This window comes from Heteronotia binoei, chromosome 11, assembly GCF_032191835.1.
Source record: "Heteronotia binoei isolate CCM8104 ecotype False Entrance Well chromosome 11, APGP_CSIRO_Hbin_v1, whole genome shotgun sequence".
Lineage (NCBI taxonomy): Eukaryota > Metazoa > Chordata > Lepidosauria > Squamata > Gekkonidae > Heteronotia > Heteronotia binoei.
The window spans coordinates 62,556,022-62,627,324 of record NC_083233.1 but is presented as its reverse complement, the minus strand read 5'-3'; the positions used below and the strand labels follow the sequence as shown (position 1 = coordinate 62,627,324).

At 44.7% G+C, this 71,303-nt stretch overlaps 2 protein-coding genes across 2 annotated transcripts; both read right to left on the bottom strand.

The window, feature by feature from the left end:
* Positions 1-39,824: 39,824 nt before the first annotated feature.
* On the bottom strand, positions 39,825-45,900 carry SDF2L1 (stromal cell derived factor 2 like 1). The gene is made up of 3 exons (XM_060249239.1): positions 45,510-45,900; positions 41,500-41,696; positions 39,825-40,424 (listed from the first exon to the last, which is right to left on the bottom strand). Exons 1-3 carry the CDS (start codon positions 45,673-45,675, stop codon positions 40,146-40,148), a joined length of 642 nt encoding a protein of 213 aa, XP_060105222.1. The 5' UTR covers positions 45,676-45,900; the 3' UTR covers positions 39,825-40,145.
* A 7,111-nt stretch (positions 45,901-53,011) lies between these two features.
* On the bottom strand, positions 53,012-61,502 carry CCDC116 (coiled-coil domain containing 116). Its single transcript, XM_060249157.1, has 3 exons — positions 60,890-61,502; positions 57,992-58,798; positions 53,012-54,016 (listed from the first exon to the last, which is right to left on the bottom strand). The coding sequence occupies exons 1-3, from the start codon at positions 61,496-61,498 to the stop codon at positions 53,012-53,014; spliced, it is 2,421 nt and encodes an 806-aa protein (XP_060105140.1). The 5' UTR covers positions 61,499-61,502.
* Between the last annotated feature and the right edge of the window lie 9,801 nt (positions 61,503-71,303).

The following is a 71,303-nucleotide window of genomic DNA, read 5'->3' as shown; positions in this document are numbered from 1 at the left end:
CCCCCCCCCATTCCCCCCTATTTGCAGCCCTCCCAGCCTGCACACGTAGTCAGTGACTGAGCCACTCTTTGCCTGACTTGCACAGTGTGGCTGATGCTGGTGCCATTGCCTCTCTCTGCTTTCCCCCCCGCAGCTTTGTCAAAGGGGCTTTTGAGAAGGAGGCTGCAGCAGGGAGAGGGGCACAGGTGGCAGGGCAGCCACTCCAACTCTGGGATAATTTGAGTCCCCCCTCCCCCCGAGATTTTGACTGCCTAGGGGCCTCCACAGGGTTTAATCTGACTGCATCACCTATACGGGTGAGCATACAGCTGACGCTCCGCGACCTGCACTGGCTGCCTATAGAGTACCAGATCCGTTTCAAGGCTATTAGTTTTGACTTTTAAAGCCTTACGCAGCCTGGGACCAACATACCTACAGGACTGTCTCCTTCCATATATGCCCCAGAGGTCGCTTTATTCGGCCTCCCAAGATCTTCTGATAGTTTCCGGCCCAAGGGTTGCCCATCTTGCCTCTACCAGGGCCAGGGCTTTTTCGGTCCTGGCCCCAACCTGGTGGAATCAGCTCCCTGTGGAGATCCGGGCCCTACCTGGCTTGTTGGCCTTTCATAGGGCCTGTAAAATGGAGCTGTTCCGCCAGGTCTTTGGATGAGGTAGCGGGCATCTATCCACCTATTAGATCGGTTGGCCTCCCCCTAAGCCCTTCTGGCCTGCTGCATCACTGTATTATGGTGCTATACTATCTTGCTTCATATCATCATGCTGAACTAACCCATTGCACTTTACTGATTGCTGAAGTTGATTTTATTATGATTTTATTGTGATCTTAATTTAAATTGTTGTACTCCGTCCTGAGCCCCCCAAAAGGGGGAAGGGGCGGAATAGAAATAAACTAATAATAATAATAATCTTCCCAAACAATTATTATAAGACAGTCCTAGTTCTTTTATAACAATGCCCTCCTGAACAGTTCTGTTTCACACAGTTTGTGGAAAGCCAAAAGTGTGGGAGCCTTACCGATGGCCAGAAGCAGGCCATTCAACAGGATGGGAGCTACTACAGAGAATGCAAATATACGGGCAATTCTTTATCTTGTCCATTTACAGGGTGGCTCCCGTAATAGCACTCTTCAAACGAGTGAAGTTGTGGTGACAAAGCATAGGAACAGGGGCAGTCCTGCAGATATGACTGACTAAGGCCATGCACTGCATTCCTGATAAGAACTGAGCTGTGACATTCTGTAGTAACTGGAGTTTCCAAGCTGATTTTGAGAGAATACCTATGAGGAGGAGGAGAGCTGGTTTTGTACCCCACCCTTCACTATCCAAAGGTGTCTCTGAGTGGCTTACAATCACCTTCCCTTCCTCTCCCCACAAAAGACACCCTGTGAGGTAGGTGGGGCTGAGAGAACTGCTCTTGAGAGAACAGCTCTGAGAGAACGGTGACTGACCCAAGGTAACCCAGTTGGCTTCATGTGAAGAAGAGGGGAATCAAACCCGGTTCTTCAGATTAGAGTCTACCACTCTTAACCACTACACCAAACTATCTCATCTTGATATTATTGTGATGTGGATCCATGTGACCACATCAGCTGTGTCAAAGGGTGTCAAGAAATACATCAACAGACTCCATGCTGGTATAGTGGTCAGGATGTCTGAGGTCTCAGCCAGAGAGCTCACTAGATGACTTTAAATTTTTTTAAAAAATTTATTTCATTAGATTTATTTGCATCCCACCCTCCCCTTACGGACTCAGGGCAGCTAACAACATTTTAAAATCAACAATTCAGCTTAAAAACAAGACAATGTAATAAAATATCTCTGTGTATATATTTTGAACGGGTCACATTTTTTTTGCCTAGTATACCTCACAGGGGCAATGAGCTATGATGCTCAGAAGAAGAAGAAGAAGAAGAAGAAGATATTGGATTTCTATCCCGCCCTCCACTCCGAAGAGTCTCAGAGCGGCTCACAATCTCCTTTCCCTTCCTCCCCCACAACAGACACCCTGTGAGGTGGGTGGGGCTGGAGAGGGCTCTCACAGCAGCTGCCCTTTCAAGGACAACCTCTGCCAGAGCTATGGCTGACCCAAGGCCATTCCAGCAGGTGCAAGTGGAGGAGTGGGGAATCAAACCCGGTTCTCCCAGATAAGAGTCCGCACACTTAACCACTACACCAAACTGGCAGGGGCAGAACTATGTACATTGGTCTGACTTCAGCGGAAGAAGGATAGGATAATAATCTAATAAATAGTTTTGCAAACTATTGTCCTACTCTGGTTGAAGCAGTCTATTATCGTGCCCCTTGGAAGCAGCATTTTCTCTCTCTCAGTTCTCTCCCCCCCCCCTTTCTTGTTTAACATCAAATGTGAGGAAGAGTTCTGTGAAACTCGAAAGCTTGCTCATTGCTTTGTGGTTTTTTAAATTCATCTGACTCAAAGCATTATGATATTGTTTCCACCGTCACCCCATTCATCAGCACAACTGCCTGTGATATCTTTGCTGTTCTGCAGCCATCAGTGTTTGGCAGCCCCAGCAATTTGGTTGGATGCTTGTGGCCTTAAAGGACATCTGTGTGTTGCCAAAGCATATGTGAAGAACAGATCTGTGGAGGAGTGGGGAAGGAGGGTGTTAATTTATCCAGGATCACAGGGCTGGAGGCTGAATGTTTTATTATCCTTAGCCAATCCTTGTGTATTCCTGGCTCTACCCCACAGGGCTATTATCAAGATGACTAAGATAACATGCAAGAAGTGCTTTGGAAAATGCCTGGAATCCTTGTAGATAGGTGCATAACAAAGTGCTGTCTCTGAGAAAACCAAACATATTTTCTCCTTTCAGACTAGAAACTCCAGCCATTTTGGGGGGGAGAGGAGGGGGTGAAACAAGGTCTCTCACTGGGCTATGTGAAAACACACATCCATGCAGTGCAGCTGATGGCACTGTACTGTTTAATTTTAATTTAATTTTAATTTTTCAATTTATACCCTGCCCTATCCCACAAGCGGGCTCAGGGTGGCTTACAACTTTAAAAACAACATAAAAATGAATCACTATAAAACATCATAACACAGATATGTCGATCAGATTCAAGAGCAGTAATCAGTACAACTGTTCTGTGTCTTACACTTCCAGCTGATCCCAGGAAAGTTGGGGAAGCCCTGAACCAGGTGATGTCATTTCTGGTGATGTCAGGGGGCATGGCCTTATATGCAAATATGTTCCTGCTGGACTTTTTTCGTAGAAAAAACCTATTTCTGCCCAGGAAAGGCTGCAGTTGGTTAACCAGCTGGAGCTAGTAAAAGACACTCCAGGCCATCGCTGCCATCTGCTTATCCAGCTGTAGGTCTGATTCCAAGATCACCCCCAGACTATTCCAGTAAGGGAAGTACGGCCCCATCCAGAACAGGTGACACCTTAAATCCTGGGTCAGGCCTTTCACCTACAAGTAGAACTTATGTCTTGCCAGGCTTAAACTTTAGAATATTAGCCTGCATCCACTTCAAAACTGACTGCAGGCACCAGTTCAGAACTTCCACAGCTTCCCTGGGATCAGCTGGAAGTGTAAGATAAAGCTGAGTGTCACCCACATGTTAGTGACATCCCAGCCCAAATCCCCAGACCTCACTCAGCAGTTTCACGTCACCTACAGATGAGATTTCCTGGGTCAAGGGTAGGCTTCTTTAGTAGTGGATGCACCACAGCCTGTTCCAATACCCCAACAGGGCTGTTTCCGTTTAAGACTATGCTTCTTTTTAAAAGTCCTTATTATTTGCCTCTTGTGACCCAAATGTTGAGTGTGCACTCATTCCCCTTTCAGTTTAGACTTTGAGACAAGTTTGGTGCATCGTCTCACTTTCCCCTTGTTGCAGCTGTTACCAACATGGGAGTCAATAATCACTTCCTAAGCCCACTTAGCAAGGAGAGAGGCAATTTCAAAGGACTGTATAATTACAGGTGAACAGCTGTAATTATTGCCAACATAAGAGAAGGAAGTGCAGCTGTTGTGCATTGTGTTCTCCCTGCGGTTTGCTCCCTGGCATGTACTTTCTTGGTAATGTTGATACTCTTAAGTATCAGCATTTGAGTGCCATTTCCCACAATAGTTGAAAAACCTGCATAAACACTCTTTTAAATATCGGATGGATGGGAAGACAGAAAAATTATTGGGCTGAACCCCATGGATTCATTATGCTAACAATGGGGCTTCTCTCTTCCGATCACAAGGAGCATTCCGATTGCTTTGTGTCACAGATTCACAGGATCTAACCCAGTGTTTGCAAATATTTTGTCTGCTCTCTTCTCGCCAAAGAAGCCCTTACACTTCTTCATTCAGGTTTAGCATGCACATTTAAATTTAAATCCACATCTCAAATGTGAAATCTTGACAGCTTTAATAGCAATGGACATCTAATTCAGGGTTTGTAGAATCTTTCGGGCTCAAGTGCCGTGTTCTACTGGAGAAAGTTTTCCTTCCAGACGTTTCGTTCTCAGCTATGGAGAACATCCTCAGTGGTGTTGCAGCCGGAGCAGGCGCTCTGACCTTCTTGGCTGCTGTGCATTCTACTTTCTCCAGTAGAACACGGCACTTGAGCCCGAAAGATTCTACAAACCCTAATGACGTTACCAGCCGTGAAAACCTGAAATCTTTGACATCTAATTTGTTTGTGATTTTGTTAGGAGCAGTATTCCCTCTAAGCTGAGTTAGTGTGAGCTAGCTCACAGATTTTTAGCCTGTAGCTTTCACATTTTTGTCTTAGCTCAGGAAGAATGACCCCAGAGCATACTAATTTATGCAGTAGCTCACAACTTTAATGCCAGTAGCTCACAAAGTAGAATTTTTGCTCACAAGACTCTGCAGCTTAGAGGAAACATTTGTTAGGAGTCACCTATAATAAACCAGCAACCGTCGAAGTCTCAATGCCATAGCTTGTCAGATATCCTGCTATGGAAATAAAATATCCAAATATCATTCGCTAATACACATATCAAATATTAAGTGAACTTCCTGTTTTGCTTGAACATCAACTGCTCAAAATTTGGTGTGGGAAAACAAATGAATGCTAGCTTTTACCAGGACCCAGAGAGAATTACCAGAAGTCCCATCTATGATGTTTTTATTGCCTTACATTTTTCTACGTACATTTGACCCTCACAAAAAGCCTGTGGCAGTAAAAAAGAGCAAGAGTCCAATAACACTACAAAACTTGTGGCAGGGTAAGAACTTTCGCGAGCACGGCCGGCCCTGCCATTACGCAAACGGTGCAGGCCTCCAGGGGTGCCAAATTGGATGCTCTCCCGCGTGATTACTGTATCGGGCACAGGCAGCGTGGCTCGCCTCAGCCTGCCCCAGCCCAACCTGCCCTGCCCTATAGCTGAGGAGATGAAAAGCCCAGCCAGCTCGGTAAGCAGGGAGAGGAGAGCAACTGAGGGGGTGCAGAATTGCTCCTCACTTCAGATATCTAAGATTGTCTGTGAGCCAGAAGTTCTAACTCTTTAGCGTTCTCCAGGATGCACCATGAGGAGGTGAGCTAGAATTGCACCATCCAATAAATAAATATTCAGATATCTGAAGAAATTAGCAGAAACTCACCAAAGCTCATACTCTGACACAAATTTTGTTAGTCTTTAAGATCCTGCTGGACTCTTGCTCTTTTCTAATACTACAGACTAACATGGCTACCTGTCTTGAACAAACCTGTGGGGTAGGGAGTGTAGGGACTAACCCAAGGTCACTCAATGATCTTAGCTCAGTGGAGATTTGAACTCAGTTCTCCAACACTGAGTTTGAAGTGTTTGCCCCGTTGTCAAACGGGGTTTGAAGTGTTTGCCCGCCCCAGAACCACTAATATTGGAAGGGGTGTTGAAAGACCTGAGTCAGATTGAGGTGACAAAAGAGGAGGTCCTACAACTGATAGACAAATTAAAAACTAATAAGTCACCGGGTCCGGATGGCATACATCCGAGAGTTCTGAAAGAACTCAAAGTTGAACTTGTGGATCTTCTAACAAAAATCTGTAATCTTTCATTGAAATCTGCCTCCGTTCCTGAGGACTGGAAGGTAGCAAATGTCACCCCCATCTTTAAAAAGGGTTCCAGAGGAGATCCGGGAAATTACAGGCCAGTCAGTCTGACTTCAATACCGGGAAAGTTGGTAGAAACCATTATCAAGGACAGAATGAGTAGGCACATTGATGAACACGGGTTATTGAGGAAGACTCAGCATGGGTTCTGCAAGGGAAGATCTTGCCTCACTAACCTGTTACATTTCTTTGAGGGGGTGAACAAACATGTGGACAAAGGAGACCCGATAGATGTTGTTTACCTTGACTTCCAGAAAGCTTTTGATAAAGTTCCTCATCAAAGGCTCCTTAGAAAGCTTGAGAGTCATGGAGTAAAAGGACAGGTCCTCTTGTGGATCAAAAACTGGCTGAGTAATAGGAAGCAGAGAGTGAGTATAAATGGGCAGTCTTCGCAGTGGAGGACGGTAAGCAGTGGGGTGCCGCAGGGCTCGGTACTGGGTCCCATCCTCTTTAACTTGTTCATAAATGATTTAGAGTTGGGAGTGAGCAGTGAAGTGGCCAAATTTGCGGATGACACTAAATTGTTCAGGGTGGTGAGAACCAGAGAGGATTGTGAGGAACTCCAAAGGGATCTGTTGAGGCTGGGTGAGTGGGCGTCAACGTGGCAGATGCGGTTCAATGTGGCCAAGTGCAAAGTAATGCACATTGGGGCCAAGAATCCCAGCTACAAATACAAGTTGATGGGGTGTGAACTGGCAGAGACAGACCAAGAGAGAGATCTTGGGGTCATGGTAGATAATTCACTGAAAATGTCAAGACAGTGTGCGTTTGCAATAAAAAAGGCCAACGCCATGCTGGGAATTATTAGGAAGGGAATTGAAAACAAATCAGCCAGTATCATAATGCCTCTGTATAAATCGATGGTGCGGTCTCATTTGGAGTACTGTGTGCAGTTCTGGTCGCCGCACCTCAAAAAGGATATTATAGCATTGGAGAAAGTTCAGAAAAGGGCAACTAAAATGATTAAAGGGCTGGAACACCTTCCCTATGAAGAAAGGTTGAAACGCTTAGGGCTCTTTAGCTTGGAGAAACGTCGACTGAGGGGTGACATGATAGAAGTTTACAAGATAATGCATGGGATGGAGAAAGTAGAGAAAGAAGTACTTTTCTCCCTTTCTCACAATACAAGAACTCGTGGGCATTCGATGAAATTGCTGAGCAGACAGGTTAAAACGGATAAAAGGAAGTACTTCTTCACCCAAAGGGTGATTAACATGTGGAATTCACTGCCACAGGAGGTGGTGGCGTCCACAAGCATGGCCACCTTCAAGAAGGGGTTAGATAAAAATATGGAGCAGAGGTCCATCAGTGGCTATTAGCCACAGTGTGTGTGTGTGTGTGTGTGTGTATATATATATATATATATTTGGCCGCTGTGTGACACAGAATGTTGGACTGGATGGGCCATTGGCCTGATCTAACATGGCTTCTCTTATGTTCTTATGTTCTTAACACACTAACCACTACACCACACTGGCTCTCTTTTGATGTAGTTCTACCCAGGACCAGCCCTAGACTGTCTGGCACTCTAGGCAAGGCTAACTTCTGGCAACCCCCCCCCCCCTCACACTGATAATGTCACTGAGTCACATGGGGACATCCATTTGTGACCCCTAGAAGGCAGCGCCCTAGGCAATCACCTATTTTGCCTAGTAGCAGGGCCGGCCTTGGCTCTACCTCTGAAGCTTTTCTGATCTAATTCCAACCTGGAAGCAGATCACTTACCATTCTAGGCTCCTTGTAGAAAGGCTGAGATTAAAATGTAACATGAACAGAACAGGTACTTTGCTAGCAGAAGATGAACGTTCAGTGAGGAAACAGACTGATAACCTTATATATGCATCCCTCAAGCTGAGGCCCTTAATATTATTTTGTTCCAAGTTGTCTGTTGAAAGCATCAAATAAGGTTACATCTTGACCTCACTGCCTGTATCTTTGTGTATTTGGGGGTATGTCTTCTCCTCTGCATTTTCCCACAGTTGCAGGCTTGGATATTTTGTGAAACCTCTATTCAGACTTGGGCATCAAAACTGTGGGAGTATTTCCTTTTAGGCAAAGTAGCAGGCTCTCATAGTTCTTCCTTACAACTTGGGAGAAGAAAATCGATACTAAGAAAATAGGAGCCCTTCCTATATTGGAAATTTAGTTCCTCCTGTGCCTCATCCTCTTTAACCCTCATTGCAGAAAAGGGTAACTAGAATGATTAAAGGGTTGGAACACTTTCCCTATGAAGAAAGGTTAAAACACTTGGGGCTCTTTAGCTTGGAGAAACGTCGACTGAGGGGTAACATAATAGATGTTTACAAGATTAAGGGATATAGAAGGTAGAGAAATACTTTTCTCCCTTTCTTACAATACAAGAACTCGTGGGCACTCAGTGAAATTGCTGAGCAGTCAGGTTACAACAGATAAAAGGAAGTCCTTCTTAACTCAAACCCTTAACACGTGGAATTCACTGCCGCAGGAGGTGGTGGCGGCTACAAGCATAGACAGCTTCAAGAGGGGATTGGATAAGCATATGGAGCAGAGGTCCATCAGCGGCTATTAACCACAGTGTATTGTTGGAACTCTCTGTCTGGGGCAGTGATGCTCTGTATTCTTGGTGCTTGGCGGGGGCACAGTGGGAGGGCTTCTAGTGTCCTGGCCCCACTGGTGGGCCTCCTGGTGGCACTTGGGTTTTTTGGCCACTGTGTGACACAGAGTGTTGGACTGGATGGGCCATTGGCCTGATCCAACATGGCTTTTCTTATGTTCTTAATCCATGAAGAATACCTCTCCTTTTTAGTCTTATGCTAAATTGTCTAGGGCTAAAATGTATCTAATTAAACCTGGTAAATTTTTCTCTTTTTATTGCTTAGATGGTCTACTGCACTCAATTAGTTTGATTTATTATTTATTTGGTAACGCACCCTATTTATGTATAGAGTAGGCATTTGTTTTGGCTGTATTTTGGGTTTATTATGCTTTTGATGTAACCCAATTATTAATCAATAAACTGATTTATACTGCTAAAAAAGCTCCCTCAATAAATGCTGAATGTATTTGAATTTCTCTGTACATTCTTACATGCACCTGAGTCAAGGGAATGAAACAGTCGACTAATGAAGAAGGAAGTGATTTTAAGAAGAAGCAGTAAGATGTCTGTGGCCAATGGTGATGAGGTACAACAACTGCACTACAACAACATCAACTCCCTCAAGAATCACTGATCACAAAGGAAGACAAGCCAGAAAACACGAAAAAGGTGGGACATACCAAACAATTGCACAAAAGCCTGCGTCTTTCCCCCTCAATGTGTAAAGTGTTGTGTAGAAAGCAAAATGAAAGAAGGGTGTGTAAAAAAAGATGGATCACAGAGTATAGCATCCCTTGCACAGTTTCTTGTATTATTCTATGCAGCAGATGGACTTTTAATAAGAATGGTTGTGGTTGGGGGGTGGGGGTGGGAATGGGAATGGGAAGTGCTGCCTCCCCATGAAGAGTTTTCCCAAAAACAAAACACCTCCATCATTTCAGTCTGACATTTTCCACTTAAAGAATGACAAGTTCCTTTTAACATAGGAAAAACTCTTGTTAAAGAAAAACAAAAACAAGGACAAGTGACCCCCACCCCAGGAATGCTCCAAACGTCACCCATCTTTTCCATCCTCCCACTGCATTTCCCCCCACTGGATTTTTGACGTTTTCTATCCCTCAGTCTATCACACATTTATACCCCATCCTTACTCTAACCAGCTCAAGGTGACATATATGGGATTCCCCCACCTCTATCTCATCCTCCCAACAACTCTTTGAGATAGGTTAGGTTGAGAAAATGCAACTGTCTCACAGTCATCCCATGAGCTTCACGGCAGAAGGAAGGATTTGAATCCATGCTCTCCAGAACTAATCTGGCAGATCATTTCACTGAGAGAAGTATCACACATTTTTTTTTTTAAACGGGGGAGACCAGAATTTAAAACCACTTTAAAAATTACTTTAACAAGTAGGATTGTCAATCTCCACGTTGGGTCTGAAGATCAGAATTACAACTGATCTCCACACAACAGAGATCAGTTCCCCGGGGGAAAATGGCTACTTTGAAGAGTGGATATTATGCTGGGGTAGTATTCTAGCAGGAGTTTCTTTGCATATTAGGCCACACATCCCTGATGTAGCCAATCCTCAAAGAGCTTGGCCTTGTAAGCTCTTGGAGGATTGACTACATCAGGGGTGTGTGGCCTAATATGCAAAGGAGCTCCTGCTAGAATTCCACCCCTGATACTGTGGCATTACAAGCTGCTGGGATCCCTCTCTTCCCCAAACACCACCCCTTCCCAGCCCCCCCCCCGCAAAAATCTGGAATTTCCCAACCCAGAGCTCGCAACCCTAAGGCCTTCCAAAATCAGAAAGAATAAAACCCTTTAGCTGAAGCCAGAAGGCTTACAGCAAGTGGAGCAAAATGTGATCCTTGGAGGTGGGAGTTCCAAAGATTGGAGGTAGTCCCCAAGAAAGCCCTTCTATGGATTCCCACCAAATGAGGAGAGATAGTGGCTTACTGGTAGAGCATCTGCGTGGCATGCAGAAGGTCCCAGGTTCAATTCCTGCCATCTCCAGTTGAAAGGACCAGGCAACAGGTGATGTGAAAGACCTCAGTCTGAGAACCCTGGAGAACTGTTGCCAGTCTGAGTAGACAACAGGGTTGTCAGGTCTGTGCTAGGAAATACCTGGTGACTTTGGGAGAGGATCCGGGAGAGGTCAGGGTTTGGGGAGAAGAAGAAGAAGATATTGGATTTATATCCTGCTCTCCACTCCAAATCTCAGAGCGGCTCACAATCTCCTTTATCTTCCTCCCCCACAACAGACACCCTGTGAGGTGGGTGGGGCTAAGAGGGCTCTCATAGCAACTGCCCTTTCAAAGACAACCTCTGCCAGAGCTACGGCTAACCCAAGGCCATTCCAGCAGGTGCAAGTGGAGGAGTGGGGAATCAAACCTGGTTCTCCCAGATAAGAGTCCGCACACTTAACCACTACACCAAACTGGGAGGGGTCATAGAGTCCACCCTTCAAAAAGCAGCCATTTTCTCTGTAAAAGAAGGAGCTCTCCAGGTCCCACCTGGAGAGCTGGCAACCCTAGTAGACAGCACTGATTTTGATGGACCAGTAATCTGATTCAGTATAAGGCAGTTTCATGTGTATTCATGTATGCTTCTGAAACTTGGTTCTCACAGCACAGTCTCCTCCAACTATCTCAGAGTATGGGCAGGTATCTATTTATAAAACATTTTGGTTTGTATATTCAGGAAGTGGCTCATAGCCTTCTTAAGGACTATGATCCACATCCAGGAAAACACCATGACTAACAGAAATCAGGCCCGGCCCAGCAAGAAGCCCTGGGCTCTCTCTCTCTCTCTGTTTGTCATGCTGCAGCTGGCAGACAGCAAATCCTGTTCCTTTTTTTCCTATATGGACGGCACAACACAACTCTCACTCAGGAGGGAGTTCCGCAGTCTTCGTTGGTTAAGGAGGCCCTGTCCTGCGTTCTTCTCTTCTTTGTGAAAGCAATCCTGGCAGTGGAATTTGCAAAGGCATTCTTTAACATTAATGAGAAAAATGGTAGTATATGGTGGGGATTTAGATTAGGAGCATAGAACTTATTTGTTATGAGGGCCAGATCTGACATAAATGAGACCTTGTTGGGCCAAGCCATGTGTCATAAAATGTAATGCCAGGTAGCAGAGATATAAATTTTATAAAGCACACAAACACAATGAAAGCTTTTAAAAAACCTAAAACTTTCTTAAAGCATTAGCACTCATTAGTCTTAAAGGTGCTTTCTTTGTATCTCTCCTGAGCAATTCCGGGAGCTTGGCAAAGTAAACTTTGGCTCTTTCTTCCCCAGGGGATCAGGAGGGGGAGGAGCCTCAGCCAAGAGAAGGAAAAGAGGCTTGGCTCGGTAGCTCTGCTGTGCGATTGAGTCTGGCAAAGCAAGTTATCTCTCCCCTTCTTCTCCCCAATGGAGGAGCCTCAGTCAAAAGAGGAAATAGGGGCTTTGCTCTGTAGCTCCTGTGCAATTGAGCAAGCCTGGCAAAGCAAGCTGAAATGCAGAAGGAAGCAAGAGAGAAGGAGAAGGGCCACATGTTTGACATCCCTGATTTAGATGGATCGTTGGCATTACTTCTCTTAGAAGAAAAAACTGACCTCATCATCTTTTTGAGAATTTTGTACTTTATGAAAGTCCCTGTGTGACTTCTGCCTGTTTCAACTGGAATGTAAGCTTGACAATAGAGATTTTTGTACGAAGAACCATTTTAAGAACATTCTGAAGTCCCTTTAAATGAATTTTATTAGTCAGTGGGATTCACAGTCTTTACAGTTGATTGAATGAACTATATATGTTAGAGAAAAATTAATGATTACATTGGCACTGGAAATGTTTTTTGTAAAGATTTATTGAATAGATTCAACATCTTCCATTTGTTGCTTGTGATTTGGTTGCACTACATTGTGTTTTCTGTTCTGCAATCTCCAGGAGGTGGCTGGAAGTCTCCTGCTGTCACAACTGATCTCTAGGTGACAGAGATCAGCTCACCTGGAGAAAATGGACGCTCTTGAAGTTGGACTTTATGGCATTATGCCCCAAACTCCACCCTCCTGAGGCTCCACCCCCCAAATCTCCAGCTAGTTCCCAACCCAGAGCTGGCAACCCTATGCATAAAGAAAATTGGACTGGTACATAAGTTTTTTTAAGTCTCACCCTTCCATACAAACCCAGTAGTTGACAACATAGTTCACTTTTGTTCATGTGAATGCAGCCACATACAACATTGGCTGCCATCTCTTGAATTTTCGTGAAGCACACTGTGATCTGAAAACTTGTGGCCAGTTCCCCTGACTTGTAACCTGAAACAGCAGCCATGAGGGTTCTGGATTGGGACTCAGGATGGGGATTTTTAAAATTTCTCCCCACTCTTTCCCTGATAGCCTGGGCCAGAGGTGGCCAAACTTGCTTAAAATAAGAGCCACATAAAACAGAAGTAAGCTATTTAAGAGCTGCAAGACATGAACATCAGATGAGTGAGGGAGGGAGGAAGGAAGGAAGGCAAATAGATGATAGAGAGGTGGAAAGAAAGTAACTTTAACTTTAAATGCATTCTCCAAGCTGCCATCCAACAGGGCAGTGGGGGCTTTGAGAGCCACACAATATGTGTGAAAGAGCCATATGTGGCTCCCGAGCCACAGTTTGGCCACCTGGGCTATCCAGGTCAGGGCGCAACTGGACTAGGAGTATTTATTTATTTTATTGGATTTGTATCCCGCCCTCCCTGCAAGCGGGCTCAGAGCAGTTAACAAGCCATTATAGCCATAAATACCAATTGACATCATAAAATACAACATATATAAATTATTTAAAATACAGTAGTCAAAATGTCATCGCCAGTGCCATTCAACAATCCCATACACTGTGGCAATGGTATTGGAGCAGCGAAGATGATGACAATCAATTCTGTGATGACTTGGCAGCTGACTCCCAATTATTCACTGAATGCAAGGTGAAATAGTTCAGTCTTGCAGGCCTTGTGGAACTGAGAAAGGTCCCGCAGGGCCCTGATGTTATCTGGGAGTGCATTCCACCAAGTAGGGGCCACCACAGAGAAGGTCCTAACCCTGGTGGTACTCAGCTGGGCTTCCTTCGGCCCAGAAATTACCAGGAGATTCTGAGTGCAGTACCCTTTGGGGAACGTATGGGGAAAGGTGGTCCTGGAGGTAGACAGGTACCAGGCCATATAGGGCTTTAAAGGTCAATACCAGCGCCTTGAAACGAATCTGGTAAGCTACCAGCAGCCAAAATTCGGAACAGTGCAAAAAAAAAAAAGGATCATCCCAGAGTGTGTATGCATGCATGGTTTCTGTTGGGAAACTTGCACTGGGGGTGGATGGGTGAAGGAGTTAAAGCGCTCTGTCCCAGCGTCAGGGGTCTAATCCAAACTGGGCTCCCTTTCGGCTGCATTGCAAGGCTCAAGTACATGTCAGGAGATCTGATTGCAGATCTGCAATTACGGCCCCTCACTTGCTTTGCTGCGGTGGTGCCTCATTCCTAGAAGCCAAGAGCCGTGCCAAACTCCTTCCTTTCCACACTGATCAGACTGGCGGTGTGCCCGGGTGGGGAGAAACTCTGCCAGCAGACTCCATTTTTTGGCTGTTCTGCAAAGGATGCTTCGAGCACCATTTAGCCTTCCAATGGGTCCCTCCTGAATGCCGTTCAGGCATCTACTTCCCCTTGGTTACACAAGGAAATGGTAATACCTCTGTAGATCAAATTTGGAGGTGTGCAAGAGTCTGTGAAACCAGAGACAGACGCGAGACTGACCCACCAAAGAATCAAGAAAATCCTTTAGCAAGTATTTCTCTTGACTTCAGCCAAGATGTGCTTAATTTCATGTTTGTGTTGATGCTCTGGCCTGGATAGCCCAGACTAGCCTGATCTCATGAAATTTTGGAAGCTAAGCTGGGTTGGTCTTGGTCAGTATTTGGACTACCAAGAAAGTCCAAGTTCAATAATTAGTTTCAGATGGCATCTATTTAAAAAACCTGGTCCCTGGCTGAACAATAAATAGATAATGGTCAAAATCAGTCACTAACTCTGACTGGGCCATTATGTGGCAGGGAGGCCATATTGTTTGGTGATGCTCACTTCCTCAACTAAAGGCCTGGTGGAACAGCTCTGTTTTACAGGGCCTGTGGAATTGCAGCAAGCTGCGCAGGACCCGGATCTCCAGTGGGAGCTTGTTCCACCAGGCAGGGGCCAGGACGGAACAGGCCGTGGCTCTAGTTGAGACTTTACAAACATACAGCTCATAAAATACTTACTGAAAACCAGAAGTCCGTTTGGATTGCAGCATGTTCCTGCTTCAAAGGGCTTTGTGTTTCGTCTCGTTTTAATAACCATGGTTTATTCTAGGATGATACTTCTGAAGAAAGTAAGAGAGGTTTGCAGAGAGCATTTGGCCAGAGAAATTCAGAAGGCTTTTGCATCTTTTTAGAGAAGAGGTTAAGGACTGGCTTGCTCCCAACATAAATGCCAAATTGTAACAAGAGGCTGATAACTTTGGAGAAAATAGAAATACTCCTGAGGAAGACTCTGACAAAATGAGCCTATATCCAGGTGCTCATTGTAACATCAGAATGGGTAACATCATGAGGATGGATTTCTTTTTGTAATATTATAAGGATGTACTTCTCTATAATGTGACAAAAGGTTTATACGGTCATCGTAAAAAATTTACTAAACGTGTAATAGCCAGCATATCACAATGTTTGTATGTATTTCTTGAAAGAAATGGTTGGCATTTCATCTCATATCACTGACAGCTCTTCTGTCAACATGCTGCAGTGTCAAGAGTTATTTTCTGAGCCCTAATACATCAGAATACTGCAGTCCTAAGCAGAGTCCCAGCCTTCGAAGCCCACTGACTCAATGTACTTGGAAGGGTGGAACTCTGTTTAGGATTACACTGTGAACAGAGTTCCTGCACAGTCCTCTTACTGTTATTTTTTTTGTTGTCTCCTGTTTGTTTTTACAACTTAAAAAAAACCATTCTAACACTTGTACCTGAATGATGGCTTATGGTCCAGAATAAAATGCCCCCCCCCCCAATAAAATAGCATGGGGAAATTCAGGGCTTTTTTAAAAGCAGGAATGCACAGGTATGCAGTTCCGGTTGGCCTGCCATCAGGGGTGTGGCCTAATATGCAAATGAGTTCATGCTGGGCTTTTTCTACCAAAAAAGCCCTGGGGATACCTCCCCACACCTGCTGTGAAGCTCACTGGCTGCATTTACAGAGTTATGAAGATCTGTGGACTTCTCAGGAGAGGGTTTGTTTTTTAAACTATATATATATATATATTTAAAAATGTTTCTAAAACGCTTTATGCTTCCTTGGATCCCTCCTGAATGTTGTTGAGGCATCTGCTCCCCTGCCCCCGGCCATTACACATGGACATTGTGGTAATACCTCTGTAGACCAAATCTGGATGAAGAGGCCATTTATAAATCTTTAAACCAAACCAGAGAATGAGACCCTGCCTCTCCTCAGTTGCAGGGCTGTTTTTGTCCCCATGGCAACAGGATGGTCTCCACCCCCCCCCCCCGCATAAATACCAACCATGAATATATATGGGGGAAAGTAAAAGGCAATTGGGAATGTCATTAAAGCCACTGTCCTGTCCCTCGTGACTCATTGCAGACAGTCCAGCCTGCTTCCATCTGCTTACCCCTTTCCTTCAGCTGCACAGTCCCCATTTTAGGTTTTGTTTCTTGGACTGATCCGTTTTCACTTTTTAAAATAATCATTTCTCCCCATCTTCCTTTCCCCTACCTTATACTTCTTTGCTGCTTTTTAATATTACACAGAGGTTTTAATTGAGGTTCTTACTGCTGAGGTGTGTGAAGTGAGGGACCCACAAAGAATGGTGGAAGACTGGAAATCAATTTCCCTACTTTCAACTCCAGCTTCTCTCCTCCTCACATATCCTCCTGCTGTTCTGCCTCCTCGCCACTACAACTGTTATTGTGCATCATTTTGGGTTCCTATCATCCCCCTAAATGTCAAACAGCTTCCCCTCTCCAGCACCTGCACATGGGTGTCATTGCTATGAACTTTTGGAAGGTTTTTAAGTCCCAAATTGCCCTTCTGAAGTTACAATATTTCTGCAAATGTGGGGGTTATATCAGATATGCAGATTGGTAGTTGTGGCTGGTCCCATTGTGTTAATTTTGCAGTCCACATAGGGAGCTAGCCCCTTTGCATTTAGGTATAGTATCCATCCATGTTAAGAAAACTCAAGAGAACGGTATAAGTGAGAGCCAGTTTGGTGTAGTGGTTAAGTGCATGGACTCTTATCTGGGAAAACCGGGTTTGATTCCCCACTCCTCCAGTTACAGCTACTGGAATGGCCTTGGGTTAGCCATAGTTCTGTCCAAGAGTTGTTCTTGAAAGGGCAGCTGCTGTTAAAGCCCTCTCAGCCCCACCCACCTCACAGGGTGTCTGTTGTGGGGGGAGATACAGGAGATTGTAAACTGCTCTGAGTCTCTGATTCAGAGAGAAGGGTGGGGTATAAATCTGCAGCCTTCTTTAATCCTAAAAGCAGTTTCCTGGGAGTCTCTCTCGGCTTGACTTCGTGAACGAAGATTTAAGAAGGGTGCAGTAGTCCACGTCTGCTGCAGGCTCACTGGTGGCTGACAAGACCAATGCGGGACAGGCAGATACGGCCACAGTGGCTGCAGGGAAAAGTCTGATTTGGGGTTGGTGCTGTAGCAGTGCGATTCTTCCTCAATCTCCTTTTGTCCTCAAGACCAGCTATGTGTGCGTTCTCAAAGGAAGAGACAGCCTGGTGGATGGTGTGCCTCCATGCTTTGTGATCTGAGGCTAGGTCAGACCACTGGTGATGGTTGATGCGACAGGTACCAAGGGATTTCTTCAAGGAGTCCTTGTACCTCTTCTTTGGTGCCCCTCTATTTCGATGGCCGGTGGAAAGTTCGCCATACAGAGCAATCTTGGGAAGGCAGTGGTTTTCCATCCTAGAAATATGCCCTGCCCAGCGCAGCTGCGTCTTCAACAGCAGTGCCTCGATGCTTGTAACCTCCGCCCTCTTGAGGACTTCAATGTTGGTCACAAAGTCACTCCAGTGGATGTTAAGGATAGTGCGAAGGCAGCGCTGATGAAAGCGCTCAAGGAGTCGCAGGTGATGATGGTATAAAACCCATGATTCGGAGCCATAGATGAGGGTTGTCATCACAACCGCTTTGTAAACATTGATCTTTGTGCCTTTTTTCAGATGCTTGTTGCTCCACACCCTTTTGTGCAGTCGGCCAAATGCACGGTTTGCCTTTGCCAGCCTGTTGTCAATCTCCTTGTCGATCTTGGCATCTGAGGAGATGATGCACCCCAGGTAGTTGAACTGCTGGACTGTCTTCAGAACTGATTCACCCACAGTGATGCAGGGAGGGTGATAATCTTCCTGGGGTGCAGGCTGGTGGAGAACTTCTGTCTTGTTCAGACTAACTTCTAGGCCGAATAGCTTGGCAGCCTCTGCAAAGCAGGACGTCATATGCTGCAGAGCTGATACCGAGTGGGAGACGAGTGCAGCATCATCAGCAAACAGTAGCTCTCGGATAAGTTTTTCCATTGTCTTGGAGTGAGCCTTTAGTCGCCTCAGGTTGAACAGGCTGCCATTGGTGTGATAGCGGATGTAGACACCATCGTCATCATCTAGATCTACTGCGGCTCTTTGAAGCATCATGCTAAAGAAGATTGTAAAGAGAGTTGGCGCGAGAACGCAGCCTTGCTTTACACCTGTGCCTATTGGGAAGGGCTTCGAGAGGTCGTTGCAGTGTCTGACTTGGCCTCGCTGGTCTTCATGTAAATGGATGATCATGCTGAGGAACCTTGGGGGACATCCTAAACGTTCCAAGATTTGCCACAGGCCTTTCCTGCTAACGGTATCGAAAGCTTTGGTAAGGTCGACAAAAGTCACATATAGACCCTTGTTCTGTTCCCTGCATTTCTCTTGGAGCTGCCTGAGAACAAATACCATGTCGGTGGTGCTCCTGTTAGCTCTGAAGCCGCACTGGCTCTCTGGGAGGAGTTCTTCTGCAATGGTGGGCACCAGTCTGTTCAGGAGTATTCTGGCAAGGATTTTGCCTGCGATGGAGAGCAGGGTTAACCCCCAGTAGTTGCAGCAGTCTGACTTTTCCCCTTTGTTCTTGTGTAGAGTGATGATGATTGCATCGCGAAAGTCCTGTGGTAGTTTGCCTTGTTCCCAGCAGGTGACAAGTACTTTGTGAAGTGTGCTATGTAGTACTGTGCCCCCATGCTTCCAGATCTCTGGTGGGATTCCATCAACTCCCGCTGCCTTGCCACTTTTCAGTTGCTTGATGGCTTTAACAGTCTCTTCTAGGGTGGGGATCTCATCCAACTCTGTTTTCACTGGTTGACGTGGGGTGAGGTGGATTGCTGAATCTTGAACTACGCGGTTGGCACTGAAGAGAACCTGAAAATACTCCGACCACCAGTTCAGTATGGATGCCTTGTCTGTGAGGAGCACTTGGCCGTCTGCACTACGCAAGGGACTCTGAGCCTGATATGATGGGCCATATACTGCCTTCAGGGCTTCGTAGAACCCTCTTAAATCACCAGTGTCTGCACACAGCTGGGTTCTCTCTGCAAGCTTGGTCCACCACTCGTTCTGAATGTCTCGAAGCTTGCGCTGGAGGTTGCTACATGCAGCGCGAAAGATTGCTTTTTTCCCGGGACAGGAGGGCTGAGCAAGATGTGCTTGGTAGGCAGATCTCTTTTTCGCTAGTAATTCTTGGATCTCTTGATTGTTCTCGTCAAACCAGTCCTTGTTCTTCCTTGTGGAGAACCCAAGGACTTCTTCAGAGATCAACAGGATGGTAGTTTTTAGGTTTTCCCAGAGTGCTTCTGGAGAAGGGTCTGTGGGGCAACTGGGGTCCTCAATTCTTGACTGGAGTTTTGCCTGGAAGGCAGCTTTAACTTCGGCTGACTGAAGGCTGCCAACCTGAAGCTTCCTCCGGGGGATACCTCCTCTCCTGGGTGTGGGTTTAAAGTGAAGACGGAGATTGCAGCGTACAAGACGATGATCCGTATGACATTCCACACTGGGCATTACTTGGGTGTGTAAGACATCTCGAAGGTCTCTCTGGCGCACCAGAATATAGTCGATAAGGTGCCAGTGCTTGGACCGTGGGTGCATTCAGGTTGTCTTCAGGCTGTTCTTCTGCTGAAAGATAGTGTTGGTGATGGTGAGCTGGTGCTCCGTGCAGAATTCTAGCAGGAGGCACCCGTTATCGTTGCAGTTGCCAATGCCGTGTTTGCCAAGTACTCTTTTCCAGGCTTCCGAGTGTTTACCTACTCTGGCATTGAAGTCGCCAAGGATGATCACCTTGTCCTCTGTAGGGGTCTTCCGTACGAGGTTGCGTAGATCAGCATAGAACTTGTTCTTTTCTGCAGGATCTGCTTGAAGGGTTGAAGAGTGTTGCATGCTGCTTGTTTTGAAGTGGGAGGCGCATGGACATGATGCGATCTGAGTGACCTGTTGGCAGGTTTTCGAGTTTAGAGGCAATGGAGTTCCTGACCATGAAGCCAATGCCAGAAAGGCAGCTCTCAGCCTTTGACTTATCCGACCAGTAGAGGGTTTAGCCAGCACCCTGTTCTCGAAGACTACCTTCCTCAGGGAAACGGACCTCACTGAGAGCTGCTATGTCAATATTCAACCTGAGAAGTTCGTGGGCAACTAGAGCAGAGTGTCGTTCAGGGCGACCACTGTCTACTGTGTCAAGCATGGTTCTGATGTTCCAACACGCAAGCTTTAGTCTTTACACACTTTGTGAGGCAGGTGCATGCCTTTTCTTTGTTGTTATTTTTTGACTGCAAGTAAGGATGCCCGTTGACCGCGGCTAGCGGTGGGGTGGGGAGGGGAGCTTTGTTTAGGCCACCTTTTCTAGGCCCCTCTCCATGTGGAGCAAGCAGTGCTGTCCCTAGATAAGGCTGCTTGGTCGTTCAGGGTGCTGCCGAAAAATGCTTTCTTCTCCGGGTCAGCATCAGGCAACCAATACCCTGAACCGCCTACATGCAGGATCGGGACTGCGGCTTCCAGTGGCATCTTCCACCTGCCGTTTCGCCCCTTGCCCATCGCTGCAGGACTTGGTGTGTTGTGGGTTGTGGATGTGGATATGCCCTTCAGGCCTGAGCAGAGGAATTTTTAGGTGAAGCACAGTATGCGCGGTACTGGCTCCACCTTTCACCTTGGGGTCATCTGCCATGGCCCAGTAAGCCGGGACGCTGGCAGCGAGTCCTCCAGGTGGTAGGTGTTACATTAACGAGCTCTATCTGCCCGGATTTGATGTTAGAGTTTTCCTTCTCTTGGCTGGCGAGGTTGGTGAGCCCAGCCTGCCCATCTGGTTATACCGCCGGACATTCGGTCGCACCATGACGTGGCAAACTCTGTGAAAACGGGGGGGAACCAGCGAGAAGGTGTTGCCACGAACGCAGTAATGCAGGAGAGGCCATTGCAGTGACCATCTGCCAGGCATAGCCGGACAGTGACCACACGGCGTTCACTACACCGGGAAAGGAGAGGCTATGTATTGCACATACACTTTCCCTGGGGGGGGCAGGATACCCAAGAGGGAGCCCCCCCACCCCCTTCCTGGGAGTAAGCCTCATTGAATAGATCTTAGAATTCAGAGCCGACCTGCTTAGGACTGACCTCTTAATCCTCCCCCCCATGGTATTACTTAAGTTCCACTGACCCCCTCCACTACAGAACAAAATATCCAGGGTGTAAGATGCTGCAGCAGGAGGGGGAAAATCAGGAAAATTCACCACCTTTATCTTCAGGATACTTCAATTTTCATAACTGCATTGCTGGATACAAGTCAGTGATTTCAGTTGGTCTGTTCTAAGTTTAAATTTATTAAAGATTTTGGCATTGTAACCAGCGTTGGAAGCTGCCTTGAGAGTGATACACTTAATTTTATTATTTTATTTATGTTCCACTGGGACTTTCTCACAAGGGACTTAAGGCAGATTATACAGAGTGAGTCAGTCCAAACAACAAACAATGCATTAGGATTGTAGAAGTCTGGAATTTGCTGGTGGCTCATTGGCATGACAATTTCACACAATTATCTTCAGTCCCCCCGCCATTTTCATCTTGCTATTTTCTTCTCCCTTTCTTACCACCTTTGGCTGACTCTTCCTCCATCTCCCCAAAAGATGCTATCAAAACAGGGCCTTTGTGGTGGCTGCCCCCCATTACAGAATAAACTTTCCAGTGAGGTTAGACAAGCAGGCACCTTGCTATTTAACTTTCATCCAAATTGTAACCCCTTTCAAAAACCACATTGTAAGTCTATGAAGGCCATGACATATTTCTTATAAGTACTTCTGAATAGGTTTGAGTGGTTTTTAAAAAAGACTGTGTTGTTTGTTTGGTTTTACTCCTTAGCTTTAAATGGTTGATTTTTAAATTAGGATGCATCTTTTATTTTGAGTTACCCTGAGTGCAAAGGAAAGCTAAAAATCCTCAAACAAAATAGTATGAGATTGCATAGGAAGCCTTTTGTTTACATTAATCAACTAAATACTGCTTATACTTTGGATATGTGTGTATACAAATAACCCAGACATTTACTTGGAAGTAAGCACCACTGATTTTAGTGAGGCTCTTTTAGATTGCATGTAGGATCGCAGCCCTAAATATCCATCCTAGGATGCAAGTCCCACTGATTTATTCCTGAGTAAAGGTCTGGAGGGCTGAGCTATTGTTTGTGTGCAAGTGGGATTTCTTTCATGCAAACCAATCCTAGCCTGCAGGGTGAGGCACGCCTGGGGCAGGCAGGAGAGTCAAGCTGGCTACAGAGGAGAGCATGAAAGCAGCAGGGCTGCTCTGCAACTGGGGGCTTTGTGAGCTTCAAGGCACTGGTGGCCTCTGTGTGACAGATGGGCCACTCGGATTCTGGCTTCAAGGGGGAGAATCTCAAGTGCATGTGATTGGCTGGAAGGTGGGACGCTTTGCAGAGGATGGACTGTCCAGTGTTTAGCTTGTCAATATAGTTAGTGCTGGGGAGGTTAAGATAGCCTCTAGCAATTCTTATGTGTGCCATTAATACATGTTATGTGTGTCCCCCCCACCCCACTTTTGTGTAACTGAGAGATGCTAGGCTGAATATCTGTTTGCACAAACACTCATAATTACAAACCTATATAAAACAAAGTTTGAGCCCAATGGTATCTTTAAGACCAACACATTTTTTCTGGTGTGAATGCAAACTCTGAAGAAAGCTAATACTCCAAATAAAACCTTGTGGGTCTTAAAGGTGCCACTGGATTCAAACTCTGTTCTATTGCTTCAGTCCAACACAGCTGCCCACTTGCACCAATAAAAAAAATAAAGGTAAAGGTAGTCCCCTGTGCAAGCGCCAGTTGTTTGACTCTGGGGTGACGTCGCATCACAACATTTTCACAGCAGACTTTTTATGACTTGGTTTGCCATTGCCTTCCCCAGTCATCTACACTTTCCCCCCAGCAAGTTGGGGACTCATTTTACTGACCTCAGAAGGATGGAAGGCTGAGTCAACCTCGAGCCAGCTACCTGAACCCAGCTTCCGTTGGAATCAAACTCAGGTCATGAGCAGAGAGTTTGGGCTGCAGTACTGCAGCTTTACCATTCTGCACCACAGGGCCCTATAAAAAAATTACTCTATAAATTGCATACAGCATTTCTGTGTATACAAGTGTATACTTTTGGCTTATGAGCACACAAATGCACATTTACTTAGAAATACACTGAACTGATGTTAGAAAGACTGATGGAGAAGTGTGTTTAGGATTAACCTCCAGCCAGGCCTGTATCCAGGATTTTTTCCCCCTGGAGTGGGTGGGTGGGGGGAATGCTAATTTATTCAACAAAGCATAAACAAGCGAAGGGGGTTGGGGGACCAGGAGAAGGTGTGTCTGGCAGATTTGGGAGGGGGCACCCCCCACAGCCCCTGCCTAGTTACCGCCCTGCCTCCAACCCTAAACATTATTACTCTTTAAGGGGCCACAACAAGGCCTCTTTGGGAAGAATCCTAGGCTGCTCTACACAGAGGTAAGACCCACAGCCTGACTCGCTAGGAATGCATTCTCTCAGGGCTGCAGCCTTTACCCCCTAAACCAGTAGTGGCTCTAGAAGCCCCACTACCCCGTTGGCTGGCTTGGAAGAAGGCATTTTGTCTCTTTATATCACTTCTCCAAGCTGGTGGCATGGAGAATGCATTTAAAATTAAAATTGATTTCTTTCCACCTCTCCCTCCCCAAACTATTTTCCTTCCTTTCTCTCACTTGCGGCTCTCAAACATCTGATATTCGTGTCTTGCGGCTCTCAAACATACGACTTTTATTCTATGTGGCTCTTACATTAAGCAAGTTTGGCCACGTCTGCCCTAGACCGTCTGCTGCCATACAGAGCCCCCCTTCCCCTTGCAAACGTGCAAGCCAGCCAGCATTCCTAGTTCTCCGCTGCCTCTTCCCGTGAGCCTCCCTCAGAGGTAAGCCGCCCGTCGCATTCCGCGGGCCTGGTTGCCAAGGAAGCATGCCTAGGATTCCGGGCCCGTCCAAGCAGAAGCGGCATCTCCCGCCCAGATTCCAGCGCAACGCCTCTCCAGCAGCAGCAGCAGCAGCAGCCGCCGCCTGCAACGTCCGGCCTTGGCTCGGGCCTCTGTGTTTGGGTTGGGGCAGCTTCGAGGGGGAAGCCGGTCGTCAGAGAGGGCCGCCGCGCAACTCTCGCCGCCTTTTTGAACTTCGCTTCGAAACAGCTGCGCTTGGCTCCGGCTTCTTGGCAGTCGCAAGGTGACGAGAGAGCGAGGCGGCCAGATGGCTTCCAGAGTCTCGGCTGTGCTGGCTGGCCTGGCAGGCGCTCACGCCAAGGGGAGCGGCTGCAGCCAGGCCCGCCCCGGCCCGCGGGGGCAAGTCCGTGAGGGGAGAGCGTGGCGAGCGCGCTCAGCCCGCACCTTCTGCCTGTGCAATCTCCGCACAAAACGAACGCGCCAGCGCGCTTTTATTACGGGCGGCGGGACAGAAACGACCGCCCCGTCCAGGCGCAAAGGAAATACAGCCGCGCCAACTAGCGGCCACGGTGAAAACTGCACCGAGCCGGTCTCCGGGAAAGTGGAGCAAACGAAAGCGCGGTAAGAAATGGGTCTAGAGGCTCTGAGAGCCAGTTTGGGGTAGTGGTTAAGTGTGTGAACTCTTCTGGGAGAACCGGGTTTGATTCCCCACTTGCAGCTGCTATAATCGCCTTGAGTCAGCCATAGCTCTTCTGTGAGTTCTTCTCTCTCAGTCCCACCCACCTCACAGGGTGTCTGTTTGGGGGGAGAAGATGTAGGAGATTGTAAGCCTCCCTGATTCAGAGAGAAGGGCGGGGTATAAATCTTCAGGCTTCTTGTTTTGCGCGCTTGATGCGCATGCAGCTGAGGTCGGCTTTACATCAAAAGCAGATGGAGGTGGTGAATTCTGGGGGTATTGTCATGGGATCTACTGCCTCAGACTGTAAGGGGAGGAGGTCGCATTCTTAATGCTCCCCCCCAAGTCAAAACTCTGTAAGTTATATAACGTCGGAACGGATGGTAATGACTACACTAGGATTGTTTTCTTTTGGTGACCCTCAGCCAAGTAGAGTTCCTAATGATCCTATTGGATCCCAGCAGGGGGGGGGGGTTGTGAGATAGCCCTGTTAGTTTGAAGCAGCAGAACAAAGTTCGAGTCCAGTGGCACCTTTAAGACCATTTAAGTTTTATTCAAGGCATGAGCTTTCCTGTGCATTCTTCAAATTCAAGTAAGACAAAATTTTCTCAACCCTTTACTTATAGAGGGTGGGGTGGTTTTCAGGAAGGTCCATTTAGAGTCCAGATGCTTGTTCTGCATGATTATGCATCTTTCAATGGAGGCCCAGGTCCCAACAGTTGCCAGATCTGCCTTTTTCATCTTCAGGTTAGGCAACCGATTCTTTTCCTCTCTGCTCAAGATCTTGCCACAGTGACCCATGCAACAGTCACCTCCAGGCTAGATTACTGTAATTCTCTCTACGCAGGTGTTAAATACTGGGTTCGATGCATTATGGCTTAACATGCTTTACTAATAACTACATACTGAGACAAAATGGCGGGGCAGCGGCCCTGCTTATATACATGTGGAGAACCACCCCCCCCCCCAGATCCCCATACCAAATCATGGCAGTCAAGCTTCACACCAGAACTGCTCATTGGTTCTTACTAGGAGTTCAGATCTCTAAATATATCACAGAGTCTCTAGTGTTCCCATGGTAGCTCAGGCGCATGAAAGCTTTCTGCCAAACATAAATCCCAGTACATAACAGCGGGCTTGCCCTTGAATCTGATTGGGAAAATCCAGCTGGTGCAAAATGTGGCGGCGCGCCTACTGTCTAAGACGCCTATACGGGCACGTATTCAGCCGGTGTTTAACCAGTTGCACTGCCTACCAGTTGAGTACGTTTCAAGATAACGGTGGTGACTTTTAAAGCCCTTAACGGCCTGGGACCAACATATCTTAGGGACCACCTCTCCCCATATAGCCCGCCAGAGACATCTGTGCTCAGTTGAGCAACATCTTCTGGTTGTTCCTGGCCCAAAGGATGTCTGCTTAACCTCAACTAGGGCTAGGGCCTTTTCCATCCTGGTCTCTACCTGGTGGAACCAGCTCTCATTGAAGATCTGGGCCCTGCAGAGCTTGCTGCAATTCCACAGGGCCTGTAAAACAAGAGCTGTTCTGCCAGGCCTTTAGTTGAGGTGGCAGACATTAGACATCAAAATGGCCTCCTTATCACATGCAGGCCCTGTTGTGAGTCCAAGTTGTGCACGTATTGATTTAAAGAGAGGAATGCCTTCTCCAAGCCAGCCGACAAGGTGTTGGGGACTTCGAGAGCCACACAATGTGTGTGAAAGAGCCACATGTGGCTCCCTAGCTGCAGTTTGGCTACTCCTGAACATTATTAAGGAGGATGGTGGGGATAGAAAGTAAGGGAGTGATAATTTTAAAACAAAAATACATTCAACCAATGTCTTGTTTTACATTTCAGTCAGGGCCAACTACATGTGATCTCCATGAATGGATCTCCTATGTTTTGTTTTGAAACTTTTGGACTCCATCTATGTAGGTCCCAACTAGGACTATGGCATAAAGGGACAGGACACTTAATTATTTCTCCTGCAGTTTTTACTCTCTGAATCATCTACCCAAGGGTGTTATGTTTTCCACCACAGGGCAAATTACAGTCATGCAGAAGGGAGTGGAGATTTGGATCTCAAAAATATCATTGGGGAACTATTACCGTAGTTCAGGGACTGCAGTTCGGGGGCTGAATCAGGCCTCTGGGGGGCTTCTGTCAGGCCCCCGAGCAGCTGGCTGCCATCTGCTTCCTTCTCCCTCTCTCTTGCTTCCTTCTGCATAACAGCTTGCTTTGCCAGGCTTACTCAATTGCACAAGAGCTACAGAGCAAAACCTCATATTTTCTCCATTGGCTAAGGCTGCTCCCTTGGGGCAGAAGGAGGGAGGAATAGCTTGCTTTGCCAGGCTCTCTCAATCGCACAGCAGAGCTACTGAGCCAAACCCCTCTTCCTTCTATTGACTGAGGCTCCCCCCCCCCCATCCCTGGGGAAGGAAGGAAAGAGCCAGAGCTTCCTTTGCCCTGTTCTCTGGATCCCATGGGAGAAAGAACCTTTAAGACCAGTGAGTGCTAATATTTTAAGGATGTTTTAAATATTTAAAAAAATATGTATTTGTGTTTGTGTTCTTTATAATATGTATATCTCTGTTACCTAATCTCAAATAGGTACATACATGGGCCGATCTGACATGGCTCGGCTCAACCCAACATGGCCCTCATAACAAATGAGTTTGATGCCCCTGCGAGTTCATATGGGAGTGCTCCACATGGCTGCGATTTCAAGTTAACTTCAAAGCGGGGGATCCAGTAATGGATCACCAATGCCCATGTCTAGTTCGTTCCTTACTGACACACATATAATAGAGTTGCCTGTGAAAACAGCCTTGTATGTGACAGAAGGTCCCAGTCGTGGAACTCCAGCATCATGTATAGTTTAGACCACTTCTTTGTGTATTGCTATGTGCTGCTAATTTGTACAGATCTTTCCTTCCTGAATTAAAATAAAGTCACCTCCAGATTGGACTACTGCAGTTCCCTCTACATAGGGGCCTACCCGTGAAAATGCTTCATAAACTGCATGTAGTCCAGAATGCAGCTGCCAGGTTGCCGATTGGAACATCATGGTCAGCTCATATTATTCCAATTTTGCAGCAACTGCACTTGCTACCTTAGTCTCTGGAACCAATTCAAGGTGTTGGTGTTAACCTTTAAAGCCCTCAGTGTCTGAAACGTTCATACCTACAGGTCTGTCATTCCTATTACAAACTCCCACACTCCCTTTGGTCATCACCTAGGGGCCTCTAGCAGGTATCTGGCCCCAAAATAGCTTACTTAGCTGTCACTAGGGGAAGGGCCTTCTCAGTTGTGGCCCCTACCCTGTGGAATGCACTGCTTGTTGTTTAGTTTCTGCAGGGCATGCAAAGTTGAATTATTTAGGTTGGCCTTTGAAGGGTAACCCTGCGTTTGGGCTGTTTTAATAGTGGTATGACAATATCCATGTATTTTAATATTTTAATGTTAATATTTTATATTTGTTATTTTTAATGTTGTTTTTACCTTCTTGGTTTTACCATTGTAAGTCTCGATGATATGCTTTGGGTGAGTGGCAAATAAAATATCTAATAAATAAATGACATCCCACCCACATTCTCAAAACACTTGGATGCCAGGAAAGGGGCCAGCAGGCCCCAGGGTTCCCACAGGCACAGCGTTGGGGACTTCTGTCTTAAAGGGCCATCTCCTCTTGTATGAGCCTAAGTGGCAACTTATTCTCAGCAGTTCTTTCCTGTTCCTTCCTACAGGTTTCTTCTAACTGCTCTGGCCTTTGTTTCAGCAACTCTCGTGATTGTGTGGGACGGTCCTCCTGAAAAGGTAAGAAGGGCCCTTCCAGCCTTACATAGACTTTGCAAGACTGAGCTGTTATGCAGGTTTTTTTTTTTAACTTTAAACATTTTATTAAGGCATAAAAGTAGCTTACAATCCATAGCGCAAGAAGTTTACCGTCAAGATTAACAGAAATAACATCGTAAGCTTAATAGACAGAATACAGAGAAAAAATAACCTTTAAAAACAAAATACAAACTGAAGGTAATAGTAATTATAATTATAATAACACAGTATTTGAAAATAAAATAAGATCAGGGAAAGGAAAAAGGAAGATATAATACACTTTAAATAACTTGAAATTAACTTGTTAAGAGAATTTTATAGCAAAAGGAAATCCTTATACATTTTATTTTTAGAATAAGAGTTAGCATAAAATGGATCGGTGTCAAGCTTTTCTAGAATGGGAAGCCAAGTTGCCAGATATTTAGCGTAGGCTTGGTATGGGTCTTTGTGGTCTATGGCTGCCTGAATTTTATCTATTACAATGTATTCCCAGACTTTAAGTAGCCAGTTGTCAAGTGTCAAATTCAATGAGTTTTTCCAGGACTGCGCAATCGTGGTTTTAGCAGCTGTCAGGAGTTTAACTATCAAGGATTTTTTAGAAGATGAAAGACGGGTATCGGACCAATGATTGAGAAGTATCCTTGTTGGTTCATCTGGGATCAAGACCCCAGTTAGGGAGGAGAGATGGGCACAAATTGAGGTCCAGAATGGTCTGATTTTGGGGCAGTCCCACCAGCAGTGAAAATAAGAGGCTTTGAGCCCACAGTTTCTCCAGCAGTCTGAAGAGCCTAACTGGCTCATATGGGAGAACTGGTTAGGAGTAAGGTACCAACGTGCTATCAATTTAAAGTTTTGTTGAGATATATTTATAATGGTAGATTGTAGGGCATCACTAGCCCATATAGAGTCCCATTGGTCGGGAGAAAGGATGATGCCACAGTCTTTATGCCATTGGGTGGTGTAAGAGGGTAAGGTTGCTTCGAGTTTAGACAATAAGATTCGATACAGCTGTGAAATGAGACTTTTAGGCGTTCTCTCTTCGTGAAAATGAAGAACCAGATGTTCGTAGTCAGATGAAGGGCGAGAAAATGAAGAGATCACTTTAGGGTCCTGAAGAAAGTGCCTGATTTGAAAGTATTCAAACCAAGGTGCTGGCTTAGTCAAAACTTGGTCTAGATCATTTTTAGGTAGAAGTTGTTTAGAAGATGAAAGAAGATTAAAGAAAAAAACTTTTGAGGAGTCTCTCCAGACCTTGAAAGAAAAGGATAGTTGGGCAGGAAGGAAATATTTTTGTCCTATAAAAGATGAGATAGTAGAGAGTCCTGGAGCCAGAAAATGACGCTCCGAATCCCATACTGACAAGAGCGCCCTGAGGAATGGGTTCATGAATTGCCACGGTGGGTGTTCATTTTTCTTGAGCCATAATAGTTCGTAGTATTTCAGTGGGGTAAAGTGAGCTTCCTCTATGGGCGTCCACGGCGGCGGGGGATGTTGGTACAATATTTTTGTCATCTGGGATAAAATAGTAGCTTTATAATACTTTGCAATGTCGGGAACTGCTAGGCCACCTTTTTGTCTTGATCGACATAAAGTTGAAACTTTGATTCTAGGCTTTTTATATTTCCAGATAAAGGAGGTCAGTATTTGTTGCCAGGATTTTAAAGTAGGCTGAGAGATATCAATAGGAAGAGCCCGAAAAAGATATAAAAACTTGGGAAAAATAAAGGATTTAATTACATGGATTCTTTCCATCCAGGATAGTTGCAACTTATCCCATTGCCTGAGCGTGGTAGTAATCTCAGAAGCTGTGACCGTGTAGTTAGTTTTTAATAGGCCAGCTATATTTAAGGGGATTTTCAGCCCCAAATAGGACCAGGAATCAGAGACCCAATGAAAGGGGTAGTTTGCAACTATGTCTTTTTTAGAAGTATCGGAAATTTTAATCGGGTAGAGAATTGATTTCGAGTGGTTAACTGAAAGACCTGAAAGTTTACTATAATCAGACAGGAGAGAGGAAACGGCTTTAATAGACTGTAGTGGATTTGTAATATATAAGACTATATCGTCGGCAAATAAACTTATTTTAAAAGTAGAATTTTGGACAGAGATACCAGAGATCTCTGAAGAAAGCCGTATCAAATTTGCAAAGGGCTCTATGACAATGGCGAATAGCAGTGGTGATAGGGGGCACCCTTGACGAGTCCCTCTTTCTAGGATAAGTGAAGGAGACTGTTGACCATTGATTTGTATAAACGCGGATGGACAGGAATACAAAGAATCTATAACCGTTCTGAACCTAGGTCCGAAACCCATGTGATGTAAGACTTTTTTAAGGAAGAGAGGTTCTACACTATCGAAGGCCTTCTCTATATCTAAGGCAAGAATGCAGGAGTCGTATGGCTGAAAAGTGCAATATTGAATTAAGTTAATTGTTTGTCTAGTATTGTCCGTGATATCGCGATTCGGAATAAATCCTGATTGGTTGGTGAGAATATAGAGCCCTATGATTGTGTTCAATCTAGCAGTCAAAATGGAAGTAAATATTTTATAATCGTTATTTAGTAAAGAAATGGGGCGGTAAGATTTAACATTTAATGGGTCTTTGTCTTTTTTGGGAATCATAACTATTTTCGCCTGGGACCAGGAGGGAGGCATACAGCCGGAGTCCAGAACAAGATTGCAAACAGTGGTAAGGTGAGGTACCAGGGAAAGATTGAATTTTTTATAAAATTCTGAAGGTAGTCCATCTCTACCTGGGGTTTTATTGATTTTGGAGGCCTTAATGGCGTCAACGACTTCAAGGGAAGAAATCGGAGAATCTAAAAAGGCTTGGTGTTCATGGGAGAGTTGGGTAAGGATCTTCTGGTTTTGAAAAAAGTGGTCTATTAGGTGAGAAGGAGGATTGGACGAGGTATATAGCTGTTGGAAAAACTGATGGAAGGTGTCCAAGATTTTTTTATTTGATGAGTGTATTTTGCCAGAGTTGCCTCTAAGACATTTAATCTGTCTCTCACCTAGCTCTTTCCTGAGTTTCCATGAGAGTAGCTTCAACGAACGGGGGTGGTTATACCAGTATTTTTGTTTCACGAATAGTAGATTTTTTCGAATATTAGATGTTTCCAATAAGTCTAGTTTCTGTCTTTCGAGAACAAGTTTTTGGTAAATTTTATTAGAGCAGGTTTGCTTGTGTTTTTGTTCCAAGTGTTTAATATTGTCTAAAATAAGTTGTTTCAGTTCTAATTTTCTTTTTTTGTAGGCCGAATGCAGGGAGATACACTTGCCTCGCAGAACAGCTTTCATTGCGTCCCACACAATTTCTTTGGAAACCCCACAATCCAAATTGTTTTTGAAATAAAGATTAATCTCTTGCTCTAATTGTGTACAAAATTCTTGGTTCAGAAGGAGTGATTTATTTAATGTCCAATTAAATGAAGGCCTGTCCTGAGAACCAACATGCAGTGTGCACTCCAACCAGGCGTGGTCGGAAAGTGTCCTGAGGCCAATATTGGTGTAAGAAACCTGGTTCAATAAGGAGGGATAAATAAGAAAATAATCAATCCTTGTAAAGGTATTGTGTAATGCCGAGAAGTAGGTGTAGTCCTTAACCCCCGGGTTATGCAGTCTCCAAACGTCACATAGGTTAAAATTATGAAGGACAGATTGCATAGGTGCTGGGGAAGAAGTCGGGGGAGAGTGTGGCTTAAAGGATCTGTCCCACCTGGGGTCTATGATTTGGTTGAAGTCCCCCCCTATAATGACTGCCCCTTCTTGGAAAAGGGCAAGTTTAGAAAGCGTGTCTTTTATAAAGGTAATTTGTGAGGAGTTGGGAGCATATAGAGAAACCAGAGTGGAAGGAGAGTCATTAAGCGTACCTTTTATAAAGATATAACGTCCTTGGGGATCAACTTCTTGAGCCGACAAAACAAACCGGGTATTTTTTGAAAGTAGAATGGCGACTCCGCGTGATTTAGAAGAACCAGGAGCTACGTACTGTGTATGGAACCATTTAGATCGAAGTATGGTGGAGCTTGCCGACTTAATGTGGGTTTCTTGTAGGAAAAGAAGATCAGGTTGTAATTTGGTCAAAGCAGAAGAAAGCCGCTTGGCTTTAATAATGTTGTTAAGGCCTCTGCAGTTGAGAGAAATTAACTTTAAGTCAGACATAATTTAGATACATTAAAGTAAAAAAAAACATTGTTAAGATCCATATAACGCCTGTAGGACCCGGACTGGGGCTCTGTATAACAATGATGAGAAGAAGTAGAAAAAACAAGTAGCAATGACCAGATTTCCCTTGTTCTCACAACACAGAATAAACAAAGAGAGAACATTGGGGTGGGAATACCAGGATTGGTGACCTGACTGCAAAAATCTAGGTTCCCAACGACAACCATATTTGTCCGAACCAAATTGAACAAACACAAACCACTTTTCAGTATAAATGTAAAAATTTCCAAAAACCCAAACACCGCTAAAGGGATCCACTGAGTTCGTGGGTCATGGCCAGAGTATACCAGAACATACCAGTGCTGGTCAAAAAGCACCGTCTGAAAAGGGCCATAAATAAACCCCAGTAAAAGGTACCTTTTCCCCTTAAAAAAACAAATCAACAATATTAACAACATAAATCTTACTAAACTGTTCATTGTTTCCAACCAGGAAACAATGCAACTTTACTCAGTATATAAGAAATATACAATCTAATATGGAGGGAGCAAAAAGAAGGAACATCCCGGCTGTTCCCTTAACAATGTGACATAATAAGAGGAAAGAAAGACCCCGCTCCCTTAAACCAGAACAAGATGGCATGGGTAGTGCAAATACAACTGTTCAGAAGCAGGAGATGGAAGTAGCAGGAGGTGAACTGAACGTCCGTGGAGAAGTCAGCGTCGTCTTCTTGGCTTGAAAGAAAACGGTGGGTTGGTTGAACGAGATGAAGTAGCCCTACTTGAGTCAGGAGATGAAGGAGAGTCAATGTTTAGTTGTTTAAGAAGATCACAGCCGGAGGTGAAATCAGAAGCTGTTAGCCGAAGGCCCTGGTGAACAACCAGTATCTGGATAGGAGAAGCCCAGCGGAAGCGTATTTTGTGTTCAAATAGTGAGTTTAGAATCGGCTTCATTTCTTTTCTATGCTGCAGGGTTTCCGCTGAAAGATCAGCTAGAACCAGGATCTTTTTTCCCTTGTAGAGTAGACCCTCTTCAGATCGGGCTCTCTGTGAAATCAGGGTTCTGGTCCTGGAGTCTGGAACCGTGGCGAGCATGTCTCTTGAAAAGTCTTTTGACTTGGGCTGTAATGCCCCCAGACGGTAGGCAGAATCAATAAGAGGGGTGACTCCATCTTGGAGGTGGAGGGCTGAAGCAAGCCATGAGGCAATGAAGATTTTTACCTCCTGGTTCTCTTCCGCCTGTTCTGGCAGGCCTCTAAATTTCAGGTTAGCAGCCCTTAATCTGTTATCCAGGTAAAGCACCTTCTCATGGAGCCATAGGTCTGAGCTTTGCAGGGCTTGTACAGCCTCGTGGGCCACCGTAGCCATTTCCAGCGCTGAGTCTGCAGTTTGAGTGACTGCTGAAAGCGTTTCATTAATTTTTTTTAGTTCTAATTGTAAGGGGGTAATAGCTTTGCTGATCTTCTCCCCCACTGTGACCCCTATTGAGTCCTCCAAGCGTGAAATCGCCGCTTGAAATGTTTGAGTTGTTAATAAAGAGCCCTCTTCCTGAGCAGGGCCGGGGGAAGGGCTAGACTCCATTTCAGAGAGAGGTAAGGGCCAGGGGCTCGTTGGAAGAAAGTTTAGTACCTGCTGCGTCGGTGTGGCTTTCGCAGGAGTTTTCTTGGCTGCCTTGGTGTTCCCTGCAGTTCGTTTGCCCATGCCAGGTGAAAGAAATAGTTGGGAACGGGAGCAGTAGAAGCGGGAAGGGACTGTGAGCCGGGAGCTGCTGCTTCAAGCGTCCGCCATCTTCCGCGTCGCCCTCTGCCCCTTATGCAGGTGTGTTGAGGGTGGTTAAAAGTAACCAAAAGAGTTCCTTCTTATTTTCACATGAGTAGACATGTGAAACAGCAAGAATTTCGAGTCCAACTGCACTTTGCATTTCTGCAACAAGGACCTAATTGTCATAAATGCTCAGTGCCCCAAACGACAAAATGCAAACTGGAACAGAATAAGAAACTCAAGATTCAAGTCAGGTATGTGATGAACAGCTTTTCGACTATCAAAAGCTTATTCCCTGGGAATTTTGTAGGTTTTTAAGGTGCTGCTGAACTTGAACCTTGTATTTTTTATTCCATTCCAGTTTGTGTTTTGCAGGTTGGGGCATTGTGCTTTTAGGACAACTGGGTCCCTGTCATGAGCCTTGACGAGGAGGAGCTGGAAGGGTTAACAGACCTGGAAGAGTTGCCAGCTAGTTCCTCAGCTGAACAAACAGCAGCTAGCCCATCAATCACTCTCCAGGCACCAGTGTCAGCTGTTGATGATCAATCTCCTCCAAGCTCTCCTCCCATCTCAAGAGTTCAAAGCAGGCTCCGGAAAGAACTTTCAGAGTGAAGACATGAGGCACGCTGATGCTTCAGATCTCTCAGCCCTGGGTTCTAGCAGAGTCACTGCCATCCTGGGAGCAGGTTGATTGAGACTCCCATATAGCTGCCACCCAGGACCTGGTAACCTTGTGGAAGCAAAAAGTCTATTCTCTGGCTTGCATCCATGCTCCTTTCTGATTCCTGATCCTGACCTGCATGATTTCCTTGGCACCCTGACCTTTGGCTTTTGGACATTGACTTCTGATTCCAGTTTGCATTGGTGACTTGGCTCCTGGTTGACTTCCTGGACTTTGACCTTGGGCTGGCTTTGGACTCCTGCCTGCCTGCACCCTGAGAACATGACAGTCCCCTTTTTTTTGCAGAAATGCAGGGTTTTGCAGGGTAAACAGGGTTTTGATAAATATTTGTCCAAAAGCTTTTGTTCAGGGTTTGAGCAATGCAAGGACTACCACAGGTTTTTGACAATGTTAACAACTTCTGTGGTATTTTATATTTTTACTGTGTTGTGCTTCACAAGCCACCTTGATAAGGTTTTCTGGAGTGGCACGATAGAAATGTTCTAAATAAATAAATAAGCAAGCTATATTCTTTGCCTGGGAGAATGTGTTTTAAGAGCATCTGTCACAGTCACCCGGAAACTTTTCACCTGACAGCCGGCTGGCTAACTCTGCGGCTGCCAGCAAGGAACCGACCCAAACCTCAGCAAGCAGGCCAGCCCAGTAAACCAGACACCAAGCAAGACACTGCTGCTGGAAAGAGTCTGCAGTCCAGCTGTTGAACATGCTTCTCCGTCTGCAGCTGCTGATTTCATTGCCGAAGGAGAGGAGCCGTTTCCGCTGAGCTAATGTGGCCAGAAATAGGGCCGAGTCAGCACCGTCATTCCAGACCAAGGGAGCATTTAGATTTTAAGGCTCCTTCTCAATAGATGGCCAAAGAAGGGGAAAATGAGGGTCTAGGACTATTTTAATATCACCTGTTGCAATGCTCAGAACAGAATCTGTGGAAGGAGGAAAGCTTTTCCATATGTTCAGCGTCTCTGATGGAAGCATGACATTTCTGGAGGAGATGCAGTCTAGGAATGAGCCTTTGATTTTGCAAGCTCTTTGTCTTCTGAGGTCCTTGCTTAAAAGCAGTTTATAGTGGGGGGGCTAACTCCTCTTTTCTTTTGATCTACAGATTCCCCACTGTGGATCAACGCATTGCCAGGCAAACCACATCACGGGGTCTTTCCCCTCCTTAGTTAATAGTAAGACGTGAATGGAATTGCAGTGCGTACAGAACTGAGTGCCAGTTAGAACTTTTGCCTTAAAATGAATCACTCGAAAGCACAGGTGACTGTCCGACAGTGCCCACGCCTGATTATCTATACAGGTGAGTCTAACTTAATGATGTTACCAACATTTTAGCCTCACCGTTTCAATTTGGAAATTCCTGTTTCAGTTTGGTTTCTCCCTTGTGTGAACCAAATTTGTGTTTATTTTCGGGGCATTTTATTTTCTCACGTTTAATTTTTCCCATTAAAATTAACATGTTTTTTGCATGATTTTTTCACATACATAAACTGTGTATGAACAATACATGGTGTAAAAGAAATGAACGTCAGCAGTAATGTTGTTTCTGAAATGTCATGCTGAGTCATGCTGCATCATGATCCAGCTGTTACCTGTTACTGAGGTAAGGTGGGATGACCTCACCTGTAATTAGGCTTTGTGCTGACTCACAGAGCTGATGCAACCCTGATGATTGGTACGTGTACTTAGGGAAGCTCAGTGAGCCTGCTCAGTCTGCCTGTAAGGATTGTGGGTTCTGTGAGGCCCTCTATCTGGGTGGCAGCGATCACTGCTGGTGTTGGATCCTAGGCTACTGTGCTTGGATCGTGCTGTGTATACTTACTGCTGTATACTGTTATCTACTGAAGTGTGTACTGATTACTGTGTATGACCTTGGCCTGGCAACGACTCTAAATATTGGATACTATCACTGGTAAATATATCTACCATTGAATACAGCTGTTTCTCTTGTCTATTAATTCCTGTGTTTTGCCTGTCCCTCTCCTTCAGCTCTTCTGCTGCGTGCAAAATACTCTAACAACCTGCAGTAAATTTGGATGAAACAAATTAGCTCACAATGTATGAAAACAAAAGAAGGGCATTTTCATCCATCCCTAATTGCAGTCTCTTCCTTTGTTACCCCCCCCACCGCCTGCTGGTTATAGGACTTCTTCCTCTTGCTGTAGGGGAAGGTACAATCTCTGCTCCTTTATCAAATGGACCACCTGAGTTAGGTGAGTGCCCTCCAGAAATGTGGGCATGGCAGCATGCCAAACTTAGCATACCATAGCTATAAAGCCTTCTAGAATGTTGTAGTCCCTTGCAGTGTTCCCTCTTAGTGTGAGCTAGCTCACAGCTTTTTAGCCTCTGGCTCACACATTTTTGTCTTAGTTTAGGAAAAATGATCTCAAACTAATTTATGTAGTAGCTCTCCAAGTAGAATTTTTGCTCACAAGACTCCACAGCTTAGAGGGAGTATCTAATGAGGTAGTTCTTCCCATGTAAAACAAAAAAATCAGTCTCTTCCAAGGAAGCAGTTATGGAGACTGAGGTGACCCTTACTCAAGTGAGAATTCTTGAGAGGTTCTTGGTAAAAGAGGAATAACAAACCTCAACAGGCTCATCTGGGTTTGTTTGGGGAGTTGTCTGTTGCTTTTAATTTTTAATGTTTTCCTTTTTTTATTTTATAGACTGCCTCGAGCCACAAATAAAGGTGTAGTATAAACACTTAAATAAACAGAAGGCAGGAAAAGTCAGCAGAGGAGGTGTCTGCTCCTCCCGTCCAATATCAGATTATCAGCCCTGCCTTCTGACTTTGGGAGCAAGCCTGAGCCAGGAGTCAGTCTAACTGCATTTAGCCCTAATAATGATTGCAGCCCTACTCATGCAGGAATTGACCATTCCTAGCAGCCTAAGTTTGCTAGACAAGGTGCCTGGAGCATGCCATACCATCACTATGAGCACCCTGGACCGAAGAAGAGGCCGCTTCCTCTTCACGCTGCCTGGTCCAAGAGAGAGATGTGCCCAGCAGCAAATGTATTTTGTCAGTTATGGCTCAAGCTTTAGAAGCCAAGGTGGTGCTTCCCCACCCCCCCCATTTACAGCCCCTGGGTGTTTGCTGTCTCTTTCAGCAGGGCACTTAGCTTTTTATATTCTTAATCCAGTATTTTGCACAGGCTGATGTAGCATCCACATACAGCAACATAACCCCTTTGCTAAGGGAAAGATGCTGATTGACTGGCATGATGCATGTGTGTACCCACCAGCAATCTTGTGGAAATGAAGTGTTGTGACCAGGTATCAGTTATATATAGAGCCAATTTGGTGCAGGGATTAAGAGCAGCAGACTAATCTGGAGAACTGGGTTTGATTCCCTTCCTCAACATGCAGCTGCTGGGTGACCTTGTCAGACATAGTTCTCTCAGAGCAGTTCTTGAAAGAGCTTTCAGTCCTATCTACCTCACAGGATGTCTGTTTTGGAGAGGAAGGGAAGAAGATTGTAAGTGGCTCTGAGACTCTAAGAAGGGCAGGGTATAAATCCAATCTGTTTTTCTAGAGGAAAATAAAGGGGTACATGTGGGGAAATGATTGAGCTAGGAGCTAACCTTGCTCTTTGCCCCGTGGCACTCAGATGGTAAGAATAAGCCCTCCTCTCTTCCTGCAATATTATCCCCATTTTGGGATTTTTTTCCCTTGGTACTGCAGCTAAGACAAAATGTTGGGAACTGGTTTTTATCATATTGAGATATTAATCTGTTTCTTTAATGTTCTGAGACTTTGGGGAGCTGTGGAAATCACAGGGCCTCATGCTTTATATGTGCTAAGAATGTATTTAATTTACTTAGGTGCTGATACATATCAATACAAAATTAAATTTATCAAGGAAAACAAACTACTATTAAATGAAAATGCCATATGCCAATGAAAGTGTAGTAAAATGCATGGGAAAGGAAAGGTCCCCTGTGCAAGCACCAGTCATTTCCGACTCTGGGGTGATGCTGCTTTCACAACGTTTTCACGGCAGGCTTTTTACGGGGTGGTTTGCCATTGCCTTCCCCAGTCTTTTACACTTTCCCCCCAACAAGCTGGGTACTCATTTTACCGACCTCAGAGGGATGGAAGGCTGAGTCAACCTTGGGCCGGCTACCTGAATCCAGCTCCCGCTGAAATCGAACTCGGGTTGTGAACAGTGTGTTCAGATCACAGTACTGCTGCTTTACCACTCTGTGCCATGGGGCCGCTAGTAAAATGCGTGAGGTAACAATTATTTTTATAAGAGTTCTTAAAATGACCTTTTATAAACTAGGCCTTTTTCTGTACTAAAATATAATTTAAAATATTAAAATACTTGAGCTTTTGCCCCACCCCCCCTGTGGGATCCAGATAACACCAGCATAGCCAAGAATGAAGCAGAATGTCTGTAAAAGGGATGCAGGCTGCAGATATTTGGCTAAGATTTCTAAGTGCTGTATCCACAAGATCTGATGTTTTACTTTCTACTGTGTATCATAGTCGCCCCATTTTGCTAAAAATAAAATTAAGACAAATATTTTTATGGATTTATTTACAACTTGATAATTACAAAATTTAAGTTTTATTGCACTTCGGATTAGATTGTTTTACACTGCAATTCACACCTTGGGCTACTGTTTTCTGTAAGTTAAGGGAAAAGGGAAGAAGCAAATGAGATAGGCAAAGAACAACCAATGAAAATGGAGAAGAGCCAAACAACCAACATATTCCACATAAGTCTGAGTTCAGTGGAAGTGGAATTACACAAGAAAAAAAAATCCCCTCAACTGTAGAGTTTTTTTTGATGCTTTAAGATGATATTTACAGAAGGGAACCAGATTCTACAAAAAGGTCCTTCAGAGCTCATCGTGCTTTGTGGAGTCCGAGTTGGGCTTAATGAAGACACCCTCCATTGCCTTCCAGTAATTGTGTTGATTAGGAGAATGCATGCCATGGACTTCCCGTTGGCCCCGGATTGGGTGACCATACTGTTCACCTGTCACTGAAAGGAATGCATCCGTTCCTATGTGCTTGAAGCGCACTGCATCGTTTCGGCCCCAGTAACTTCCACCGCACTGCACTGTCCACACATCCAAGTCGTCTCCTTCGCCATCATCACCAAAGGCGCTTACTTCCTGTTGGAAAGGGGTGGGGGGAGAGTCTTTAATAGTCTTTTGTATTTACCAAGAGATCATGCTTTCACCCAGGAGAACAGTACTGGAAAGTGAAATAATAAAGAATTATAATATACTCACTTTGAAATAATGAACAATAAAACTAATTTCCCTCTTTTTCAGAATGTAAACAGTAACAACCAAAAACTACAGCAATAGACAGGAATTGAAAAAGCAGAATAGCATTTGTTAGTAGTTTTATTTTTAAAAAATATGCTTCCAAGAACCAAACAAATGTTAACAGCAAAAAGTGGGAGTGGTAAAACATACCTTCTGGGAAGCATGTCTCTGCTAGGTGGCATTAGAGAAACTGATATGAGCCCCTCATATGCAACATGGGAGTGCTAAGACTGACCTACTAGGAATACTACTAATATTAATACTACTAATATTTGACTACTAGCAAGACAATATGTGAAGCTCTTTGAACACTCTTAAAGCATCTTCTCCCTAAAATGCGTAATTCATTGTGCAGTAATTGCCAATATCAACAGCAACTGTAATGGAACAGGTTCATATCTGCATACAAAAACAAAGTTACTTTCTACTTTGCATTTTCTAATGAGCCTTTGATATGGTCTGGCTAAGGGGATGTTACCATTTGTATGTCCCTGTGAATACAGCACAACTTGTAACAATATTTTAAGTCATCAAAATTAATTTAAAAGGCTTTTAAAATATGTGACCGTATTTCAAATCACTGTTAGTGGCAATGCCAACCTGAGCTTCTAAGTCCAATGAAGCATTAGGCTTATAAGGGTGTTACTCTGCACAGAATCATACTGTGGGAATATCAAAAGGCAGTGTCTTAATTCGGAAACAAATGTGAGATGAACGTTCAGATTGTAAATTTATATTATTTAGCGAAAAAAAGCACTCAACTAATTAGCTCATAAACACATATATTTCACATTTTGATGATCATACATTTCAATATTCCTAATAAGAGTCAATCAGCTATTTACTTTTGTACATGTTTAGTAAAGACATTTGAAATAAACAATAACAAAGTGTGAAGGATGAACTATGGTTTTACCTGGTTATTGGAGAGTGGTGATGGGAAGTGATGAGTGTGTAAATTTTTCCCTGTATTAACATGAGTAAGGCGCACTGCTTGCCCACATTTCACCGGTGCTCCTCGCTGGCAGGCCCCATCAGTTTTGCCTCGAATCCGCCAGTAGCTATTAGCATCGTCAGAAACTTCAACACCAGTGACTGACTGCTGACCACTTCCTGTTAACAGTAATCATGAATATAACACTTTTAAATGCACAATGCATCTTACATCTCAACAATATGGTGCTATAGAGACGATGGCTATCTCGAGGCCACCCAGAGAACTGTGGAGTGTGCAGTAACAGCCCTGCAGAAAACTGAAATAATTAGACTTCAGAGATAATGTATATGGTGTGCTAATTAGATAGATTAGATAAATAATGATAGATAGTAAACATTGTACAGCTGGAGGATGTGTAAGCGAAACACTACAAAAATTGCTTTAACCACTTTATTAAAATTGCTTTAGTAAAGTGGGTAATCAAACCTGGTTCTCCCAAATTAGAGTCTGTGCACTTAACCGCTACGCCAAACTGGTGAATGCACGTCTGACTTACAAGAGTACCTACCAGTTCTTCTACTTTAGGTGGGATGGTTAGAAAGAAAGTACCGTAAATAAATTTCAGACAATCAACAGTGAATTCACCTATGTCATGAAGGGGAGGTAAGTACAATCTTATCTATATGAAATGTGCATAGGTCCTTAACTATGGAAAGTGCACCCAGCTCCGACACCCTTTTGGCTGATGTAACAGCCTCCTAGAACACCTTAAGGGTGAGTAACTTGAGGAAAATCTTTCTTATTGTTTTATATGGAGCCTTGATGAGAGCTTGCAGCACCTTGTAGGTGGGGAAGGAGCATGAGGGCCATTGATTAAGTTTAACGGACTAACATGGCTGCTAAAATGAACTTCCTGCTCATGATCGCAGGGAGAAATAGCTTGCACTACACTAAGACCAATTTCGCACTAGCCCTTTAATCCTATTTTAGCCCTGTCCCCAAGCTGACGTTCTACACTAAAATCATAGTATCATGAAGTCATAGAGCTGATTTCTCTGATTCTATTATTCTAGTGTAGAATGTCAGTTTGGGGACAGGGTGAAACCAGGATTAAAGGTCTAGTGCGAAATTGGTCAATGTCTATTTGTATACCCAAGTGCATAATCTCCTGAGACAAAATGAGCTGGCTCTTCAAAAAGTTTATCAGAAAACCCTGGCCTGTTAGTGTGAGGTCTTGTAGGCCTTAGTCTTGATTGAGGACCATATGTGGTCATTTAGGTGGATATTGATTATGAACCACCATAGATCTCAGACACTTGGGGAAAGAAGCACAAAGAAAAAGAAGCAACCTGAGAGCTTGTGGAGAAAGGAAATCTATGGAGTTCTCCAAAATCCATGCACCTGCAAGAAGACATGAAGAAAAAAAGAGGTGGTATGTAGTCCCTCCCCATGGGAGATGGAAAACAGCCACCCATTTCCTGTCTTCAAATATCATGAGAATGAGTATACTCAAGTGCCTCAGTTCTCCAAGTGAAAACAGGTCTCAGTCCAGCTAGGGATGGTCATGACTAGGTGCCACTAAAACCAAAATTAAATTATCATATGGCATTGTGTGTGGAATAGCCCGGAGATCCCAGAGGCATTGTTTGGCTGCTGAAGCTGTAGCTCTCTTTTTTTTTGGCACCACTACATGGTGAGCTATGCTTATTTTTAGGCTGAGGATGCTGTGACTTGCCTAAGGTCACCCAGCTAGCTTCAAGTGGGAAAGCTGGGAATCAAACCTGGTTTTCCAGATTAGAGTCCACCACTCTTAACTACATCAAACTGGCTTACACTAAAACCAAGATTAGCTGTGACAAACTTGCATCCCATTACCAGGGAATAGTCATGACTAATTTTTTGTGGACAAAATTTCCATGTACATTTCTAATGACCTCAACAAGCTGTGCGCATTTGAACTGCAAAATAGACACCATGCATCTGCTCAGCCTTTCAGTCAATCTAAGATGAGTAGCATCTAAGCATGGGTTGTGCTATTTGTGGGTTGTGGAGCAAGTGGGATAGGTACCTCACTGAAGATGTAAAGCTGTGACTGACCTGAGATATTCACATGACTGAATACATTTCCATACAAAAAAATTCCCATGGAAACTAGTATGTCAAGCAGACAGATGCTCCTTTAACCTCTTACCTAACATTAGAATATTCTATGACTGCAGATAGTTGTGTGGGGGTTTTTTTGTAATAAGGAGACTATTCAATTATCCAAGCCCCCACTTAGTATCTAAATTGCTACAGCTCAGGTACAGGCTTACGAATATAGTGGAGAACTAAGTCTCAAGGTGTACCCATGGCAGAAAAACCCAATAATTAGTCTAAACACCACATGTGAGGATGGGAGGGGCAAGCAACCAAGGAAGGCTTTCTGCTATGTTTGTGAACTTCCGAAACATCTGTTCTGTTAGTATTAGAAACAGGACCACCCCTTGGTGTCAGCCTCAAATTAATGAAAAAAAGCCTAGTTGTAACAATTAATTGCAACATGTATGAGGAGAACTCTTGTATCCAGAAAGGCATAATACTTCTGTTAGCCAGCATACTGAAGGGATAGCAGACAACAGCAGTCAGCTCCTTGTTTCAGTGAGCTTCCGCAGAGGCATGTAGCCAGCTGCTGTCAGAAACAGGATGTAAGACTTAGCTGGACCTTCAGATCTAATTTAACAAGGCAAACTGCCATACTTTATACAGATTTAGAGAAACTTTTAGTAGGCAAGTGTATCAGCAGTTATTAACTATGCTAACTAAAGATAGAACCTCCACATTCAGAAGCATTCAGCTGCTGCTGGGGGGGCTGTTATCACCCTGCAACAGAAACATCTGGCTAGCCAATGCTGGAAAAAGGGATTGATTTTCCTTTTAAAAAACTAAACAGTTGGTAGGCCTGTCAACAATTATTAACCAAAGACCACTAAAAGGAGAACTTCCACATTAGCAGCAGTCTATCTCTGAACACTAAGCAGAGGAGAAGGGGGACCACCACTTCCATGCCCTGTTGCAGAAAGATGCTGCTAGTAACCAAGCTGCTGGACTAGATGATCTCTTGAGCTTATCAAGCAGGACTTTTTTTTTTGTTAAAGATAAACTGCATAATTAAGGCTGCATGGCTCTGCTCACAACCCGAGTCCAATCCTGGCGGAAGCTGGGTTCAAGTAGCCGGCTCAAGGTTGACTCAGCCTTCCATCCTTCCGAGGTTGGTAGAATGAGTACCCAGCTTGCTGGGGATAAAGTGTAAATGACTGGGGAAGGCAACAGCTAACCGACCCCATAAAAAGTCTGCCATGAAAACATCGCGACGTCACCCCAGAGTCGGAAACGACTGGTGCTTTACCTTTGCCCACAGATACAGAGATGCTCATTTTGGCCGTTTTCACAAGGGTTATTTGCCCCAGGTTTCATACTATTAGGAAGAGGTTGTGTGTGTGTGTGTGTGGGGGGGGTTGCTCTCTCACAACATTGTGGCACATTCCTGCTTTGCTATAAAGTTTTGAGAAAGATCGTAGCTAAGCCTGAATGGCTGCCATGGAAAAGCCAGATTTTTTCTGGTCTTGCCTACACAGAAACCATCTCTGCCTTTTTAAAGGGGACGGACCACCTTTACCATTTTTTAGCATTAATTTTAAAATAGGAATTTTGAATATCAAAAGGCAAGGAAGGTTAAAACAGCCCGCAGCGATTAACGGGGCTGGGGGTCACCATTCTCTTGCACAGAGGCTGGATTTAGGTGGCTTCCCTCAAATCCTACCTTGCAGGGCCTTCCTAACGTAACCCAACTTCCCTTCCGCCAGAAGGCGTTTGATTCCCCTCAGTCGTTTGGTAGTGGCCAGGCTCCCTCTTCCTCCATCGAAGATGCGTTTCTCCTTCCCCTCAGCCGCCGGCCTCCCTCTGCCTATCCACCCCGTCTCCCACCCCAGGCCCGCCTGTATTCTCACCGGATCCGTATTTGACCTCGTGCGAGTGGAGTCGCACGTTGTGCCGGGTATTCAGCAGCTTCAGCACCGAGCCGCAAGTGACAGCGCCCACTTCGCCTCCTTTCACCAGGCCCAAGGCGCACAGGAGAAAGAAGAACGGCGGCGGAAAACGGCTCGGCGCCCGCATCTCCGTAGCCGTCACGGCGACTGCTGCGTTACCTCAGAACCCGCTTCCGCCACCGGCGCTGCTCGCGGACCAATCAGCGACCGCCACCGCCGCCCACGCGCTCCTTGTCCTCCGCTTCCCTCAATCAACGGCTTCGGCTCGCGCCGGCACGAAGAATCATCTCATTGGCTTGCGTGGCTCGGCTAAAGCAACCAATCCGAAGCGGCGGCGTGGCGCCACGCACCCTCCTTATTCTTTTTCAGCCTCACCCTTAGTTTCGCGCTTGGGAAACGGGGCGGGGCGAAGTGAAAAAAAAAAGATATGTTGATAAGAGAAAAAGAACGGGGGGGGGGCACACAGATAATCTGAGCATGCGCGAGCCCGCCAATACTTTTTCCCTGGTGGTTAATAGTTCTGGGGTGGTGGGTCGATTTTTGCTGTCAGCAGTTTAACACGTTTTTTAAATTCCGAAAATAACAGTACCTATGAATACAATTTACTCTACGTTGTAGTCCTGTCATATAATATTAAAAAAAAAGACTGGATCGTTCAGGTTAATGTACCATTTCAGCAATTCAATATCTCACTGAATAAATTGAGAAAGACCCTAGTGTAGATTCATTTGATTTAAAAAATGTATTTTGGGTTTGGAATATTTTAGCTTCTCTGGTGTCAGAAACTGATATGCTGCTTTTTAATGTTTAGAAGCCCTGACATTTTAAAATACAGCATTCTTACTCTCTTCTCAAGGGAATATATATGACTTTTCCCTCACAGCAAACCCTGTGTGGTAGGTTAGGCTGAAAGAGAGTGACTGCCTGGCTCAAAATAATCCAAAGAGCGTCATGGCTGGGTGGGGATTTAGAAGTCAGACTTCTTTAGGTTTAGTTCAGCACATCAACCGTTATACCACAGTGACACAGTCACATAATACCTACTCTGGCATGGTTTTCTAATATGGCCATCCTTATCCTGTGTATTGCAAGGAATCTGCTGATAGGTTCAAAAGTGGAATGTCTTTTATTTAGAAACCTACCACCACTGATGACATAACTTTATCGGAAACATATTCGTAAGCCACCCATACAAATCTAAATGATGTAAAATTAATGAATACTATCTTAATAGCTGCATCATTTAATTGCATTTAAATTCAGCATAAGGTCTGTTGAACTCAAAGCACAACATTATTTTGTGCTATTTTAGTGTTTAGAATTCTCTAAAAACGCAGCTCTGCCCCCAAGCTGTCTGCAGCATATTTGTATATAAAATTGCAATAATGTTGGGCTTTCTATGAGGATCCCTAATCCTATAATAATTCCCACAAGGAGTGATCAGTCTAGTAATGCTGAACCAGCTTTTTAAAAGATGGGTCCACCAAGTACTATGTATCTGAGGATGTATAGAGGCAGAAATAGATTAGTCTTGGAAGGAGAGGTTTATAAGTCTAAAACAAACGAAAGAATCCCAGGAGATGGAACCAGCATTCTATGCCAGAATCTACTTTTGAATCCTGGAACCCTGAAATCCCTATTTCTCTGAAGAGTATCATTTAAAAATACAACTCTTCTTTTATAAAGAGGAACAGATTTATTGATACATACATTTTCAAGGTTTACAGCTCTCTTGGCATTTAAAGATGGATTTGTTGTGGCAAAAGCTTTTATGGATTTTAGCCCACTTTGTTGGATGTCTAAAGAGTGTCCTCTGTTGGCAGACATGTATAAATATACATGATTATGTAGAGTGGTATCAAAAGACCATGAAATTAAAGAAAAGGGTGTCACATTTTAATATCATATGTATTCTGAATAAGCCCAATGCCATGATGTCAATAACCGGCAACAATGCAATCACTGGAACTGTGTTAAACTGATTAACCCTAGTTGATTGTTTAGTCTTTACCAAATGCCTAATGCAAGTTCTGTACTGTACTGATTAGTCCTTGTAGTGTCTGAGATTTTTTTTTTTTTAAATTCAAGCCTTAAGAAATGCTGTCAGATTCCTTGATAAATTCTAATGGAACAAATTTATTCAGGAGTCTCCTTTTGAAGTTCTTTTCACTGGAGGATAGAGAACTTAATCAAGCCAGAAAGCCATGGCATATAAGAAGTACAGTACAGACATCTTATTTAACAAGCAGGGAAACAACAATGCAAAGACTGAATGTACAGCTTAATTTTCCTATCTTGTTGAAGTGTTGTCTTCTGGGCTCTGGCTGCTGGAGGAAATCCTGCTTAAGTCAGTCAATTTCAAATTACAATTTTGCTATTGCAACAGAGGAATGTCATTGCTTTGCCTTCCAAGCGGACTGCATGAAGAATTGTTTTTTTATAGCCCATCCTCCCGTCAAGTAATTCAGAGTGGTGTTTTAATTGCATAAGAACCTGCAAGTAAGTTAGACCAAGATCTGCCCTGGTGAGCCTCATAATAGCCAAGATCACATCATCTATTAGGTGAAAAAACAAACATTGATTCCAATTTAATTTCCAATATAGGTTAGCCAGTACCTTTTCAGTAATGTTTGAAGAATGTTTGCATACTTGAAAAGGAGCCTCATCTTAGACTGCCGCATCTTAGAGCATTGTTAGGGTAGCTACCGTTACACCAGATCAGTGTCCCCTCTAAGCTGTTAGTGTGAGCTAGCTCACAGGTTTTTAGCCTCCAGCTCACATATTTTGGAAAAATGGCCCCAGAGCAAACTAATTTATGCAGTAGTGCACAACTTTAATGCCACTAGTTCACAAAGCAGAATTTTTCCTCACAAGACTCCACAACTTAGAGGGAATACTGCACCAGATGTGCTTTAACATCTTTTGTTGTTAGTGGAGAGGAAGCAGTTGCAAACCTGCTGCCAATTCTCTCCCTTGTGTCACATTATTAACTTTCCTCCTCGGCCCTGGCTAGTAAGCATGCTATACAGCAGATACTGAAAAAAAATATATTTAGATCAGTTACTATGTGGATCTAAAAGGCCAATCAGATGAGCAAATGTCTTTATTCTCAAAATGTTATACTATTGAAATGGTGGCAAATTTTCTGTATCTGGCTTCCAAAAGATATATGTGTTAGGTTTCTCTCTGTCTTGTTTTTTAGTTGGTTTGCTATGCTGATAAAGGTTGTGATGATGATATACAGCAGGTAGAAGATGAGGGAAGGCCAAGAGCAGATGGAAGAGTGTAAATGGCCCTGGAATAAGCTCGCATTGTAGGGCTACTCAGTTCAGTGAGGCCGACAATGAGCATTAGCTCATCCCCTGCATAGTTCTCCCAAACTAGAAGCAATGCAGGAAGAGACAGTTGGTAAGCTGACACCGATTGCCATGGCTGATGGGTCTGGGCAAAGTGACCCTGAGGCTCAGGCAAAATTGCTGAGGTTTGGCTCTTCTTGGTCTTGGCCACCAATGGCCTTCTAGGCCAGGAAATTTCTCTGTAAGTTAACTGGCCACTCCACTCTGAGGTAGGCTTTAGGGGAGGGAATGGGCAGGTGCTGTGCTTGTCCATTCCTGCTGCATCAGGGTTAGATCAAGAGATTTAAAGGTAGATGGCCAGTCTAAGAATTGGCAATGCCACTCTTAGCTCCTTATGGTGTATTTGTAGACCTACAAATGGTACATTGTAGACCTACAAATGTTATTGGATTTCCCATATTCAAAATCCATGTATTTGACTGACTTTACATTGTGAAATACCCATGTTGGGTCTGGGTGCCCAACCTGTGTCCTGCATAACAGTCAGTAGCGATTTTCAGGTTCTCCTCAATTTCTGTGTGCTTGATGTCCAGTTCAGATCACAGCTGTGATGCATGTGGAGCAGGGTCTTCAGCCACCACCACTACCCACCATTTTCCTAACTTTGAACAGTCCTGGGGGCACTATTTGGCCTGTTGAAGAAACCCACGTGCTCTCAGCCCCAGCTAAAAGGCCTTCTCTCCCACCACCATCAATAAAGACATCAGACAGAAGAGGGAGCTAGTCACCCCTCTCCCTTATCTGACTCTGGCTTGTCTGAGAATCTCTTCCCCAAAGGACGCTTGTGTTTAATTTTAATTGTCATTGGTATTTTTTTTTTATTCCTATGGGTTACTTTCGGAGTCTTTGTCAGAAAAGTAGGATTTAAAAGTTAAACAAATACATGAGGTTTCCTGAGGTATAACACTCCTACCCTACCACCAGAGGTTCAAATTTCCAATTTGATGAGATAGAACAATTATGATAATATGGAGTTCCAAGATCTGTGTCATAGCAAGGACTTTTGCCTAAAACAGAGTCGCTGTCTTACAATGTATTTTGTTTTCGAACATCGTCATCCGTCAGCAGGAAAGCTAGGCATCATGCCCCTAGAGTTGCATTAGCACCCCTAGTGGATAGTTAAGATTTTTCTTCCCATCTGGAAAACTTGTAAATGACTGGGCATAAATCAAATGGGGGAGGGAAAGGAAGCAGTCTGGTACAGGCTGACAGAATGCATTTGTATTTCACGAGAAAGGACTGTTCCTTCCTGTTAGTATGACAATAGCTCACGCTGGTTTTCTGAAATGGGGCAAAACAGATGTCGGAGCTGGCAGCTTAGGCGTAGAAAATCAATCGTACGGAGATTTAGCTGGCACCTGTTTGTCTTTCTGGGAGGTCAGCAACTCCCAAAGTTTTCAGTGCAGTTTACAGTGGTGCTGCTTACATTGCTCTTTGCTCGTGCTTAAAACACTCACATGCATCATAAGTGTGTTCCAATAGTTGCTGTGTCAGAGCAGTTGATCAGTGCCAAATGACTCTGGTGTTTATTTCGTTTTCTCCGTATGTAATTACAGTTCCAATTCCTTGCTCTGCTCTCACAAGCCGCGGCTGTTCCTTTTGCGGAATGACAAGAAGTACCCAGGATGGTAAGTTTTAATGCTTTTTTAAAAAGTCCTGAGATGATACATTCATTTGTTGCAGAAGGCATTGTGTTGGAGCCTGACTACATGATATATTCTTAGTGTCATGTTTGGGTCATTAGACATGTGCTGTTAGTGCCCCACTGGGAATTCTGTTCCCAAGTACTCAAGAGCCTGATTTGGTTCTGGGGCACAGGGAGAGGCGGCTTAAGCATTTTCTTGCTTCGTGTGCCTGAAATGAAATGGCCTGATGTATCAATTGCTTCTTTCCTCGCCCCCCCCCCCCGGCTCCACTTGTATGTTCTGTCGTATCACAGAAGCTAAGCCGGGACAGCCCTGGTTAGTCCTTGGATGGGAGACCACCAAGGAAGTCCTGGGGTGCTACGCAGAGTCAGGCAATTGCAAGACACCTCTGAACATCTCTTGCCTTAAAAACCCTACAGGATCTCTGTGTTGACTGCAACTTGAAGCAGGCCCCTCCCCCTCAAAACCCAGGGCAAATACTGAGCATGAGGGTTCTGTCTCCAGTCCACACCACTGTTGAACCTTGGCCAATCCCTGCGTTTCTGGAGAAGGGCTTCCTTCTCTGCTTTCTCACTCTCCACAGCATGGGGAACAGCAGTTCAGATAACAGTGGGATTACTGAAATAAGGTTGCCAGCGTCCAGGTGGGGCCTGGAGATCTGTTTTTATAACTGATCTCCAGCTGACAGAGATCAGCTCCCCTGGAGAAAATGGCTGCTTTGAAGAGTGGACCTGGTATTTTCCAAACCAGACGTGGCAACCAGGGCCGGTCCTAGGGCCCTCCTCCATGGTGCCAGTGGCAACCATACCAAAATGCCTGGAAGAGAGCAAGCTGCCTGAAGAAAGGGGAGGAAAACCATCACCACTCTGTTGTGGCTGCCATGACGACAGTGGTGGTGATCATACATTTTCTTGGGGCAGCTTGCAGTTTTCCCAGGTGCTGCCTGCATACTAGGATGAAAGTGCAGAGGCTGGCCGGGCGGGGGGGGGGGGAGCTGTTGGAGAGGATGGGCCTATACTTCCACCCTGGCATGAGTCCCACATCTCAAGGAGGTTCATACCTCATATCCCTGCAGTGGCAGCTGTTTCAAGGAGGGAACCACAGACCCAAGAGAATAAAGGCCTTGCTTGCTTTCCTGGAACATGGGGTGTGCACCATATTGGGAAAGAGTGTCCAGAAGAGCCACATAAAACAGCCACCTGTAATTTCCAGACCACTGAGTGCTGTACACTGAAATGCTTTGAATGGTACTATCTCCTTCCTGGAGCTGGGAGCAGTTGGCTATTCAGTGAAATGGGGGGTGTACCACAATATGCATTTACATAAAGTTAACATAAGAAACTGCCTTACTTTGAGTCAGACCATCTGGCTCATTACTTTTTACTTTGAAGGAAGATGCTCTCAGGTAGGAAATGGCCTTTTCTAACACCTAGTGCCTGGAGAGGCCGTGGATTGAATCTGCAGCTTTCTGCCTGCAAAGCCATGTGTCTAGGGTTGCCAAGTCCAATTCAAGAAATATCTGGGGACTTTGGGGGTGGAGCCAGGAGACTTTGGGGGTGGAGCCAAGATCAAGGCTGTGACAAGCATAATTGAACTCCAAAGGGAGTTCTGGCCATCACATTTAAAGGGACGGCACACCATTTCAATTCCTTCCATCCATAGAAAATAATGAAGGATAAGGGCACCTTCTTTTGGGGCTCATAGAATTGGACCCCCTGGTCCAAATGTTTTGAAACTTGGGGGGTATTTTGGGGAGAGGCACTAGATGCTATACTGAAAATTTGGTGCCTCTACCCCAAAAAACAGCCCCCCCCAGAGCCCCAGATACCCGCAGATCAATTCTCCATGATTTTCTATGGGAATATATCTCGGGAATAATAGAGTTCCCAGCAGACATTTCCCTCCCCTCCCCCTGCTTTCTGATGACCCTGAAGCGGGTGGGAGGGTCTCCAAACCAGGGAATTCCCTGCCCCCACCTGGGGATTGGCAACCCTACATGTGTCACAGGCCCTCCCACATTATCCTAAACTGTCGCCCGTGGGGCAGTTATTTTTAATTTGCATTTTTCAGTTGTATGTTTGGTCTGCAGCCTGTATTCTATGGCAGCCCGAAACGGAATAGCCCAGGCTAGTCAGAGCTTGGAAGCTAGAAGGGTTGGCTGGCTGTGGTTAGTATTTGGATGGGAAACCACCCAAAGGAAAACAGGCTTGTGGGTAGAGAAAGACAATGCAAACCACATCTGCTTATTATCTCTTGCCTTGAAAACCCACAAAGAGTTGCCATAAATGGGTTGTTTCTTGATGGCAATTATTATTATGCCTGTTCTGAGTTTTGTATGTTGTTATGCTATGTGTTCTTACTTATTAGCAACCTTGATATATTAGAAGGGCAGGCCATCATATTAAAAAAAACCTAAATAAATAACATTTTATTATTATTGTTCCTGTTATACCAGTTAAGTTCATATTTTAGGAAGAACTATTGATGACTTTCTGCTAGTTTCTCCATTAACACTAGCCTTTCTGTAAGATGAACTTTTCTTCAAGGATTCAATGGATGGGTGATTTGGTGGTTCCACCTCTGGCAAGACAGATGCAGTAGACCCTCTTTTGCTATCATTGGCTTCACCACTAAGTCTTCGAGAAAGCACTGACTGCTTTGGGGAGAGCAATGGACCTTCGGATTCTAAAGTGACATTTGGGAGCCTTACTGGACTATCTTTAGAGAAAAAGGACTTCTGAGAAACCATAGACCTTGCGGGACTTTGATCATTGATTGAAAGAGACTTCTTACTTGGTTCTTCGTGTAGCGGTTGACTTGTTTCAGAACCCTCTTTTACGGTACCCTCTTGAGGAAACTGTGGTGGAAGTATCTCAATAATCTCTGTCTTTTTGCTACCTTCTTTCTCAGCAGAAGATGGTCTTCCTTTCGGTTTGCTAACTTTGACTTCCTTTTTCTCTATGGGTGTTGCTGTGACCACCACTTTCCCAGTGGGCATTTCAGGCTTAAAAGCAACACTCTTCTTCATGTCGCTGGGCTTCTTCTTATCGGCCGCCTTCTTCTTCTTGTCCCCAGCTTTCTTTTTGTCACCTGGTTTGAGTTTAGGAGTCTTGGGCCTAGGTGGGCGTGGTGCATAGATCTCTTCATTCACTTTTGTCCAGTCAATCTGAGAGGATAAGCGTATCCCGCTGCCCTTGACTCTCTTGTAGCCAAACATAATCTCCAGAAGAACCTTGGTAACAGGAACGGAGATGAAACCCAGCTTCTCAGAAAGGATGGTTTCATAGTTGTACTTATATACTATAAGTTTGGCTGCATTTTCAATCAGAAAATCAATTATGGCTTGCTTCGGGAGAGGCCGAGCTTGCAGGCGTGCCCGCTTGATGTCTTTGGTGGTAATAACATGTCTTGCAGGAACCTGGGAAGAGTAACCATGGGAGAAACAGAAAATCACTGAGCATTTATTTATTTAAACATTTATACTCTGCCTTTCCTCATGGTATTTATTTGTTTAATATGTTTATATACCGCTAATATAAACATATTAATGTTTATATACCACTTTTCTGCCATTGCATTCAAAGCAGCTTGCAGATTCGAATAACACCTGCAACAGGATACGCACAGCAATCAGTACACACTTCTGGGCTTTTCTTCTCTGAGCACAAAACTATGTTACGTATTGATTATTAAACCGATAATCTGCCCTCTCTTCAGAATGCGTTTACAAAAATATTGAAATGTCATAATAAAGTATTTTTTAATTTTATGCCTTTTCAACTTTATAATTCAAACACCCTATTAAAAATAAGATCCAACAAGCACACATAACATTGAAACTTACATTACTTTATTTCAACATAAAGAAAAACACAGTAATATTTTGTTGTTCCATTTAATGTGCAATGAAGAACTCCAACCTCTTCCTCATCCCTAACACTAAAGCCAGAGTGTTCTCGGTAATAGCCCCCACTTTGTAGAATGCCCTCCCCGAAAACATCAGGGCCCTGCAGGACCTGCCACAGTTCCACAGGGCCTGTAAGACCGAATTATTCAAACTTGCCTTCAATGATTAGGGGGAGGTGGCTATTATCTTACAGCACTGACAATCTCTGAACTAATATAATGGAAATTAGAAACTTGCCATCTTGAACTTTTAATATGTATGGAAATGTTTTATTATATATTTTATTTTTAAAATGATATCTTTGTTAATTGCTAATGTTTTTAAACTGTTGTTAGCCACGCTGAGCCTGTCAGGGGAGGGCGGGATATAAATTTGATAAATAAATAAATCCCCAGTCCCAAACCCTCTTGTCTCACTTTTTCTTTAGGCTTTGCTTTGTTCCGATAGGAAAGAAAGGGAGAACATATCCACACACAGTTCTCCAAAGAACAAGCTTTCCCCTCCCAGAATTAGTCCCTTACTGTGGCCTCTTTGAACCAACTGCTCAGTGAGCAGGAGAAGCAGGGAAGAAGAAGTGTCATCATGGACATTTACACTAGCTTCCATTTCAGCTGTGATTAGGACTGGCTAGGGTTGCCAACTCCAGCTTGGAAAATCCCAGGAGGGTGGAGTTCAGGATAGGGAGGGAGCTCAGCAGAGATGCCATGCCGTAGAGCAGGGGTGTCAAACATGCGGCCGAATCAAGCCCCCGGAGGGTTCCTATCAGGTCCCCAAGCAACTGGCCATTGTCTGCTTCCTTCTCCCTCTTTCTTGCTTCCTTCTATATCACAGCTTGCTTTGCAAGGCTTGCTCAATTGTACAGGAGCTAGAGAACAAAACCTGTATTTTCTCCATTGGCTGAGGCTCCTCCCTTGGGGAGGAAGGGGGGGCAGGCAGAGCTTGCTTTGCCAGGCTCAATTGCAAAGCAAAGTTACTGAGCCAAACCTCTCTTCCTTCTATTGGCTGAGGCTCCTCCCCCTCCTGGTCTCCTGGGGAAGGAAGGAAAGAGCCTGAGCTTCCTTTGCCCAGTTCCCTGGGTCCCATGGGAGAAATACAAAGAAAGCATCTTTAAGACCAAGTGCTAATATTTTAAGCATGTTTCATTTCCAGCTCCTTGGACATTTGTCTTCTTTGTATACTTCCCACCAGGGCTTTTTTTAAAAGTAGGAACGCACAGGAACACAGTTCCGACTGGCTTGGTGGCAGGGGTGTGTGGTCTAATATGCAAATGAGTTCTAAAAAGCCCTCTGTGAAACAATGGTGATGCCAGGGGTGTGTGGCTTAATATGCAAATGAGTTCCTGCTAGGCTTTTTCTACCAACCCCTCCCCCCTTGCTTCTGCAGATTGAACATACGGCATCAATTTAAGGGTACCAGTGACATATCAGTGTCAACAATGAGGCAGCAGCTAGGACTTCGATTTGGGCTGCCAAAGTATTGAGTTGGATCCTACAGTTCAGGGTTGCCAACTTCCCAGGGGAGGAGGAGCTGGAGATTACAGCTGATCCTGGAATTACACCTGAACTCCAGATGACAGAGAAAATGGAGAAAATTACTGCTTTGGAGGATGGACAGACTCTAAGGGATTATATACTTCCGCCCCTCCCCAAACGCCATCCTCTGCAGGCTCCACCTTCACTATCTCCAGGAATTTCCCAACTTGGCAACCCCTAGCTAAATTAGTCATCCTTGCTTTCCGGAAGGAGTCTGGAGCAAGAATTCTTTCATCAGAGCAAAACTCTTCATTGTGTAAATATTTCTCATCTTTTTACATGGCCGTGTTCTGTGAATTTATCAGTCTGCATCTAGAGTCATATTCAGAATTACATGAACCCTCTTCATTTTCATCAGAGCAAGACCCTTCATTAGTATTATCATCTAACCAAATATTTCTGAATTAATTACATTATTTGTTTTTCGTGTTGATAATGTGGGATTTTAACGTGCTATTGTTATAACCAAATGGTAATCCTGATGAGATGAAATGTTAAATGAACAGATTAAAAAAAATTCACCAGTTCTCATTCTTCAGTAAAAGAACTACAAAGGGAGACTGCTGACATAATTTATCAAGAGTTTGACACATTCTCCCTGTCTCACCCTGGGAGGTCTGAATAAGGGCTTGGGATTCCTTATTCGTTATAGATGTTAACCAGGGCTTTTTTGTATTGAGAAAAATCCCTGCAGGAACTCATTTGCATATTAGGCCACACACCCCTGACATCACCAGAAGTGCTGTCGCCTGTTCAGTAGGTTACCTTCAGGATATCGACACAGAAAAGTACAGTGCCATCAGATGCATTTTCATGGATGTGTGTTTTCACACAGTCCAATGAGAGATCTTATTTCGCTCCCCCTACCCCAACATGGACATGTCATCTCTACATATTACTCCACAACCAATTCTTTCAGTAGTAAGCAAACCAATTAGTCATTTATAAATAACATGTTTTTAAAAAGTATTAACATTTGGTGTTTATTTTAGTTCATGGTACTGTTAGTTCACATTACTGAATTTTCACACAGCACACTGGGAGATGCAGTCCCCAGAAAATATAATTACTTTATTCTTTATAGCCTGCCTTTCTCACTGGGACTCAAGCCGGATCATGCAGTGTATACCATGTAATTCTGAATATGGCTCTAGATGCAGACTGATAAATTCACAGAACATGGCTATGTAAAAAGATGAGAAATATTTCTGCAAACTTGGGAGGACACCCAGGGTTGCAGAAAAACTGTATACATTTAAAACATTGGAGAAAGTGTTTTAACACCCCCCCTCCCAAAAGGATAAGTGTTGTCTACAGCATAGGCAGTGTAGAAACAAAATGATTTTTGGCTGCCATTGCAAAAGACCAGCTTCTCCCAGGAGGCACTCATGGGCGGCTCTGTGGCTCTCTCTTTGTAAGCCCAGAGGAGGCTGGAGGTGGCAGAGAAGACAGAGCGTGAAGTCTGGAAGTGCATAGCTGCCTAGTTCCTTCCCTCTGCCGGAGACCTTTTTTTGAGCTGGAGCCCTGGCTAAGCCAGCCGGAACTATGTTTCTGTGCATTCCTGCTAAAAAAAAAGTCTTGATGTTAACTATCTTACTTGCAGCATAATTCTAAACTGCGTTTCGCCCTTCTAAACCCATTGACTGCAGCCACTGTAATTATACCGTAAAACTCTCTGCTGTTACATATTAAGTAGTTTAGCAAAAGTAGAGGATGTTCTTTGTATTTTCTTGATTACATTTGAATTTTGCATTATTACACCACTTAATTACACTTCCTGCATTTCATGTCCCTTTGATATTGCTTTTTTCATACTTAATACATAAACGTTTGGCTTCTCAGGATACACTACATTGCATTTGATGAAGTGGTAAGTCCATAAAAGCTTATTCTGGAATAAAAGCTTGTTAAATAGATTACTGTTTATTTTTGCATACTGATATTTGATATCAAAGATTATGAGAGAAATGAATACAAAACAGAAATTAAGTATGGCAGGTACCTTTTTCCCCTGACCTTCCGTCTGTACTGCCTCTTGCTTTTTCTTCGGCTTGGGAAGTGGAGGTGGTGCGTATTTTGGTTTGGGTGGGGGCTCCTCTGGTGGTGGCCTTGGCTTTGTTTTGGGGAGCGGGGGTGGCACATATTTGGGCTTGCGTGGAGGTTCCTCTGGTGGATTAGATTTTCGCCTGGATTTTGGAAGTGGTGGCGGTGTGTACTTTGGTTTGCCCTTCCCTTCCTCTGTAGCTTCAGATGCCTTTTTTTTATATTTTCCTTTTCTCCGCTTCTTTTTTCGGCCTGGTGTTGATTCAGCATCTGATTTGGAGTCTACCTCAGATGTTTCTCCTCCACTTCCAGAGCCTTCACGTCCATCCTCTTCTCCTTCTCCCTCTTCTTCTTCTTCACTACCGCCCATTGAAGACTCCCATGGCACTGACAATCGACCTTCTTCTCCAAAAATGTCAAACAAAGGGGCACCATCTCCCAAAGTTGCTTCTAGTACTTTCTGAACAGCTTGGTTTATAATATCTTGAAGAGCTGCAAGCATTCCATTTTCTTCTAAGAAATCCAGGGCTTGGAATGGTTCTTGCCCTGAAGCATAAAGTAGAAGAGTGCTTGGAGTTGGTTGTTTCAAAACATTTGTAATTTCCTTATGAAGAGATTCTGCAGAAGGCTTCTGCTTTGGCAGTTTCTTAAATTTTGAGAAATAATCTTTTTTGGGTAGTTGATGAAAGGATTCTGCTAGTTTGGCCCAAATATGGAAGTGTTCTTGCAGGAAGTAATAGGTATCTCCTGATCGTTCTGAAAGCGTCTGCAAAGGGAAAAGAATACCAACAAAAATGAAAATACAGAGCGGCAGACAACAAAATGATGGGCTAGACCAGGGGTGTCAAACTCATTTGTTATGAAGGCTGAACCTGACATAAATGAGACCTTGTTGGGCTGGGCCATGTGTGTCATAAAATGTAATGCCAGGTAGTGGAGATATAAACTTTATAAAGGACACAGACAAACACAATTACAGATTTTGCATCACTCCTGTGTGATCGAGGGAACTGGGCAAAGGAAGCTCTGGCCTCCAGTACTGCATGTTTTACACCCCTGGGCTAGATTATTAAAGGAAGATATTGGGGACAAGTATCCTGGCAGGGAGGACAGAATATAAAATCTGAATCCTCATGGAATTTCCAGTTTAGGCGATATCTAACTCGATGGCCATATCTTTTGATAATCTGAGCCAGCTTCAAACTCTTTACCCCATTCTTCTTCCTTTATCTGATCAGCACCTAAAAAAGGGAAGAAGATTGGATTTATATCCCACCCTAAACTCTGAATCACAGAGTCTCAGAGCAGTCACAATCTCCTTTACCTTCCAGGGGCAGCCAAAGGGTGGTTTATGTCACTGGACCCGAGGAGAAACAGTAATAGATAAGTGTAGGCTGCTGTATGAAAATATCTATCTATTATAGAGGTGCACATGGATGAAACATTAATTTCATTTTTCAGTTTGTTGTAATTTTTATAAACCCACTTTGTTTAGTTTTTCATTTATCTTAATTAAATTATGATAATTATATTAGTGTCATTTTTCATTTGCTTTATTTTCAATGGGAGACCCAACCAGTAGTCTCTTCCTTTAGAGTACTGTGTCTGAATGGCATTTTCAGGCTTTCATCTACTTCCCCCAAAGCATTTCAGAGTAGGGTTGCCAGCTTCAGATTTAAAAATACCTGGAGACTTTTGGGTTGCAGCCTGCAGAAGACAGGGTTTGGGGAGGAGAGGGACCTCAGTGGGGTATAATGCCATAGAGTCCACACTCCAAAGTGGCCATTTTCTCCAGGTGAACAGATCTTTATCACCTGGAGATCAGCTGCAATCCCAGGAGATCTCCATCCACCACCTGGAGGCTGGCATCCCTATTTCAGAGAGATAGGACAGAGGCTGTCCATTTTAGAGAACATATTTAAAGGTATGACTCCTATGGATTTCCAACTGATTTCCACAAGAGACCCTGCTAGTTTTTGATAGGGTTTGGCTTGTTATTTTTTGGATGTGTTAACCTAATGTCCTTCTTTGCTACAGACTAGAAAGCTGCTAGTAAGTCAGTTAGGCTGCTCTCAGTCTTCACTGCCTTGTAAATTTTTTGGTTTTATACACACACACACACACACACACACACATATATATATACAAGGCTTTTTTTGAGCAGGAACACACAGGAATGCAGTTCCGGCTGGCTTGGCATCAGGGGTGTGGCCTAATATGCAAACAAGCTTCTGCTGGGCTTTTTCTGCAAAAATGCCTTATGCTAAACAATGGTGATGTCACAGGGTGTGGCTTAATATGAAAATGAGTTCCTGCTGGGCTTTTTCAACAAAAAAGGCCCTGTGTGTGTGTGTGTGTGTGTATATATATATATATATATATATATATATATATATACACACACACACACACACACACACACACACACACACATATACATATTTATATATATGTTGTTCCCACTAATGTATCCAACGCAAAGTGTCCCCACTGCAATCCTTTGCATTGCCTATGAAAGGCAATGGAAAACCAAAAATGTAAATGTGAGATTTTTCATTATTTTCTCATATGCTTTGGTTTTCTCTGTTCATTTCCATTGTTAAAAGCTAACAAAATGATGATGACAGTGTGTTTAATTTTTAAAACAAATGGCTCAACCCTTTTCCTTATCCATTACGGGGTAAGTGGGAAATCTCTCTGTCCCCTGCATATGACAGGGTTTTCCAGAGCTGATAGTGCAGATCCAGAAATGTGTGCAGAAGTGTATTTCTATGCCTGGATTATATGTGCTGGATCAGAGCAAATAAATATCAACACAGTTGGAAGATCCAACTCTACAAGAGAAGCTTAGAAATACCTCTGCATGGAATCCTCCAGACACTTTTTTCTCCTTCTTTGGTTTGGCAAGCCTGGAAACAAACTTATCCAGCAGGCATACTTTGTGGACTGGCTTCTGCTTTTCCTTGCTCTGAAATTGCCTTTCCTGGCCCTCATCAGAACTGGATGTTGCAGTGGTGGTGGCAGTGGCAGTGGTAGTACAGTATTTAGAGTGTGAATATGTTGAGCTGGAATCAGTGTGTCTATGACTGTAGGAAACTGACCAAGATGCGCTCTCTCGGCTTGAGCAAGAATCTTCAACGATGTCAAAGACACGTTCTCCATCTTCAGTGGTCACATCCCGGAGCCTCCGGACCGCATCTTCCACAATGCTCTGAAGACTGTCCAGGACATCCTCATCAGCTAGAAAATTCATAAAATCTGAAAATTCATCATCAGCAAGACTGCTTTCTCCAGAGGCACTGCCATGCCTTTTCCGCTTCCCTTGGTGTGCATCGGCAAAGGCACTGGAAGCAGAAAAATGGGAGGGAGTGGCGTCTCGATTCCGGAATCCACAACGGGAAGGTGGCCTCATCATATTTCTCCAGTGATCGTGGTCTCTTCCGTGACTGGCGCTTCGGTTTCTCATCTATAACCAAGCAAAATGGGCAATGTCACCAACAAAGGAATTGGTAAAATCTAAAGTTTTTTACATGACTAGGGTTGCTTTCAATAGTTTTAGCCCTGGTATTACTATAGGAAGGAGCCTCATGGTGCAGAGTAGTAAGCTGCAGCACTGTAGTCCAAGCTCTGCTCACAACCTGAGTTCGATCCCGGCAAAAGCTGGGTTCAGATAGCTGGGTCAAGGTTGACTCAGCCTTCCATCCTTCAAAGTTGGTAAAATGAGTACCCAGCTTGCTGAGGGTAAAGTGTAGATGACTGGGGATGGCAATGGCAAACCACCCCATTAAAAAGTCTGCCAAGAAAACGTTCTGATGTGACATCACCCCATGGATTGGTAAAGACCCAGTGCTTGCACAGGGGATTCCCTTTACTTTTTTTATTTCTGTAGGAACCACACCAAGGCAACATCATCCCCACCCTTATTGTGTTAGTAGGATGGATTGAATAGAAGAAGTTGCCATATAGAGTCAGATCACTAGTCTATTTAACTCAGTATTGTCTATTTTGAGTGGCAGTGGCTCAAGGCTCTTGCACAGAAGGTCTTTCTCAACACCTGCCATCTGAGATCCTTTAACTGGAGATTCTCTCTGCCCAACTGATTCTTAACTGGCCTCAACATTCTGAGACCACTGAGCATGCTCAGTCCTCATCAGACCATTTTTGGAGTTTTTAACTTTTTTTATACATTTGCAAAGAAATATATTTCTGCATGTCTAGGGAGTCCCACAGATCCCAAGTCTATGGTTATTCATTTCATTGCCTTAAAGGTAGGCAGTTGACCTTCAGGAACATGGGAGGAACGAGATAAATGATTTAGAATTTTCCCATATAAACACCCCCAAATAATGATGTAATATTTTAGAAGTTTGAGCAGCTCAGTTCTCCAATCATTATGTGCTGTCTTCCTTGAATTGACCCTCAATATTCTGTGCTTTCTGAAACATGCTTTGTCCTCAACTGTCAGTTTTGTGGATTTCTTTTCTTTTTGGTTAATCTACAGCATCATCTTTTCCACCATATCTTGGGCATCCCTTGAATACACAGGTATTCCTACCTTGTTTACAACTAGCTATTTTTGCTGTTTCGGTGCAAACTGCTTGCATTGCCGTTAGATATGGAAAAATGATGATGCTGTTGCTTGGCGAGACATAAGAGCATAAGAAGGGCTCTGCTGGATTGGGTCAAGGTCCATCTAGTCTGGCATCTTGGTTATAACAGTGGCCAGGAGTGTCTGGAAAGTTCACACATTAAGAAGAAAGACAATATCCTTTCCCTACTGTTTGCCCTCCAGTAACTGGTATTTAGAGACAGACTGCCTCTTGATATGGTACAATTAACTATAATAACAAATAGCTGCTATGGACCAATCTTTCAGGACTGTATGAAGGATTTATTAGATATAGTTTGAACACTTATACATGGAGGCTTTGCCTTGTTCTTTAGCTCTGTGTCCACAATTCTCACTTTGGTTGCAACACTATAACTTGTAGCAGCAAGTTAATTCTGCATTCCCTGAAAAGGGCCTAGTTTTTCTGTTTGAGAACAGTCAACCAACTTCACTGTTGACCCCTGCCTAATATTATGAAGGATAAAAATCTGTTTCCCATTTTTAAAACCCCTGTGCTCCACCACACTCTAGCTTCAAATGCTTTAGCCTTATCACATAGGAAAGGTATTTCAGCCCCACAATTGCTGAGGCTTTTTTTTTTTTTTGCTGGTGCATACAGAGTCATTCACCACAATCCCTAAATCTTTCCCCTGAATAACTACAGGCAGCTCAAATGCCATCAGTGTATAGGTGACATTAGGATTTCCTTCGCCCCAGTGTCCACCCCTTTACATTTATTTATTTTCTGCCTTTCTTGCTGAAACTCAGAGGGGATTACAAAACAGAAGAAAGCCTCCCTTCAATTAGACAGCATTAAGACACTAAATAGTTACAAAGGAATCTCATTTGCTGCTTTCTTGGACTTTTTAATAGTCTCCTAGTCATTCAATTAAAAAAAAAATCCCTAGAAACAAGTTCATTAGAATATGCTTCAACTGAGAAGAAAGGCTGAGGCCTGCATTTTGGAAAATGGAGACCAATGCTAATAGTTATAGCGTTCATCATTCCTTTTGATACAGAAGATTTGATTGTATTCTGAGCTGCCTCAAATTAATTAACTGGGTGATTCTTCATTCTGTAAAGTCACCCAGAACTATGGTTCCTTGCTCCCCCCCTTCTTACCTTTGGCCCCTTGAAGCTCTCATCATCGGCCAGATAGCCTGAATATCCATGAGTCGCCATAGTGCTGAAAGGACAGCGCCTGCCTACCTCCTTCTCACGCCTTTTTCACGCACAGAAAAGTGGTTAGAAAGAAGGGATTCCAAGTGGAGAGATGGACAGCACCGGTCATGCCATCACTGACACATTGCCTTTCAAAGGTCTCGGGTACATTCCCAGAGAATAGCACCCCCCCAGTAGGTGAAAGGCAGGCGTTGATGTGAAACTTTTACAAATACAGTTTTAAAACATCAAGTGAGAGGGGAAATCAGAAAATGTCTTCCAAATCCTGGAAGTTGAAAGATGAAGATGTAAGCATGAAGAACTCCTTTGTGGTCCTTTAGCATGTCCACATTTTTACAAGGGCTGGAAATACTGAAAGGGACAATTCAGGATTCTAAGAACAGAAGAGCCTTGGCATATCCCGCCTGGAAACTAAATTGCCTGCATCTAAATTCATATGGGACTTATTCCACAAGTAGTGTTGTTTTTCTCCCTTTAAATATTTAGCATAGTATCCCCCAAAGGTGAAGAAGCCAGATAATCAGAGATGCTGGAATCCAGACTTTTCCTCACATAAGGACTTTTTGAGGGAGCTAATCAGCAGAGGGCCCAAAGAAGTACATGATCACAAAGAATCAGGTAGAAGCCAACAAACTACCTGCAACTTCCAGAGAATCTTCCTCTGCCATTGTTCAGTAGGCGATTCTATTTGTTTGTCCAAGTGGTTCCGCTCATTTGCATAGGACCTTCCATTCAAACTATGGCACCGATGGCCAGCAAATTGACCTCAGCCAGTCTTCGGGGACCAGCAATCGATTCCTGACCTTGGATGCTTTCTCTTCAATTGCAATGCAGAATTCTCAGAGAAAGATGGCTGCAGTAGCTGTGAGTTGCAGGTTTTGGAAAAGCAACCAGACATGCTCCACGAGTGGGTGAAAGCCAATCAAGCCTCAGGGTCAAACCAGACTTTGTAGTGGTGGCTACAAGCATAGCCAGCTTCAAGAGGGGATTGGATAAACATATGGAGCAAAGGTCCATCAGCGGCTATTAGCCACAGCGTATTGTTGGAACTCTCTGTCTGGGGCAAGTGATGCTCTGTATTCTTGGTGCTTGGGAGGGACAACAGTGTGAGAACTTCTAGTGTCCTCGCCCCACTGATGGACCTCCTGATGGCAACTGGAGTTTTTTAGCCATTGTGTGACACAGAGTGTTGGACTGGATGGGTCACTGGCCTGATCCAACATGGCTTCTCTTATGTTCTTATGACCTTCCCAGTGGATGTTTTACTGGAAATTGCAGCCACCCAGGGCTGTGGTCTATGTCTAGAAGAGGTTTATAACTTCTAGGTATGTGGCTTTACAGCTGGGCCCTTTCTCTGCTGAACCCTTGGGGCACTCTCTCCCCACCACCACCTCCAGAGCTTTTAACAACTTATGAGACTTGGGTTTGATCGGCAAAATCATACAAGGTGTTAACCCCCATCATCTGGCTTTTCCATAGCAGCCATTATCTACGATCTTTCCCAAAACTTTATAGCAAAGGAGATTTGGGAAAATGTGGAGCAAGCCATTATCTACGATCTTTCCCAAAACTTTATAGCAAAGGAGATTTGGGAAAATGTGGAGCAAAGCCAGGGAAAACCTGGGAGGTTCACGAATGTGCCAGTGTTGTGGGGCAGCAACCCCCGCCTCCCCAACAACCTCTTCCTAACAGCATGAAACCTGGGGCAAATAACCATGTCAAAATGGCCGAAGTGAGCATCTCTATATCTGTGGGCAAAGGCAGTCTCCTGTGCAAGCACCAGTTGTTTCTGACTCTAGGGTGACATGAGGTGACTCTGGGATGTTGAGGCCAGTTAAGAATCAGTTGGGCAGAGAGAATCTCCAGTTAAAGGATCTCAGATGGCAGGTGTTGAGAAAGACCTGTGCAGGAGCCTTAAGCCAATGCCATTCAGTGTAGATAATACTGAGTTAAATAGACTAGTGATCTGACTCTATATTATTATTATTATATAAGGCAACTTCTTCTATTCAATCCATCCTACTAGCACAATAAAGGTGGGGATGTTGTTGCCTTGGTGTGGTTCCTACCGTAACAAAAAGGTAAAGGGAGTCCCCTGTGCAAGCACTGGGTCATTACCGACCCATGGGGTGACATCACATCAGGATGTTTTCTTGGCAGACTTTTTAATGGGGTGGTTTGCCATTGCCTTCCCCAGTCATCTACACTTTCCCCTCAGCAAGCTGGGTACTCATTTTACCAACCTTGGAAGGATGGAAGGCTGAGTCAACCTTGAGCTGGCTACTAGGGGTGTGCATTCGGTTCGGCCAAACCGCATAGACCACCAAATCACCCCTGATTCGGAAGTATACGGCACTGTATACTTCCGATTCAATTTTCAGGCCATTAAACGGGAGCCGTATATGGCTTCCCGTATACTTCCGTATAGATATTCGGAAGTATATGGAAGTCAATGGAAAAGGCGGGAAAGGAACTTCTGCAGCCTCAGGGGAGCTGCTTGCTTCCTTTCCCGCCTTTGGAAGCCTTTTCCCGCCTCTCCCATAGCCTCCCTGGGATCAGGGAGGGAGGGGGAGGGGGACAGGAGCCCCAGCAGCCAATCCAAAGCATGCATTTGCAAAATGCATTGCAAATGCATGCTTTGAAGGGCTTTTTTGTAGCTGATGGCTGGGCTAATCCCTCAGCCATCAGCTACATTGTTGTTATTTTGTTTACTAGGGTATCCAAGTAAACAGTGTTCTTTGGCCAATCACAGAGCTGCTCTGTGTAGGGTCAGAGTCTGCCTGGCTGGACTCCATTCCATTGCTGCTGTTTTGTATTGGTGTGTGTGAGAGATTGTGCTGCGCTGGCCCTTGGCCTCAGCTGCTGCTCTCTCTCAGCCTTTCTTGACCTGCCTTGAGAAGAGAAGACGTCTAAGGTAAGATAGTCTTGGGGTTCTTGTTTTTATTTTAGTTAGTAAAAGGACTTTTTAAGACTCAGAGTCCCTTTACTTATCCAGATTTGGGTGGGTGAGTACTGGGTAGCTTATTTGGGGTTAGGGGGTTCTGCTGGGGGTGGGGGCATGGGGTGGGGTGGGGGGGTTGCCAATTTGCCTGTATCTTACTTTAGTGAGAGGACTTTTAAAAGTGCAGTGTCCTTTTACTTTTCTTGATTTGGATGGCTTGGATTTTTGGGGTTAGAGTGAAGGGTATTTTGGGGGGGAGGGGTTGGTAAAGTTCCTGTATTGTTAAAAGTTACGTTTTTTACTGTTTTAAAAGGATTCTGTGTTTGATTTGTTGCTGCTGTGTTGTGCTGCTGTTGTTCCTTTTCTCTTCTGGTTCTGGTTCTTGCGGGGGGGGGGGGCGCTGTTTGGCCTAATTTTCATTGTTTAAAAGGCCACTTTTTAAACAGTTGAGTTTCTTGGCCTTTTCCTGTTGTCCCTTTTCCTGGTTCTGGTTTTGGGGGGGGGGGAAGCTGGCAGTGGCACCTGGGTGAGAGACCCAGAACCAGCAGGCTTGTTGTGCTTGGCCAGCTCTCCCCGTGTTATTTGGGGCAGGGCTGGAGAGCTGGCATCTGGGTTTGCTGCAGCCAGGTCTGCAGAGCAGACCTTGAGCAGATTGTGTTTTGTGTGGCAGTGATGTTGGCAACTGGGTTTATATTGGTTCCAGGCCTGCAGGGTTCATAGAATGATAGATGGATGTAGTGCATTTGGGTCCTATAGAGATTATCTGGTGTGAAGTTAGGTTTGGTTTTGGGTGCCCAGGAATTGGACCCCTAGTCCAATTTTTTTTGGGGCTTGTGGGTTTTGTATGGGACAGTGCCCTGAAGCTGCACAGCAGTTTGGGGGGCTCTCCTCAAAACCTCCTGCTCCCCAGAGCCACTTTTCCCACGACAATTACAGTGAGGAAGTGGCTCTAATTGGTTTTTTCTCACCATTGGGAGCAGTGTTCCTTTTGGGGTGCCCACTGATGGGTGCAGTCTTTTTGGGCTAGGGGGGTTTCATGCTGGGGAGTCCACTGAAGCTGCCCTGCAGTTTTGGGGCCTCTCCCTCAAACTCCCCTCTGGCCAGAGCCACTTTCCCCACAGCAATTATAGTGGAGGAAGTGGCTAATTGGGCTTTCATCATCATTGGTGGCAATGGGCCTTTTGGGGAGCCCAAAAACAGGGACCCCCTGGCCCAATCTTGTTGGGACTTGGGGGTTTTATAGGGGAGAGTTCCCTGCGGGTTTCCTGCAGTTTTTGGGGCTCTCCCTCAAACCCCCTGCCCCCCAGTAGCCTCTAATTATGCCCTACGTTGCCATTGATTTCAATGGCCCATAGGGTATAATGGTGGGATAGGGGCACCCTCTTTGGGTGCTCCTGGAATGGGACCCCCTGGCCCAATCTTTTTGGGACTTGGAGGGTTTGTAGGGGAGAGTCCCTTGAAGGTCCCCTGCAAATTTGGGGGCTCTCCCTCAAACCCCCTCCCCTCCAGGCAGCTTCCAATATACCCTATTTTGCCATTGATTTCAATGGCCATAGGGTATAATGGGGCCGTATATTCGGAAATAGCCACGCATCTACCGTATATGCGGCTATTCCGAGTACGGTAATAGGAAATACACGGTATTCCGTATCTTTTTGGCCCTGTGTATTTCCGAATCTGTGTAATTCCGGGTTGTTGGGTTTTTTTGCACATCCCTACTGGCTACCTGAACCCAGGTCATGAGCAGAGCTTGGACTGCAGTACTGCAGCTTACCACTCTATGCCGTAGGCAAAATGAGGTACAAAATCTAGTACATTATTTACTCAGCAGCCTACTCTGTAAAGAGTCGAGGGATAGGTTTACACATGATCTTATTACTAAACTCTCCAATGTCACAGTACCAGGAAATGTATTACTTTCTCATAGATTAGGGGTGGCCAACGGTAGCTCTCCAGATGTTTTTTGCCTACAACTCCCATCAGCCCCAGCCATTGGCCATGCTGGCTGGGGCTGATGGGAGTTGTAGGCAAAAAAAAATCTGGAGAGCTACTGTTGGCCACCCCTGTCATAGATGCAGACATATAAACAAGCTGCACAATGGCATTATACTATGAAAGGTGCTAAGAATCTTTAGAGTATGGGTCATGGGTGAGCAGCAAAACACATGCTTTGCAGGCAGAATATCTAAAGTTCAGTCCTCGACCTCCCTAGTTTAAAAGGATCTTGAATAGTAGGTGCTGGGGAAAAACCTTTCTCTGCTTAAGATTTGGGGGAGCTGCTACGAGACAGACTCCATACAGTATAAGGAAGTATTGTGTGGTCGCATGGTCCCTCTTCCCCTCCCCTATGCTGACCAGGGCTGCTTTTGTTACTGATAGGTTGGAAAGTTGTAGTCACCCTGCTGGAATATAACATAGAAGTGTTCTTTGGGGTTTTTTTTAAAAGGTGTTTTTTAAAACATTCACAAAGAAGGTATGCAGCCAGGTGGCATTCTTCCCATCGTTTTGCCTTACAATTAACCAAGATTTATTGAATGAGGCAAGAAATTCAGGTTTTTTCAGGCACGTATGGTCCCCAGACTGCAGAAAGCAGCTTTTTCTGTTTGTGTGGTGTGCGTGCATACATGCCACAAGTGTCACAACGGGCCCAGCACCGAGGCTTCTATTTCTGGTATCTATGCGATCATTCAGAATGATGGTATGATATTAAATCCAAGGGCAGAAGTTCAGAGTTCAGCAGGGTATGTTCCTTCCCAGGAGCCGTAGGCAGGGCTGCAGATGAACTGTTAGAAGGACTGGATGGCAAAACTCACGCCTTCTATAAACAGCACTGTTTGGAAAATGGGCTATGCAGGGGAGATGCTCTCTCCTCAATGGCTTTTTTCTTCACTCAGAACTAAATGCCACTTTCAGAGGACTCCAGAATTTCGTATGTTCAGAGGGTCAGCCTTCTGTGCAATGCTGCCATCTAGAGGATGAATAGAAAAACTTGGCTGAGTATCTCAAAAGAGGTGGGGAAACACTACTTAAATATGACATTTCATAGAATCGGCACATCTGACTTGTGCTACGGAAGTAACAATGCCCATCATTGTGTTTTTAAAAGTCGTCAGCATCCTCCTCAGGGACTCCAAGCCAAGGCTAAAGCCTCAGGATGAGGAGCCAGAGTTAAGGACCAAGCTGTTTGTTGCTTGGCCTGAGAGCTTTTGCAGGAAGCTCCATCCCCGCCCCACCCCTCCGCCACTGGGCTCAGCTACATGCCGCCTCCTCACCCACCAGGGGCTTGATCTTAATAGACTCTATTGATGGACTTCTCAGCCTTTTTTAAGCCTGCAGGCACCTTTGGGATTCTGACACAGGATGGTGGGCACAGCTACAAAATGGCTGCCACACAATGCTAGCCATAGGAGGCAGAGCCAGCCAGCCAGTGGCTCCCACAGCTAAGCTTCACCCACACAGTTATGATCCTTGAGCCAGGGTGGTGGCTGCTGCTGAATTACTGTTTTTAAAAATCTGCATAGCCAGTCCAGCGTCCCATCAGAAACCATGCTGGCCTGGGCAAAAGCTCCACTTGGCCCCAACCACTTTCTAAAAACACACCAGGATAACAGGCACCTTGGTGGGGCACTCCCGCTCCACTGTGTCTGATCAGATTCTGCCTGCTCCCACCTATGAGGCATTACCCCAGAGCTCCCTCATTTGTCAAGGCCTGAGCTTCAGGGCTCCAGGTAACACAGTCTGCCCCCGATCGAGTAACAGCCCTCACAAACTTTGGCTTTCCTGTGGACCACAGCCGTGTGCTACTCTCCAATAGTGATATTCAGGGCTTCCTTTTTTCTTTTAGCAGGAATGCACCTCCAGCTGGCTTGGCCAGAGCTCCAGCTCAAAAAAAGGTCTTTGGCAGACGGAAGGCACTAGGCCAGGGGTGTCCAGACTTGCTTAATGTAAGAACCACACAGAATAAATGTCAGATGTTGGAGAGCTGCAGGACAGGAAGGAAGGAAGGAAGGAAGGAAGGAAGGAAGGAAGGAAGGAAGGAAGGAAGGAAGGAAGGAAAATAGATGGAGGGAGGGAGAGGTGGAAATAAAGCAACTTAAACTTTAAATGCATCTTCAAGATGGTCAGGGGCAGCCCGGCACCCCATGGTGCCCTAGGCAGACTCGCTGCCTGGCGCCCCCCCCCCAAAGCACCCCCATGCCTCCCCCCTCCCTTCCCCACCCCATGTTGATTTCAATGCCAGAACAGGCTCTAGCACCATGTTCCAGCTATCTAAAGCCCCCTCCCCCACCAGCAATGACTCACTTGGAGAGTAAAACCACGCCACGAGGCCTCGCTTACAGTCTGTCAGGACCAGTGTCCTGAGAGGGCGGCCCTGCTGCCGCTGACTCCTCCCCCACTTCCTGGACATTGATCCTGACAGACTGTGAGTGTGGCCCCGCAGTGCGGTTTTACCTGCAGAACAAGTCATTGCTGGCGGGAGGGGGACCTTAGGTAGCTGGAACGTGGCACTAGAGCTGGTTCAGGCATTGAAATCGACAT

Bases quoted from the DNA above. Each gene is read 5' to 3' on its own strand.
- SDF2L1 (XM_060249239.1), bottom strand. From the start codon at position 45,675: ATGCGGGCGCCGAGCCGTTTTCCGCCGCCGTTCTTCTTTCTCCTGTGC. The intron at 41,697-45,509 runs GTGAGAATACAG...TACTGTTAACAG, and splicing joins CGAGGTCAAATACGGATCCG to GAAGTGGTCAGCAGTCAGTC. The intron at 40,425-41,499 runs GTAAAACCATAG...CCTTTCCAACAG, and splicing joins CACCACTCTCCAATAACCAG to GAAGTAAGCGCCTTTGGTGA.
- CCDC116 (XM_060249157.1), bottom strand. From the start codon at position 61,498: ATGAGAAACCGAAGCGCCAGTCACGGAAGAGACCACGATCACTGGAGA. The intron at 58,799-60,889 runs GTATTTCTAAGC...TTCCCTTTGCAG, and splicing joins CTGGAGGATTCCATGCAGAG to ACGCTTTCAGAACGATCAGG. The intron at 54,017-57,991 runs GTACCTGCCATA...AATGTTTAAATA, and splicing joins CGGAAGGTCAGGGGAAAAAG to AATAAATGCTCAGTGATTTT.